At 36.3% G+C, this 72,089-nt stretch overlaps 3 protein-coding genes and 2 long non-coding RNA genes across 6 annotated transcripts; 2 read left to right on the top strand and 3 right to left on the bottom strand.

Moving 5' to 3' along the window:
- Positions 1-15,985: 15,985 nt before the first annotated feature.
- LOC148873962 (uncharacterized) lies at positions 15,986-16,501 on the bottom strand. Its single transcript, XM_088949410.1, has one exon. It carries the CDS (start codon positions 16,499-16,501, stop codon positions 15,986-15,988), a length of 516 nt encoding a protein of 171 aa, XP_088805536.1.
- Positions 16,502-22,986: 6,485 nt separating this feature from the next.
- On the top strand, positions 22,987-27,219 carry LOC148873961 (IAA-amino acid hydrolase ILR1-like 6). The gene is made up of 5 exons (XM_088964413.1): positions 22,987-23,890; positions 24,326-24,451; positions 25,247-25,561; positions 26,341-26,469; positions 26,588-27,219. Exons 1-5 carry the CDS (start codon positions 23,396-23,398, stop codon positions 26,957-26,959), a joined length of 1,437 nt encoding a protein of 478 aa, XP_088820539.1. The 5' UTR covers positions 22,987-23,395; the 3' UTR covers positions 26,960-27,219.
- An 8,542-nt stretch (positions 27,220-35,761) lies between these two features.
- On the bottom strand, positions 35,762-36,401 carry LOC148873960 (uncharacterized). Its single transcript, XR_016104964.1, has 2 exons — positions 36,141-36,401; positions 35,762-35,983 (listed from the first exon to the last, which is right to left on the bottom strand). It is a non-coding gene; the product is annotated as an uncharacterized LOC148873960 (long non-coding RNA).
- Positions 36,402-49,514: 13,113 nt separating this feature from the next.
- LOC148873959 (uncharacterized) lies at positions 49,515-58,200 on the top strand. 2 transcript variants are annotated; one of them, XR_016105231.1, is made up of 4 exons: positions 49,515-50,891; positions 56,643-56,742; positions 57,716-57,820; positions 57,945-58,200. It is a non-coding gene; the product is annotated as an uncharacterized LOC148873959 (long non-coding RNA). The 2 variants fall into 2 exon arrangements; XR_016105232.1 differs by having other exon boundaries at positions 56,639-56,742.
- Positions 58,201-68,688: 10,488 nt separating this feature from the next.
- LOC148873958 (UPF0481 protein At3g47200-like) lies at positions 68,689-70,312 on the bottom strand. Its single transcript, XM_088949019.1, has 2 exons — positions 69,798-70,312; positions 68,689-69,661 (listed from the first exon to the last, which is right to left on the bottom strand). The coding sequence occupies exons 1-2, from the start codon at positions 70,310-70,312 to the stop codon at positions 68,689-68,691; spliced, it is 1,488 nt and encodes a 495-aa protein (XP_088805145.1).
- Positions 70,313-72,089: the final 1,777 nt, after the last annotated feature.

Genomic DNA, 72,089 nt, shown 5'->3' with positions numbered 1-72,089 from the left:
CTGAGAGGGAGAGTGAGGGAGAAGAATGAGAAAGAATGAGAGAGAATAATAGAGAGAGAGAGAGAGATTTTGATTTGGCTATAGACCGAAGCAGAGAGAGTGGGAGAGACAGAGGAAGCAAGAGAAGGGAGGGAGATCGAGAAACAAAGGAAGTGGGAGAGAAACTGAAATCTTATTTTCGATATAGATTTTATGTTGTGTCTAACATAGAATAAGAGTTCCATGTTGGCAACAAACCACATAAGCCTCTGATAACATGGCAGGGTTTTTATAATTTGAAATGTAAAGCTGATTTTCAGAATTTGGTTGGTTTGTAGACCAATCTGCAACCTAGTTTTAAATGTACAATCGACTTTGACTATAATTTTTCTTTTAAATTATATATTCCATTTACATTATATAAAATATTTTTTACTTATCAGACTTAATTTTTATTTGTCTATGGTATCATTTTACTCAAACCAGTAACCCACCATCTAAAAATAAAAATTGTTTGATTTCTAGGTTGAAATTAAATTTTGTATTACATTTCCATCATTGATAAAATTGTTTCTTATGTATAAAACTTATTTTTGTTCAATATAATGAATGTACGATATTAGAGATGTACTCAATATTTTATTTTCTTATAAATATATAACATTAGATATGTACCCAAAATTTTCTCTTATCTTTTTTTTTTTATTTTTGTGATTCTTTGTATTTTCTATTATTAAAAATTTTATTATTGACTATGACATCATTTAATTTCTAGGTAGATTTTGAAATTGGCTTTCCATTTTCATCATTAATAAAAATACTTCTTACATTTCATAGTTATTTATTTTAATTTTTTTTTATTTTTTTAATTATGACATTATTTATTAATCCATTTGACTCCAAATGGTCAAATTGCTTAGAATTATGGCATTATTTATTAAAGGTATACGCTTTTATGTTATTGGAATTATTAATTTATTAAGTATGGATTTAATTAATGGAGCTTAATGATGAGAAGAAAAAAAATGACTTAAATATATGATTCAATGAACATAAATGCAAGTTAATAGCATAAATGTTGGATTTAATGAGAGAGGATTGAATGCATTGAATATCTTCAAATTACCTCTTTCAACTCATTTAATATCAAGAAACCGATTACCCTATTTGCCCTCATTTTTTTATCATTAAATTTAAATATATAGGGGCAAATATTGTCCATAGAAAATTCCAGAAATATTCTTGAAGCTATTCGTATTTTTTTAAATAGTATAGATATGCCCATTTCAATTTAACTATATATAAAATAGATATATTTGCATGAAAATGTAATTATCATTAAATATTAGTTATATTGAAATTGACATATTCAAGGATATATTATTACACTAAATAATCTACTTCCATTTAAAATTATAATCCATTTTGTTACATCTGAAAATAATAAAAACTAATTAAAGATCATAAAAATAATTTAGTAAATTACTTAAATAAAATAAAATTAATTTTAATTATTGTTATTGACTAAATTTTTTATTAATATAATAGAATAATTTAATTACTAAAAGAATAAGATAAATTAAGAATGAATATCAATTTAAAATTAATATAAAACTATTACAAAATTATCTAATAATTATTAGTTTTATAGTTAAACTTTATTAATTTAAAACCAACTTAAGTTCCACTAAAATATAAAAATTTATATAGTTAATTAAATTTTATAAGGAATTTAAATTTAAGAAAAACTTAATATATTTAAATAAATTCAATTTTACTAATTTCAAAAATTAATAAAAAGTATTAGTTCTAGACATAGTTTAATTATTTTAAAATCAATTTAAATTTCATTTGAAAATAAGGAAACTTATAAAAACCTCTTTGGGTTTTCTAACAATCCTATAAAACTCCCTAGTGTTTTGACCTTAACAAAAACTTCCCGTATTATTTTGAAAAAAAAGGTGCAAAGACCTTCCTTTAGTCAACATTCAAAATAAAAATTATTGATGTAATACATTAATTTTACTTGAATTCAGCCTTTTTACATTTGTCCAAGGAGAGTAAGGAGAATTATTCTTTGAAAGTTGTCTAGCAAAATAAATTAGTGGAGGGTAAAGTTGAAACCATAAATTATGTAAAGATAATGCATTAACAATGATAAATGTATTTTGGTAATTTTAATGTCTTTATTGTTACTGAATAGTCAAGGGAAAGGAGGCAGTTGCACTTTTTTTTTTTTCTCAAAAACTATAGGGGAGTTCTTTTTTAGGGTCAAAACGGATGGTTATAGAATTGTTATAAAAGGATTTTTTTTATAATTTTACGTAAAAATAATACAAAAAATAATAAAAAGATATTTTCCAAAAAATTAATAAAAACTAGCTTTTAAATTCAAAAGACATAATATAAATTTATCTAAAGAACAGAAAATTAGCCACTCTCACTAAAGCGCAACTTAGATTATGATGGGATAAACAAGATTTAACCCCAAAAAATAATAATTAAATTAAACTAATTAAATGAACACCATCTACTAAAATGTCATAGAGCTCCATCTTTAATTTTGCTGACCAGTGGTTCTGATGATTAGTTAATTGCTAAAAGTAAAGCGGCATTTGACAAGTACAAGCAACACTAAAAAAAGCTTGACAAAATGTTTTATCTCTTTCTTTTTTCTTGTTCTTATCATTACCTCATAGAAAGAAAGATACAAAGCCAAATTGTGGAAATTAAAAGCATGTTGCCAATTAAATTCCGGAAAGCACAAAACCAACTCTATATATAGTCTCGTCTTTGTCTTGTGTGGGACCAAAATGGTGTCGCCTAAGGTAAAGGTGTCACGTTTGGATTGTTGTTAGTTGGCAGTGATGGATCATAGGCTCATTCATAGCTTTGTGTTGTGTAGATAGGCATTATGGGCTTTTAGCGACAGTTCAACCAATTATATGTTGTAACAACCACTAACAATCAAGTAATGCAACGTACCAATAACAAGCTGGATACGGTACTTGGGGTAGTTTAACAAGCTGGATATAGGGTTCCAGCAATTATACGGTTTTCAGTACATCTCAACCGTGTATCCGGAATATTCTCCAATGACAAACATGAAAGATGTTTTCATGCACGCTGAAATGTGCACGTGGGTTGGACGTTTTTGGAGCGCAAATGTGAGCTCTGTTTTGGGAGGGATTGACTGAATGGTGTTTAAATAGGGCATCTAGCCACAGATTGAGGGAATATCTCTGGTACTTCTATGTTACATCCATGGAGAGATGTTCCCTATGTATACATGGATTTCAATTGCCAATGTTTTTGTTTTTTTTTTTTTTTTTAACAGTGGATTTATTTCGCTGCAAAATTCTGGGTTCTGGCAAATCGACTTGGATTTGCTCTTTCCCATGAACGATATGATATAAATACAGGAGAAATCAATGTTTTCGAGACTCAATTCAAAACTGAAATCACTTTGGCCACCGATTTTCATGCCAGAAGTTCAACCATCAGTTTCAAAAGGATCGGGCTGTGACAATTTAAAAAAAAAGATGAAACAACATAATTAAAAATTGCCCAAAAACCATTGTCTGAGTCAAATGGGTCAAAATTGTCTCTGGTCAACAAATTGTTAAACAAATCAACAGTTTTTGAGCAAAAAACACTTTGGAGTTAAAACTAAACTAGTCTCTTGACAGGTTTTTAGGCCAAATAATCCAACCATTTGAGTCAACGTAGGATAGTTCAAAATCCATGTTAATTGCTTTAGCCTAACATGTACCACCCGTTAAGATTATATTTAGTCTATCCCTCCCCAAGCCCCAAATTGTTGGGTCCAATATTGGCTAATGGCCATTTAATTTTAATTTACCAGTTAACAACCTAATTAATTGCTAAAAGTGAATGGGGGTGTTTAACCTAACTCTACAGTCTTGTCCCTGCAATCACTTGTTGACCAAAATGGAGTCGCCTCACATAAAAAAGAATAATGTTTTCATTATTGGTAGCAACGTTTTAAAAAACGATCCAGAAATGGATCAGTTTTGGCTACTGATTTTTGGATTGATGGTTCGATTGTCCGATTTGAATGAATGGTCCGTTATGATAAATAAATTAAAAAATAAAAAAGGTCAAAAACTATTGAACGTATCGATCAATCAATGGTTTGACTGTTCAGGTCAACCAATTGTTGAGTTTTTCAATAGTTTTTAACCAAAAACCGAGTTTAGGGTAAAACGAAACCAATTGCCTGAACAATTCTCAGGCCAAACAGTCCAACTGTTCAGGTCAACAAGGATTCGAAAACCTTGATTGGCAGCAATGGATCACAGGTTCATTCATAGCTTAGATTTACTCATTTACATGTTGGGTGGATAGGAATTATGGCAATCTCAGAATTGAGGTAACAGTTCAACCATGTATGAGTTTTGAGAACTGTTACTTGTATATGCAACATCTCACATTCTGATAACTATCCATCTTTCTTCCAGCTAAGCTGTCAAGGAGTGCTCAATGTGCATGGGTCCCAACATCTTTTGTAGGGCCACTTGAGCATGCTTTATTTATATATTTTTTCTAATAATCTCTAAAAAAGAAAACCATTTTCTGATTGGACCAAGTAGGGAAGGTTGCAAGAACATCTTATCTCATCTTGTTGGTAGGAAGAATCTTTTCTTGTTGATGACTGAGCTTTCTATTGGGTACAGGGGACCCTCTGGATTAATCATCACTGTCCTACTACTACATGTCAGCCCTCTACCAATTCTAAAATGTTAGAAGGAATGGTTGGATTGTGAGATTCGTGGGTTGTTTTGACTTCACATAGAGCGTCTTCGATATGTGCGGTTGCTTCCGTCTTTCAGCTGGTACAAGGATAAGAATCCTATTTCATGCATGTAGCTATGTTATTACTAGTTATGGAATCATCTGTATGTGGTTTTAAAATCATTACAGAAAACCCTTTCTTTACTATGTCAATTCATCGTGGTATATCTTACAGTTTTAACAAGAAAAAAATGTCATATCTTAGAAAATATATATGGTTCATTGTGTAAGCATGAGATGACAGTAATACAGTACTTGGCTCACCAATAAAGCTTCCATATAATTTTTTTTTTTTTGCTCGACAGTGACTATAAAATCAATAGGCAGTCGTTTGGTTTGCAGTTAGAATCTGAATCCGAATGGTAGAATGATTATTATATTTCCTTAAATGGGAGAATGTCATTCTAGCAGAAATAGGAATGGAATTCTAGTTCCGCTCAACCAAAGAATTGAAATTAGAATAGCCCATTCTGATTCCAATTCCAGACCCCTATTCCTGCAAATCAAATGGGGCTGCATATCATTTTCTCAAGAAAAAGAAAAAAATAAAAAAAAAAACTTTAATTTGGTACACTTTTTGAACCATAATACCATCTTGCCATGGCTTTATTCAACTTAACCTGGGTTTGCTTAAATATTGGTATTTCACCATGGGTTGATTTTTATGAATTTTCGTTGGTTAGTGTATGCCTTTAGTATCAAGGCATAAGTGTAGGATATCTGGACTGAATTGCTTCAGCTATGGATATAGACTAGCTAAGCTAAGGAACAAAGGTTTTAAACTATATATAGATCAGGGGCTGTTTGTTAACAGCGGCTGAATTTGCTGAACTGAAAGTCTTATATTGATTTATCTACCCAACTTCAGTTTCAGTCGTTAAAGAACTCACAAGTCACAACCTCCTTAATTAAAAACCTATTCATTAAAAGACAAAACGATAAGCTTTTCATTGCAGCGTCTTCAATTATCAAACAGCCCCTAAGACTACGTTGATGGATAAGCTTGACTGAGCCAAGAAGTAACCAAGCTACTTCTCTTGTTACTCCGTTGATGATTAGGAAAGAATCGTTGATGATTCTAAATACATACTAGACTGGAGGTTAGCATGTTATTGGGTTAGGGTAACAAGGATGCACATGGAATATATTGACACAACCTAGAGACCCAGTTTTTTTTTTTTACATTATTTATTTCTTTATTTTTTTCGAATATTTTCAAAACGGAGGAATGCCAACTGATCATTTAAACTATATGCTGGGTTTCTTTGTCAAACAAGCAATCCTAAAGGTTGTATTTGGATTATCGAGAAAAAAATGCAAAATAAGTTCTTATTCTGCCTTAATTCTAAGAAATTTCAAATCAGGAGATTTTAGAAATCCCCAAGAACATAAACGAAGGGTTAAAATATACTTGGGGTCTGTTTGGTTTGCAGATGGGATCGGAATCAGAATTAGAATCACCTATTCATAATGTATATTTGGTTCGGTTAGGAATCATAATCAGATTCCTATTGTTGTTGTTTGGTTTATTTGGAGTTGGAATCAGAATCAATTGAAAATATTCAATCTTTTATTAGTCTATTTATTATTTTATAATTACTTTATTAATATATTATCAATATATTAATATATTAGTATTTTATTATTACTTTAATTATATTATAATAATATTTTATTTTTAATTAATTACTATTATGATTATTAATTAATAAATAATACATTTTCTTTTCATTGTTAATTTATTAATATTTTGTTATAATACTAATATTTTATTGATATTTTACTATTATTTTAATTATTAATATATTCTTATTTTTTTTATTGGGAAACCACATCTCCACGTAACCGTAACCTCCACATCTCCACGGAACCTCTTCTTGCATGCATGTGTAGTTTCCTAGATGTATTTGGATAGTTTCCTGAATTTCTTTGGGAACTTGCACTTAGTATTTTCTTACTGAAACTAAATCTCCTAGGCGTAGGAAATTATATATATATATAGGTTGTACCTTGTGTAATGAAGAACAACAAATTCCTCAGAGTTTTCTCATGGTATCAAAGCAAGAAACAGGAGCGAGAGGTCTGTGTTCTGAGACCTCTGAAGATCAGTAGCGGCAGTAACGTTGCTCGGCACTGGTAGAAGACAGACTCAAGACTTCCATCGAAAATAGAAAGAAGAGGTTCCGTGGAGATGTGGAGGTTACGGTTACGTGGAGATGTGGTTTCCCAATATTACTGTCATATTATTACTTTTATAATATTTTATTATTTTATATATTATTATCTTATTATTAATTTAGTAATATTTGATTAGTTTATGATATTAGGGTTTGAAGGGATTTTGTCATGAGCTCTCATTGATAGACTCTGGAATGGGCATTATCTAGGGGGGCCTAGAATGGCATTCCAAGCATCTATTCCAAGAAATAAAACAAACCCTTAGTTTCTAAATAAAAGGATAGAATTTGGTGAGTCGTAGAATTAATCCCAATCTTCATTTCCACTTTCACCTTGAACCAAACGCTGCCAAAAAAGATGGGATCTACTTACGAAATTTTGTATAAGCAAGAAAATGGATGGGATCTACTTGAGGGAAATTACCAATAGAACATCTTTCGGCAGAAGAAATTGTATAAGCAAGTAAAACTGATACCAAAAGTGTAAGGAAAAGTATCAAGGCCTTACCAAAAAATAAAGAGTGAAAAAAGTATCAACCTTGAACTGATGTGCAACAAATATTAGTGAATGAAATATAGTTGGACTCTAGATTTATCTTAAGGAAAGAGAGAAAGATGTAGGAAAAAAAAACAAAAAGAAAAAAAATCATACTAGTATGTGGAAATAACAGTTTTTCATGAGACAAGTGAGAAACCTAAGTCTCCAATCTCTAATGTTGTGAGATTCAATATCATAATTGGAATTGTGAATGCATGCCAATATAAGAATATAAGAAGGGGTTGTGTAGTCACAGTTCATTCTCATGTCATAAAGTTCTACCTACTAGCATTTGACAAGTAAAACAGTAAAAAGGAAAAAAAAAAAGCAAAGAAAATTGTTTTCTTGGGAAAATTAACATTAAACTATGAATCTTAATTATAGATTCTCATTTTGTACTTGGAATCTAGTGTAAGAATTTGTGGAGTTAGTTTTATCAACATCCATGGGAAATTGGAGTGACTATCTTCAATTATCCATATAGCATTCATGTGTCATTAATTATATTGTACTATTTTTTTTTTTGGGGGGGGGGGGTAATATATATGCTTCAGAACTTTCAAAGAATGAAAAGGTAAGTTACACCATTGAGCAGTAGGAACAATAATGGCTAATCTACCGGGACTGGTGAACTGAACTTCCACTTCATCTCATCACCCCACCCTATGAGAGAGAGAGATGAAAATCACTTTTAAATAGGACTCCTTTCGGCAAATCCATGGGAGTAGGAGATGGTGCGTGTCTTATTAGAGATCAAACCAGCCCCCCATAAGATTTTCCCCCACAACGTCCCACAGCACCCTATAACCACGCTTAGATAGGGGATGGTGATTCAGTGGAGATAAGGACGGTAACTAATGTGGAAAACACATGATGAATTTATTAAACACAGGACAGGCATTCTAGTATTTTTATTTATTTATTTATTTAGTTTTTAGCTCATAAAAGATATGTCAGTACTTGGAGTATTCTGTGCTGAACTATAGTTTGGAAAGAGTATAAATACAAATATGTATAGTTGGGAAGATTATAAATGCAAATATATATAATACAAAACTTTGTATTTTCTATTTCTAAACCTCGTACTTGTACTCTTCACAAACTAAGCAAGTACATTTCACATAGAGAAGGCAACATTCCAACTTCCAAGTTATCTTGATCATGTAATCAGTCCATACAATTACAATATGACCAACAATTTTTCTTCTTAGATGGGAACCCTTTTACCCCACAGATTGAATAAGGCCATGAGTGGAGGAGGGTAGATTGGAGGAAGGAATTATTAGAAAGTTGTTATAGTCTACTTTTATATATGTTTGTGCAAATCTCAAAGTGCTCTTAAGTTTTATTAAGAAACAGACAAATTGTCTTCAAGTTTTTTAACAATTGATTAAATCCTTGTCTGCTGTTAGCATTTGTTAACGTTTCATTATTATCTACCTACTTGTGACATTACATGATGTATAGAATTTTTTTAAAATCCAATATTACCCTTTTATGACCAATTTATCCTCTATTATTTTTAAAATTTTTAAAATAAAACTCAACATCCATCTCCTAAACAAGGACACACCCTTCAACCTTTACTCAGTTGAAGGTAAAAGGAAAATTTCTGTGAATGAAACGGAAAACCACATCTATTTTCCCTTTTATTTGAATAAACCTTTATATAAATTGAGAAAAGAAATAGATCATTGTGCTAGCGACAAAACAACTGACGATTCGTCTCACATTCCAAGGGAAGGGAGCATGTGGTATACGTAGTTGAATTTGTATGGTGCATGCGAGTTAATAATGTCATCCATATTAAAATCTCTAATTCTATGATTAATCGTTAGGATAGGAAGAAATATCAGAAAAAGCTGCAATTATGGGTTTAAACTCCTAAATAATTTGCCAGTGAATCACTTCTTTTATTTTTACTTATAATAAAGCACACTCTATGTTCAGTCAAAACCTTCTCTATGGCTTTTCTGACACAACAATGTTAACAGATCTTATAAACGGGGCCATGATTCACGATCAAGTGGAGACTGGACATGCCGTATGGTTTGATTATTTGGAATTCTCTGACACCACAATGTACCCATTAATAAACACTAGCCAATGAGGTAGTGTTTAGGCTGCGTTTGGAAGTGATGAGTGACGTAAATCAAAATGAATGTAAATATTTATATTAGTTTGGTTTTGTCGGTGTTTGAAAGGAGTACAAATTAACATCTATCTAAAATTTTATTTTGATTTAGATTTGTCAGTGTTGGGATGGAGTGGAGTTATCGTATGTAAAGTTTTGCATCACTTATTAATGTAAATATTATATCGATAAAATCGATATACAACTCCACGCTTTTTAAAGTTAACTTCACTTTTTTAAGGTTCAGTGTAAAACCTCATTGACAGATGAAGTTTTAGATTCGGTGTAAAACCTCATTAATGATTTCAAAAAACATATGTTTTTTATTTAAACTATAGTTATCATGTACACAAAGATATCAACAGTTAAATTTCTAAGTTAAAAGATAAAAAAAAAAAAAAAAACATTTCTGCATATGGTTACAGTGCAATTTTATTTGCACGAATATAAAAATACAAATTTTGGTTTAATTTTCTTTTGGGTTTTATTTTATTCTGATTTATTTTACTTCATTTTCACTACAATCAAATAAAATAATATAAAATTTAAAATAAAAATAAATCAGAATTTGCATCCAAGTTATTTGCACTACCATAGGTTTGCATTATTATAAATAAATTTGCATTACAATCATACACATATAAATTGTCCATATGAAACTAAGGCTTAGTTTGGGAGGAGTACAAATACAAATATGTGCCGTGCAAATACATACAAAATAATGCAAAATACTTCCTATTTATAGTCTTTCCAAACGGAGCCTAAGGGAAAATTTGATCCTCAACCCAAAAAGCCAAGCCGATCGATTGTCGTGCTTCACCCAACAGACTATAAATAATCCGTTTTGATTTTTTTAAGTCAATAAAAGTAATTCCATTCATCAATAGACTTAATATAAGTCATGATCCTTTTGACAAACGCTATGCAAAAAAATCTGCGCAAATGGACCAAGTGGAAATATGTACAATGGAACAACTCCGTTGAGCAAAGGACATGGGCTGCAATATTTGCAGAGCGGAGAGAGTAGATAATTTGTACCAAAGGTAAGGCCACATATAAGGCTGTGTTTGATTGCAATGCAAATAAATTTTCACTGATGTAAAACTATTGTGGTGCAGATAGACTCGAGATCATCCAACTGACTGGAGCTTTACAATAGAAAGTGCATCACCCTCTAAGTGAAGAGAGGTTAGACCCAGCGTAGAGGCCATTTGCAAGCCTTCCTTAGAAGTGTAGTGCACTATGAGCTTTAATTATTTTTGGAACACCCTAGGGAGGTTTCAACCAAAGAGACATGCTGGAGTGCAGCATTAATTGTGTACTATTAATTGTCCCTGGCAGTGTTTGCTTGCTATGCAAATTTGCAATAATGCAAACTTATGGTATTGTAAAGTAAATGATTTGGGTTTAAAGTTTATTTTATTTTTATTTTAAAATTTATCTTATTTTGTTGATTGCACAATACAAATGAAGTAAAATAAGAATAAAAAATAAAATAAAATCAAAACAGAATTTGAATTCTTTACATTTGTACTGGTGCAAATAAAATTGCATTGCAACCAAACGTAGTGCAAGGACAAAGGTATGCTTTAATGCTTGGGCTTGCTGTATAATTTAATGCTTGGGCTTGCTGTCAATAGAACATTAGTAATGATGTAACGCGATCTGGTAGCTTCCTATTGGAGGACAGTTCGGACATCGGGCTAGTGATGTCGCCTGGTCGAGCTACAAAACAAGGCTGTCAAAGTGTCCGGAGTGCTTTACCTGGTATGGGCACTCCGATGCTTAAGTCTGCGATGTGGAGATTTGAGAGAGCTGAGAGCTTAATTGTACAGGAATTCAAGAGGTAAATCGAACGTACCTTGTGAGGCTGGAGGCAAGGCCTTTATATAGGAAGTTGTCGTGAGCCTCACGATGCATGCCGGAGATCGTTAGTCCGTCTAGTCCGGAGTTAGTTTCGCACCCAAAGATGGACTCCGAGTAATCCGATAAGGCTTATCCAGGTCCATCCAAATCAGGCGGGGAAAAGATAAGATCCGTTGGCGTATGTCATGATCCCGAGGAGACCGGAGCCAGCTGACTTGCCTCTGGAAGGAGACTACGTGGCACCTCGGCAGGTCAGCACATTCAATTAGCAACTCGGGCCTTGGTCTTGCTAGGTGACCCAAGGCGCCGCGAGGTGATTGGGATCACTAAGGTGTCCAAGGTCGCTGAGGTGTCATCACATCATTCCGTCACTCAATGTGTCGTCACATCATTGGGCAGGCCAAATTGGCCCTCATCAATCGCCTCCCACTTCCGAGTCCGACGTGGTCAACTCGGGGTGGGAGTATCATCAATTTGAAAGGATTTGGCCTGGTCTTGGATTCAACCAACGGTTCAGACCTGATTGACTCAACTAGCTCGACTTTGGGGGGCGAGGTCGTGTCTCGGGCACGCACAGATGTCACGTGAAGATTAAGCTCTATGGATGTCAAAAACGTACTCAACTATTTTTGCCTTAGAATACAAACAATCGCACCCCTAGTAACCGTCGGATCTATTTGATTTGGATTGTCCGTGCTTGGCTTAGGCAGTTATAAATAAGGCGCTTGGGGGGCCATTTTCTTCGACCCTTTTAAGCATTGGTGCACATTGAGGTTGCGGAGCACGGCGTCGTCAATGTCTTCAATCAGGTTGGCGAGGTCGACCATTCTGTCCTTTAGGTGAGTTGTCTTCCTTTGCTTTCTTTCCTTGTTCTTTTCATTATGTCAAGTGGTGAGTCCGGTGAGGAGAGAGGGCAGCCCGATCAGGCTGAGGAAGGGTACTCAGTCCAAGACCGATGAGGTTCCCATAAAGGGGCTTCGTCTTCCTGACGGCCACATAGGACTAGAGTGTCGGACCACTTCGGTCCTTCTGAAATCGGTGCCGATGAGATCCATAGTCCCGCTTATAGAATCCCTAACCACTTTGGCTATTCTCTTCCTATTAGGGATTTCCCTTGGGAGCATGAGAAGGACATGGTAGCCATCTTTAAGGAGGCTCTGATGGCGGGTCTCCGATTTCCACTACATCCTTTCATTCTTGAGATCTTGAAGTACTATAATGTCAGGCTTGATCAGTTACACCCAAACTCTATCCGTACCTTGGTCGGTACAATCTCCCTTTTCTTTCATATCGGCCTTCCTTTAGATATTAAGACCTTTATTGTCTCTACCAAATAAAGCAAAACCCTACTAGCACCTCGGGCAAGGTTAGCTACTATCTATCTTACTGACCCGAGTACAAGCTCTTGCGTGGCTTCCCTTCTAAAGTGTCGACCTAGAAGAACAAGTACTTCTTCCTTGAGTTATCCGGTGGGTGGACCTTCCCGACGCACTGGAGAGAGGGGATGAGAGACAACAGGGAAGATTTAAGCAAGCAAATGCAGGCCAGAGAGTGTGGAACCTAGTAAACCGCCAACTGATGCTAAATGACCTTTTGATCAAGGAGAAGTTGATTCAAGCCAGGCTGATTCCTCTGGGTAGGTCATCGTCTCAAGTTTGGGCATTTACTTTCTTTACTTCGTTTTGGCTTGACTAACTCTTAGTCTTCTTGTGTAGGAGATATGTCGAGCATTTCAACTACCAGATTTCTTCAGAGTATGAGAAAGAGGAAGAAGAGAAAAGTGGCCCACAAGGAAGCACCTCAGGTGTCATCTCTTGAGCTCATAGTGCCGAATATTTTTGAAGCGGCCCCAGTGGTTGACTTGGTTGGAGAAGATCAGAAGGAGAGGACCTCATTGGAGACTGAGGCAACCCAGACACCCGAGGCTCACCTTCCACTGCCCAAGGTCCTAACGACCTGTAGTTTAGGAACTGAGGGTGTTCCTGATAGGGGAGGTAGACAATCATGGACTTTAAGACCACCCTGATCAAGAGCAAGGAGGCCATATTTCCCGAGGAGGTCCCTGATCTTTCTTAGGAGTGTACTAGTGAGCTCGATGACAAGGTCATGCACTTCCTCATGATGATAAGTTTCCAACCTCCTCATTATGCTATTCTCAATTTATGTTCCATACTTAGCTCTTGCTTTCCTTTGTAGGCGAACACCTTGACCTACTCCCTTGTCAAGCAATCTGAGCGGTATTTGGTGAGAGCTGAAACTACCGAGGTAGCGACGAGTGAGTACCAATCTCGAGTTGAACGGCCTATGTCCTTCATTGGTGAGCTAAAAGATGAGCTGGTCACTGAATAGAACTGAAACGATGAGCTGGAGATTCACATCGAGAAGCTCAAGAAGGAGCTAAAAGAAAAGGACACTCACCTCACTGAACGCGAGGTTAGTGTACCCCTAACACGATCTTTCACCAATCAAGTCCTCGGCATGTACCAATGAGATGATAGATCAAGTCGATCTGGAGCCCGATTCCGAGGACGAAGAAGACGGGATCGGCGAAGGAGCTGAGTTCGGAGCCAATGTGGATGTTGCCAATGCAGTTGGTGATGGGGACAAGGAGCCCTGAGACGTTTGAATTTTCTTTGCCTCATTTCTTGGACCCCTCTTATACATATGCAAATTGCCAAGCCTTTGTGATCGGCCTGAGAAAGCTTTTCTCTTTCTTTTTTATTTTTGATGACGATGTAATTACTATTTATCTTCAATGAAGTTTTCTTCTTGCATACCTCGTGTCTTTCTTCTTTTAAATATACAAAAATATACTAAGTATGGGATTATACTCGAGGTGCCTAGGTGCTAAAGCGACTTGGCATAGTATGGGATAATAACCCAAACTGCTTATGTGCCAAAGTGACTAAGCATATCTAACTACTAGCGTCATTGCCAAGTCGACATAGGGGGCCTTTAGGCTGAGAGTGACTTGGCATCCCCTTTTAAATGTGGTTTATTTGGCATGCTCCATAGTGCAGGTCGGTTTGACCAGGTTGCCGAGTCGGGTGGTCTCTTTTTATACATAAAGTTGTGGACACTAAATTCCCGAGCTCAGATGTAGTATCTCCTTAAATTATCCATGTTCTAGGCACACGGTACCAAACTCCCCTCCAACATCTCGAGCTCGTACGTTCCTTCACTGATCACCCTTAGTACTCTATAGGGACCTTCCTAGTTCGGTCCTAGATTACCTACACTAGGCTCATGTACCATAACTTTCTAAGGTACTAGGTTTCCAACTCAAAAGTGGCGTCTCTTGACTCAAGCATTATAGTACCGAGCTACTCGCTACTGGTAGGCCGCGGTCCATACATAGGCTAGGTCCTAGACTTCTTCCACCAAGTCGATGTTGGTCCGTAGCTCGTTGTCATTGGTCTCCTCGTCGTACACCTAAACCATAGAGTGAGCACCTCGATCTCGACAGGGATGATGGCCTATGTTCCATATGCCATATCAAAGGGGGTCTCTCCAATTGTATTGATTGTAATCTGGTAGGTCCAAAGAATGCTGAGTAGTTTATTTACCAACAAACCCTTAGCTTGGGAAAGCCAAGCTTTTAGTCTGTGGAGGATTGGCCTGTTCATTACCTTGGCCAGTTTGTTCACTTGGGGATGAGCTATTGAGGTGAAATTCTACTGGATTCCCATCTCAGTACACCAATCCTAGAACTTGATGTCCTCGAATTGCTTCCCGTTATCCAATAGCAATACTTTGGGAAGTCCAAATATGCAAACTATATTCCTCCAGAAGAAGGTTTGTACATTTTAGGCTATGATTGATATTAGAGGCTCGACTACCACCCACTTTGTGAAATAATCAACCGCCACAACCAAGAACCTTCTCTACCTAGTCGCAGGTGGAAAGGGACCGAGGAAGTCTATCCCTCATTGAGCAAACGGCTACGAGATGGTCAGGTACTTCAGGTCGGCGACAGGCTAGTGTGGTATGTTAGCATGCCTCTAACAGTTATCACACCTCTGAACGAGCTCAAGTGCGTCTGCCTTCATTGTAGGCTAGTAGTATCCTTTCCTTAGAACTTTTTAGACAAGCATCCTACCCCCCCAAGTGTCCTCCACAATGACCCTTGTGGATCTCGTGTAGCATCTAGCTTGCCTTTGTAGGGTGCAAACAACATAGATAGGGAAGCATAAAAGACATATGGTACAACTGCTCGCCAATAATGAAGTAGCAAGTTGACTGCTGCTCTACCCTCTGAGCTGCATTGTGGTCTACTGGTAGGGTCCTATGGTGTAGATAGTCAGTGAGCAGATCCATCTTGCTCAACTTCACAGCCAGAACAAGACCAACCTCTTCTACTGCCCTCTCTATGTTGGGTCATGGCAGGCCTTAAGCGTAGATCATTCTTCTTGTAACTTCTATTGCACTAGCCAGCTTTTAAAGAGCATCAACCTCTATGTTCTTGTTCCTTGATATCTATTGAATATACCAAGAGTGGAAGTCAGGCGGGAGCTCTCTCACCTTAACCAAATAGGTCGACATGGCAGGCTCTCGGACCTCATACTGCCCATTCACCTGGTTTACCAGCATATGAGAATCGCTGCGTATCACGATGTGCTTTGCACGGACCTCCTTCGCCAAAGTCATCCCAGCTATCAGCGCCTCGTACTTTACTTCATTGTTCAATGCTTCAAATGAAAATCGAAGGGCATACTCCAGCTTCACCTTGCTAGGCCTATAAAGTATCAGTCCAGCTCCACTTCCGCACCAGTTAAATGAGCCGTCAATGTGGAGGATCCAGGGCTCCTCGTCCCAGGTCAGGATGGGTGCCGCACTAGTTGATGCCTCTGATGTGATAACAGGCTTAGTCAATTCAGGAGTTGACGTGCTGAATGTGCACTCGATGACAAAGCTAGCCAAGACCGGAGCTCTAATTGTTGAGCGTGACTTGAACTGGATGTCATATTCACTCAGCTCAATGGGCCACTTCATCAACCTTCCCGAGACCTTGGGCTTCTAAAAAATGTGCCTCAGAGGTTGGTCGGTTAGGACTACAATAGTATGGGTTTAAAAGTATGGGTGCAACTTCCAAGCTACCAATACCAAGGCAAAGGCCAATTTTTCTATGTTGGGGCACTTGGTCTCAACTGAATGCAAAACTTTACTTATATAGTAGATAGGTTGCTACAACTTGTCTACCTCTCGGATTAGTACCGAGCTAACCACCTCATCATTCGCGAAGAGGTAGAGTTTTATCTTCTCTCCTGGTTCCAGTCTGGTCAATAAGGGTGTTGAATTTAGATACCTTTTGAGCTCGTCAAACGTAAGCTGACACTCCTCGGTCCACCCAAAGTCTTTGTTTTTCTTTATGGCCTTAAAGAATAGGAGACACAACCCAGCTGACTTAGACATAAATCAGTTTAGGGTGGATATCTGGCTTGTTAACTTTTGTACTTCTCTAATTGACCAAAGTGGTCTCATATCTAAGATTGCCACGGTTCTCTCCGGGTTGGCTTCGATGCCATGTCGATGCACTATATATCCAAGGAATTTGCCCAATGTGACCCCGAAGACACATTTGTTCAGGTTGAGTTTCATGTTAAACTTTCTTAAATTTTCAAAAACAGAATTTAAATCAGAAATTAAAGAACTAGAAATTTGGGTGTTCATGACCATGTCATCAACATAAGCTTCAACTTTATTTTCAATTAAAGGTGAAAAAATCTTGTTTACAAGTCACTAGAAAGTTGCTCTAGCAATTTTCAATCTGAAGGGCATTACTTTATAAAAATATAAGCCCAGTTCGGTTACAAAAGTGGTTTTTTTCTTGATCTATCAGGTCCATTCGAATCTGGTTATAGCCAGAGTAGGCATCAATGAAGCTCAACAACTTGTGCCCTAAGGTCGCATCTACTAGACCTGTTCATGGGCCGGGTCGGGCCGGGCTCGGGTCGAGCTTTCACTTGTCACTAATGAAAATATACTAGGCCCGAGCCCGAGCCCGACCCGACTAATGGGCCTATAATTTGGGCCTAAGCCCGGCCCTGGTAAAAAGCCCAAAAACCGAGCCTGAGCCCGAAGCCTGACCTAATTGAAAAAATAAACAATTTTCCCTATTCAAATTAGAATTAAAAATTCAGATAGTATTTTTTTTCTATTTAAATGAACAATGGGCCTACAAGATGGTATTTTTCCCTTTCTTTTATATTTTAAAACACAATTTTACATTCTTAAATCAAAAAATTTATTCAAATGGACATAATCACATAACAAATTTTAAGCTTAATATTAGGTCGGGCTGGGCTATTTTGACAAAACTCGAGCCCGGCTTGAATTTATTGTGGGTCGGGCTTTTTGGCCCAAATTTAAGCCCGTGGGCCTATAAGCATGTTCAAGCCCCTCTGGGGGTCAGGCCGGGCCGGGCCGGCCCGTCAGGACACCCGACCCATGAACAGGTCTAACATCTACCAGGCGGTCTATTCTAGGGAGTGGGAAACTATCCTTTGGGTAGGCTCTATTGAGGTCGGTGTAGTCGACGCACATGCGCCACTTGCCCTTTGCTTTTTTCATGAGCACTGGGTTGGCTACCCAACCTGGATACTAGACCTCTCTAACAAAGTATGCTACAAGAAGCTTCCCAATCTCCTTATCAACTATCCTCCACCTCTTTGGGACAATGTTCCTCTTCCTCCGCTTGACTGGTCTTACTAAAGGGTCAAAATTAAATCTATGAGTAATGATAGAGGGGTCTATGTCAAGCATTTCTGCTACTGACCATGCAAAAACATCTAAATTACTAAGTAAAAAGCTTACTAATTATGCTCATAGTGGTTCTGCAAGGAAAGCTACGATTTGGACTATCTTCTCGAGCTCGGTGTCTGAAACCGAGACCAGGACGGTGTCTTCCATTGGGCGAGCTCACTCATCGGTGTTTTCTGAGGGCAGCTCCAAGTTGACGTCGTCTTCCAACTTTCCCTTACCTTTCAGCTAGTCACTTCGTACTACCCCTATTCCATACCTCATCGAGAATTTCATTGATAGATAGAAGGTCAACACCACTACGCGAAGTGCATGCAGGATAAGCCAACCTAAGATGGTGTTGTAGGGGGATAGAGTCGCAACCACCGGAAGCTATGATTGAAATGGATTGAATTTGGCTTTGAGCTTGCAGCGATTAGCACTTTAATCCGGCCTAGAGGCTTCACCATGGCTCCGCTAAAACCAATGAGTGGGATGTCAACTGGCTACAGATCCTTCCTCTCGAGTTGCATCTTTTCGAAGGTGTACAGAAAAAGGATGTCGACCGAGCTTCCGGAGCTGACCAGAATCTGCTTTACCTCGAAGTCATTAATAATCATTTTAATGATGAGGGCGTCATCATGTGGATATTGGATCCCGCGAGTGTCATTCTCAGTGAAATATATGACTTCCTCCACACGAGGGCACTTCGGCGGGTTCTCGTCCTCATGCTCAAGCTCCCGAACTGAGTTCTTCACTGCCACACTAGTGCATCCTACCATGATAGAACCTCTAGTGATCATGTTGATCACTCCGCGAATGGGTCGCTCCGATGGTGGTGGGTATCGAGGTGGTTGATCTTGGTCCTAGTTCTTGCTTAACTCTGGCACATTTCTTGGTTGGTCAGCAAGTCAGCTCTGATCATCATGCTTGATGAACTACTTTAGGTAGCCATGATAGATCATCTCCTCGATTTTGACCTCCAAGTTATGGCAATTCCCTGTGTCATGGCCTATGTCACGGTGGAAGTGGCAATATTTGTTTGGATTTCTTTTGGCGGAGTTGCCTCTCATCCTAGGTGGCCACTAGTACCCGACCATCTTAATGTGCATCCAAATCTCTTCCCTCTTGCATTGAGGGCGGTGTAACTTCTGTTCTAAACTAGAGGGGTTCTTGGCCACCCTAACGATCTAGAACTTCAGTGGGGGGACCTGCTTCGCCTATTGCGGGATGACCTACTTCTCTTTGAAGACTTGCTCTTGTGCCTCTATTTGTTGCTCCCTGTTTCTTCTTCTACTTGCTTCCTCTTCCCGCTCAGCTCTAAGCGAGATCTGAGTACCTCCTCCACCTTGGTGAACTTGTCGGCCTGGTGGAGGAACTCCTCCATAGAACATGGCAGGCTCAACTTCACTTCCCAGCACAAGTCGGGGTGGCGAATGCCGTTGACCGCTGCAGTGAGCTGAACTGTTAGGTCGAGGTTTGGGACTTGGAGGCACTCAAGGATGAATCTCTTAATGTAATCCCAGAGCGTCATCTGGTCACTCAACCACATTCAATAGGTAGGTCGCAAACTACAAACATATCTTGCTAGTGGCGAAATGCATCATGAAGAGGTTCGCGAACTGGTTCCAACTTTTATGGAGCTCGCACCTAGTCCCGAGTACCACATCCTAGTTATACCCCAAAAAATGGTCGGGAAGTTCATACATAGGCTCACATTATTCACCTCGTGTAACTGCATCAAGGCCTTGAAGTTGTCTATGCGGTCGACTGGGTTTGTGGTTCCGTAAAAAGATTATAGGCCTGGGGCTTTAAAGTCCTTAGGCCATAGGGCCGTAAGGATCTCAAGTGCTAAAGGGGAGGTACAGGTCACCTATTGTGCTACTAGTTGGGCAACGACCTAACTCACCTTATCTTTCCTATCTGCCTCCTCATTGTTGGTGGGAATGAGGTGGCTTCTCCTAGTGTTGCAGCGTGCATGTTGGCGACACCTTCTCCTCGACACCTCAGTCAAGCTATTCTCTTCGGTTTTGATAGGTTCAATGGCTTGGTTATGCTCTTCAACCAGGACCTAGTTCCGGTCGTCAGTGCGACAAGGTGGGTTTAGAACCTAGTCCTGGTGCTGGTTGTTGGGCTGTTGATCATTGGGTTGTTGGTTCTACTATTGTTATTGCTAGGGTTGTTGTTGTTGTGGTTGTTGTTGCATTCCTACCAGGGTGGCAAATCTCTCCTCCCATGTCCTCATTTGCAGGTTCGTGCCATGGACGTACTGCACCAATTCGTTGAACTGGCGCACATCGATCCCAACAGGAATCACTGATGGCTCGACTGGAAGGAGAGGTGTGTTCACTTGGTACAAGGGGAAGGTTGGGTTTAGCATTACTAGAACACTTGGTAGGGTCAAGGGCATTGTGAATTGCCCGATGACTACAAAGGGGACTTCCTGGATGGGTTGCAGGTTGGTCTTGCCCCCTTGTGACCTGGTTGTTGTTGTTGAAGGAGGATTGGTTGCTTGCGGAAGCCATTGAGATTTATAGAAGTAAGGAAGTAGAGCGAGAATATGACTTTTTGTTGCGGGATCCCACAGAGGGCGCCAATTAATGTAGCACGATCTGGTAGCTCCCTACTAGAGGACAGCTCAGACGCCAGGCTAGTGATGTCACCTGGTCGAGCTGCAAAACAAGGTTGTTAGAGTGTCTGGAGTGCTTTACCCAGTGTGGGCACTCTGCTGCTTAAGTCAGCAATGTGGAGATTGAGAGAGCAGGAGCTTAACTGTAAGGGAATTCGTGAGCTAAATTGCACGTACTTTGTGAGGCTAGAGGTGAGGCCTTTATATAGGCAAGATGCCTTGGGCCTCACGATGCATGCTCGAGATCGTCGGCCCATCTAGTCCAGAGTGAGTTTTGCACCCGAAGATGGACTACAAGTAAGCTTATAAGGCTTATCCAGGTTTGTCTGAATCAGGTGGGGTAAAGTTAAGATCCATTGACGTATGTCATGATCCCAAGGAAATCAAAGACATCTGGCTTACTTCTAGAGGGAGACTACATGGAACCTTGGAAAATCGGTGCATTCAATTGAGCTACTCGGAACTCGGTCTAACTGGGTGACTCGAGGTGCCCAAGGTAATTGAGATCGCTGAGGTGTCCAAAATCGCTAAATGTCATCACATCATTCCGTCACTCCCCGCATCGTCACATCATTGAACGGGCCAAATTATCCCTTATCAAGTGAGATGAAAAGAATTTGCCTCAAAAACTACCTTACACGAGCCCATCTAAATGCACCAAATTATAGTTAGACCTCTGCCGGAAAAAGAGAGTTCAGCATTGAATTCTTGTAAATCAATTTTATGCCAACAAGTTAGCCAATCTAGATCGAAAGAACGATGAAGAACATCCAGAGGCAGAGTGAAAGATCACCGCCAAACCAAACTGTCAGCACCAGTGGGCAATATACATGCTCTAAGGTTTCCAACTCGGAATGACTTTTAAAGGCAAAAAGGGTAAATCTTGCCTAGTGCATGGTTGATTGGCAACACACCTTCAAAGCACGCCATGCAAAATATTAAATTCTGGGTTGACAAGTCTAGATGCAGTCAACTTGCCCTAGAGAGTGTTGGCCTGGAGAGGAAGTGGGGTTTGTAATAGGGCACCATCAGTGGTGACTTCAAAGTGTTCTCTTACTACAGCTTCATTCTATGTAGATGTATGCGGGTCAAACAAGAAAGCAATGTTCATACAGTTTCGAAGAGCAGCCGACTGACGGATCTCAACCTGCGCCATGGAATCATTTTGAAAGAGCCATAGAAACAGAACAGAATAGTGGTAAATGTTTTTATTTTGAAAATTTAAACAAATATGAAAGGTAAAATAGTTTTTCTTTTTCAGGTTAATGTCGATTATCAATTGTTAGAAATCTCGGGATACTTTTAAGGTAATTTCTTTAAGACATTAAGGTTTGAGTATTTTTAAGAAAATTTTCCTTTATTTTTCTTGTAACAGCGAAAAGCAAACAGAAATCTCACAAATGAGGGTAATTTAAGCATGTGTAATAAGGTTGTGGTTTACTCAGCTATAATGGGTTCCATGTCTAAAAAATGAGTATAGAAGAAATTTGAATAGTAAGATGAATGAACCGAAAAGCTATAAAAGATAAGATCAGTAATGAATGGACTAGAATTAGGGATAGAAAATAAACTAAGATGGTTTAATAGTGAAGGAAAGATTTAAACATCACTGATAGATTGATAAAGCAGGACTCAATGTAAGATTGGGAGAAGACAGATAAATGATGATGATGTAAAAGAAGATTGGCTATACCAACTAGACAAGTACGTACCATCGGCATCATCAGCAATACTAGATAACATTAACAGCAGAACTTGTACAATTTAAAAGAACGATTTTTCAACTCAATTTAACTCATTTAAACAAAGTCTTATGTCAAGTCTCAACTGTATAAAGATTGTGAATTGGATGATTAACCCAACATTATCAAAGCTCTATTTTAATTTAGTCAAGTCTTGCTAATTTTTCTGATATTGACTATTGATTTAAGCCAAGTGTGACCCATTTGTTGATAATGTGCTTCGGATCCTCTATAAAATGTGACACATGACAAATATTGAAAGGATGGTTCCTCAATGTCACGTTGCATCTGCCATCATTGCAGGAGTGGTGTGAGAGCTACATTTGAATGGAACCTATTATTTTCTTCTGTCATCTTCACTGCTCCTTGTATTAACCTTTCGATGAGTTGAAGCCATCTGTGGATTCCAGTCAATTTTTAGCCAGAGAACCTGTTGAGAGATAACACGTCTAACGCATGCAGAGAGAAGCCATAGCTCATAGGCCATAGCCGCCCATTAGGCGCTATGAGGCATTAAGTTTGCCTCTTGATGTCGATCAATCACAGAGTGGTGGGGCCTGCTGCGCATCAGGCAAGAACACATTTCTCCCATGTGATATCCGGCATCAATTATGAATTACCCCCACGAGTTAAAGATGGCCTCTCAGTCTCTCTCTCTCTTTCTCTTTTGCTTCTCCATGGCTCCACCTCCTCGGACCTTCTCTCTCCCTAGACATTCTTTTTAAATATAGTTCCTTCGCCTCTCCGACTCTTGCCTGTTACGCAAATTAACTCGAGATGGGTCCTCTTAAGGGACCTGGGTTCTTCTTAATCTTAATCCTTCTATTTGTTAGTTGCATCAAAATCATCGGCGGAAGCACTTCCTCCGACCTCTTTTACACGTACTTCGATGGCGGAGCCTATATTAGTTCTGAGGATTCGTTCCTCAAGAACAGAAGTTCATATCGGCGTTCACACATGCCGTCAACGTCGCCATCGTTGGAGGAGGAGGACTGTGGGGTTTGGCTCACGAAGTATTCGGAGGAGATCCTGGAGCTGGCGAAGCGGCCGGAGACGGTGGAGTGGCTTAAGGGGTTGAGGAGGAGGATACATGAAAACCCAGAGTTAGCTTTCCAGGAGTACGAGACGAGTCGACTGGTTCGGAACGAGTTGGACCAGTTACAAATCAGTTACCGCTTTCCATTGGCGGGGACCGGCATCCGAGCTTCCGTTGGAACCGGTGGTCCTCCCTTCATTGCACTCAGGGCCGACATGGATGCTCTGCCTATTCAGGTTTTGTTTATCTTTCCGTAGTTCTGTTACAAGTTAGAACATATATGAAGCTGACTTTTTTTTCCAACCATTTGGCCGAAATTTCGTTTCGGATGAGAAGCCGAAGCGAAACTAATTAGCCATTCTTTCGGAGTTTATGTTGAGACAGGGTAGGTGGAGTAGATAGTACGGTTGTCCTCGCTATAAGTTAATATATTTGTTTCTCTGAATTTCTGGGCATTTTTTATTAGGTGAAATAAACAATAAAATCTGCAGGAAGAATGATATTTTAATATATTTATTTTACTTAAAAAGCTGTTAATTTTTTAAGAATTTCCGGTCGTTAAGTTAGTTATAAAATTTTGTGGTTCCTTGATTGAAAAGCTTACATGGTTTTCTATCAAAGAATGTGGAAAGGCGGAGATCTGGATTTGATTGTGATGAGGAACTTTGCAGGAAGCAGTGGAATGGGAACACAGAAGCAAAGTCCCAGGCAAAATGCACGCTTGTGGACACGACGCACACACGGCCATGCTTCTTGGTGCGGCCAAGATATTGAAGAGCCGTGAAAACAATCTCAAGGTCTGTCTGCAGCTTTTTTTTTCCTCAGGTTTTAGACTCTCCCTGCTTCTACCCTTTCCATTGAGCATGCTTCTGTAATTGTTTTTTTTTTTTTTTTTTTGCTTCAGTTAGTAGTTGTTTGGTCAATTGAAAAGAATAAACTGACATAGGTAGTGCAAGGTTAGTTTTCAGAACCTTTTCTTTTCTTCTTCATCAATTTGTTCAGAATGTTCATGTATCACACATTCTGAAAAAAAATTACCTTGCATGGTTAAAAATGGCATCAGTGGCTTTTGGTTCACCGAAACTGCAGTAATTTGGATTTTGGTTCACTGAAACTGCAGTACATACAGTGGCCCCTTATGGTGGTTTGCTCTGCTAAAATGCTTGTTAGGGCTGTTTTTTCTTTGCAAGTGACATATTTCTTTGGATGTGTTTTTCATCCAAAACCTCTGCACAGATTTAATCTAAAAATGTGGTAATATGTTACCATTTGTCCATAAAAGGTAAGCCTGTCAGTTTTTCAAGTTTCCTGAAAATATTATTTTCAAGTCAACTCAACCCAATTATCCTACACATGAAAATTGAATCTGGCAATTTTTCAAGTTTCCTTTTTCATATCATCAGACATTTGTGGTGGTAAAACTATCCTTCGATGAAATCTCCACAACACTCTCTGATCTAATTGAGTTATTTTTAACTTCCTGGGTTACTTGTCTGAACAGGGCATGATTGTATGTTCTATCTTGTCTATATTTTCCTATCTGATCTTATATTTTCTCAAATCCTAACCCACTTGCTTTCATCTTGTAATAGGGAACTGTGATACTTATCTTTCAACCAGCAGAGGAAGCTGGTAACGGTGCCAAGAGGATGATGCAAGACGGAGCTCTGGAGGATGTAGAAGCCATTTTTTCTATTCATGTATCACATGAGCGTCCTACTGGAACTATTGGCTCAAGGCCTGGTCCTTTACTTGCTGGCTGTGGCTTCTTCAGAGCCGTAATAAGTGGGAGAAAAGGCGATGCTGGGAGTCCTCACCTCTCTGTGGACCCTGTTTTGGCTGCCTCAGCTGCAGTGATAAGCTTACAAAACCTTGTGTCTCGTGAAGCAAATCCTCTGGACTCACAGGTTTTTCTTCGTATTCCTCCGCTGTTTTTCTTTCGTTTTTTTTTTTCCTCTTTCCAATGAAATCTTCTGTAATGATAAAGGGAAAAGCATGGAATAAGTCTTCTGTTATCATTTAAAAAGAAACTGGTAGTAGCCACATTCCTTATCTCTGTAGGCTTTTGTTGCAATAATAAAATCTTTGGCTGACAAGCATGAGGAATGCAGTTTTGAGTCTGAAAGTAGCCAGAATTATAAACAGATTTGCACATTGATGTACAGATCTGATTGTACATCCCCATTGAACAGATCTTCAGCATACAAGGGTCATTCTTTCTTTTAATGACACACTTCTTAATACAGTACAATCCTTTGTTCTTTCAATAAAAAGTATTCCACAATGGCCCTTATTCCTTTTTTTCTGTAGGGTTCAAGATTGATGATTCTTTTTCTGGTGTAACACCTCATAGTTTGAATTATCAACCCTCATCTGGAGTAAATAAAAAATGAGAATTGGATTTAAACCCTTTTTAGGGCTAAAATGGTGTACTTGAAATTCTAAAATTTGTAAATGTGTGATGGTTGTAGAACACTTTTTGACTGATTTCTGAAAATTGAGCATACTATGTATTAGTATGCAAGGCTTTAATTAATAAGACTTACTAGATAATTCTTTCTTTTTAGGTAATATAATAGATATTATTTAATAAGAAGAAGCATTTACTTAAATTTATGCGGGATATATGTTCATTATTGTTCATGGGCATTCCCAAACTGTTGTAATAGTCTTTCTCCTGCTGCAGGTAGTATCAGTGGCTTCATTTAATGGAGGTGATAATCTTGACCAGATTCCCCAATCAGTTACTATTGCTGGTACATTCAGAGCTTTTTCTAATGCAAGCTTCTACGGGCTCCTGAAAAGAGTAGAGGAGGTCTGTGATTGAATGGTTCTTACTTTGAAATAGAAGCAGCAGCTGTTTCATATTCTGTTGTGAAATGTGCTTTCATCACCTGATTAGCTCTCATTATCCCCTGTATCTGTTTAAACAGGTTATCGTAGAACAGGCTAGCGTCTACAGATGTTCGGCCACTGTTGATTTTTTCAAGAAAGAAACACAGATATACCCTCCAACAGTGAATGATGAGTACATGTATGAACATCTGAGGAAGGTAGCCATTGATTTGGTGGGTGCCAAGAATTTCATTGTGGTACCACCAATGATGGGTGCAGAGGACTTCTCCTTCTACTCAGAGATGATCCCAGCAGCCTTCTTTTATATTGGTGTGAGGAATGAGACATTGGGTTCGACACACTCTGGCCACTCTCCTTATTTCATGATTGATGAAGAGGTTCTCCCCGTAGGAGCTGCAGCTCATGCTGCAATTGCTGAAAGATATCTCAACGAGAATGGGCAAGACTGATAGTTGTTGTTCGATACTTCTGTTGGCAAGACAGACAGGAGAATAAGAGAACTACATCAGCATTCAAAAAGTTCATTATCCTACCAGGTTTTTTTTTTTTTTTGAAGCTTGTCCTCTGTAAGTTGTGACTGGGGTTTTTGTGAGTAAATATTTTCCCCTGTAATGTGTTGAGGATAAGTTGAAGGTCTCCTACTTGCTAAAGAATCCTCTGTCATGAGGAAGTTAATATAAGTCGGCATTTGTGCTGTTGAGAGCATCAATTATATATTTCAGATTGAGTTTATTTCTATTCATAGAATGATTTGGGTTACTGGTTTGATTCTTACATCCAGCGCTACTGCTGCCATAGATGGAGTCAAATCTAATTGGATTTACAGATGGAATGTGCCATAAATGGCTCCATTTTGCACTTTACGTATTTGTATTTGCACGCTTGGCAAATTGAGCCCTCAGTCTCTTTGCAGTGCAAATTTCACTAGTGCTCCACTTTGCTTCATACGAAGGGAATTGAGGTAGGAGGAAGTGCTCAGGATTAAGATAGCAATTTCGAGGTCAAGCTTTTTCATCCAATTTTACAACACTGAGTCAAGGATTACTATAAAACCGGAGGAAGGTTTTATTGTTTGTTAGAAATCTTATGGGAATTAAGGTTATGTTTGGTTTGAAGGAAAAAGTAGGGAAAGTAAGGGAAAGGTAAGGAAACTTTAACAATCCTTGTATAAGTTTTGATACCCTTCCCTTCCTTTCCCTACCTTTTCTTTCAAACCAAACACAGCCTAATGGTTTAAGCTCAGTTTGGAAGGAATACAAATATGAATATGTACAGTGCGAATACATATAAAATAATACAAAATATAAGGTTTTGCTTTTACATTCTATAAATTTGTATTTGTACTCTTTCCAAACTGAGCCTTTAACAATTTTTTTTCGGAATTCGAAAAGCCCATTAAATCACATCACTGGTTCAACTATTTGATCCAATACAAATCGGATAACACTGTCGCACAAAAGAACCGATTCAATACCAAGGGACTGCATGATTCGATTGTCCTTTAATCATGGAATCAGAAGGATGGCATCTTTTGTGACTGAACCATATAATGGCTGCAAGTATAACACAATCCATTATGCGTCTAATATGAGGTTTATTTGATTTGAATCCTGCGAAAACCATTTGGACGAATGGACGATATTTTTCTCGGCCCATAAAGAGAAGATAGGATTGCAACGAAGTTATTTCAACCCATTTATGCTTTGGGATGAATACTAGAAGCAGAACTCTGATGAAAAAAAGGAAAAGACAAGTAATAGTTGGACCGGGTCCCTAGGACGGCAGTCTTTGTATTCTAGACCGGCGTCCATGACTTAGGGCGATGCAACTAAAGACGCGGCCACTGAACCATCGGTTCATATCTATGCTGGTAGTTTAAAAGGCTAAGTTAGCGGTTTAGCAAGTACCGGCTTAGCCGGTTTCTCTTGTAGTGGAAACACTTATCCGGGTAAGTGTATTTGTTCATGTTCTTTTATTTTCCATGTAAATAAGGCAATGACCATTTTATCCATAAAGATCCATTACTAAAAAGGGCATTTTTGTCTCATTCAAGTGTTGGCAATTTTTCCCCTAGGAGGGAAAGTTATTTACCCACCTAGGAGATAGATATCACCTACCCAGGAAAATAAACTTTCCCTAATCCCCACATAAATATGAAAAAAGAGCATGAGATTCTTGGTCAATGGGAACCAAAATCCCATTTTCCATTGACCAATTTTCCCCCTCTCAAAATCCGAAAAAAAAGAACGTCCCCTAATAGTTAGAATTTGAAATCTATATATATATATATATTAAGGGAGGGCTTTTAGGTTATAGCCCCCATCATTTAGACACGTGATTTTCCAAATTTAGACACATGGCATTTTCTGAGAAGTTGCTATTAAAGCCCATAGCCTACTACCACCATTCAGGCAAGTAGATTTCCCATTTTCTAGAAAACTAGAGAGGTGGCAATTTCTAATTCCTGCTAAATCCCACAACCCACTATCAGGCTACAACTCCTCCATTCAGACACATGGCCTTCTCATTTTTTTTGGAAAGCTAGATACATGGCATTTTCTAAGAAGTTGTTGTTAAAGCTCAAAACCCACTATCACCATTTTCAATCCATTCCTAAAAAAGTACAAAAAATGTAGAAATGGTTATCCACAACCACTTCTACCTACATTCTATCAATCTCAGTTAACCATTAACCCTCTACGTATCATAACAAAAGAAAACTATCTATATACTAATAATTATTGAAAAGCTATTTTTTGAAATTTTAATAATTATTTAAAATATTAATAAATATAAATTTTAACACTATTGATTCCATAATGTAAATTTAACATTACTGGTCCCATACTTATTACGGGTGATTCACTAGTTTTGAATAATGGGAAGTTCAAAAGATGCATGATTTGGGATCTCTCTATATCTTATTTGATCCTTACATTTTCATTAATGGAGGTCATCCAATATCCATAGAGGACTCAAAACTGATCTAATTAAGCACGTTTTCTTTTGGTTCATAACAAAAGAAAAAGTCAATTTTGCCCATTTTGTCCTTTTGTTTCTAATCATCTTCAAGCTTTGGGCTGTTGTAATAAAAAACTAGTAGGGAGCCATGTGATGCTTGGGATTTGTTAAGGAAAGTTAAACAATAAAACAAATAAAAGTATACAATTGTTTTATATTTCTAATTTTTTAAATAATTAATAATTATTTATATTTTAAAATACATTTAACAAATTTTTACAACATAAAAAGAGCAATAATTTATTTCAGCTATGATTGTTCATCAAATTTGTGAAACCATCCAAACCTACCAACTCGACCCAAATAGGTAGGTTTTCTAGTATTTCCGAATGGCTTTTACAGGAAAGTGGGGAAATTCCCATATTTCTTACTCTAAAATATTTTATATCATAAAATATTAATTAAAAACAAAAAAAAAACAATTCCAATAGATTTAATAATATTCATATTATTAATAATTTTATATTTTTACAAAATTCATCACAAAATTATATACTCACAATATAAATTCTGATTTTCCTAATTATTCAATTTAAATATTATTCAAATAATAAAAATTTAACAATAAAAAAATAAAATGTTATTTAAATATTTCAATAACTAAATATCATAAATAACAAAATATTAAAAATAGCTAAATGATTATATAAAAAATATATTTAGTATTATGTAATAGCATAAAAATAAATAAAATTCAAATAACAAGAAATTTTAAATATTTTACATATTATTTAAATATTTAAATAACTAAATATTTTAAATAATTAACAAAATGTTTGATATAATTAAATTTTAACATAAATTTAAACAATTTCTTAAAAGTAGCAAACTAATTATAACATCATATTGAAATTAAAAACAATTTAATATTTTACAAAATTAATAATGAAATTATGTAATAATAGTATAAATTATAATTTTATGGATTATCAAATTCCATAAATAACTACTATTTTAAAATTTAATTAATGATATTATTTAAATAACTAAGTAATATTGTAAATAACTAATTTCACTTATATCCATTAACAATTCTAGAAAATAAATTTCAAAAAATTAATATTTATTAATAATAATTTTATACTCTTAATCTATATTTATTATTGTATATCTCAAACTTAATTTTTATTGTATTTCAGTAATTATTTATTATTTTTCGTTATAATTTATTGATTAATATTTATTAGAGATTAAACTATTATTTGAGATTATATTATTTATTGACTAATTTAATATAACTTTTAGTATTTATTGTATTTTTGTAATTATTTTATTTATTGTATTTTCATTAGTTATTTATTGCACTTTCAATTATCAATATATTTTCAATAATTATGTATTTTTGCAATAAATTTTCAATAACTATTGGAGATTAGACTATTAATTTAGATAAAATTTGGAGTGTTCACAGGTTGGTTCAATTCAGTTGCAGATTGTTTGGCCAACCAAATAGACTTGGTCAGGTTGGAGAGTTGGTCATCCGAAATGGACTAACCATTTGTGAAAACCGGCCATTCGGGTTGTACCAGTTTGGGTCAATTTTTGGTTTGGTCAATCGGTTCAAAAGTATCTATAGTCAAGTCATTTGATTTTGGTCAGTTTACAAATAGTCAAAGCAAAACTGATCCAATTTGGTTAAGTTGGCAAATTACTGAACCAAAGCCAACCGAAAATGCTAGAAAAATGACCAACTCAGGTCGAATTGATTGGGTTGGTTTGTTTCATCAGTTTGATGAATAACCCTATCTAAAATTAATTATTGGTATTTTTGTATTGTAAAAAAATTATTAAGGCCCTGTTTGAGAACACTTTTAATAAGTACTTCTTTTAAGAAGTACTTCTTTTAAGACATGGAACCACACATTAAGTGGTTTTTAAGTACTTATGGGTGTTTGGTAAAAAGTGGGGAAAAAGTATGTTTTTTTAAACGAAGTACCTCTTTGAAAAAGTGACTTCAAGTTGGCTTTTTTTAAGTACTTCTCCAAAATATTAGGACAAACTAGTCCCTGACAAATTTGTATATTGACTAAAATACCCCCATGAGGTTATACCTCCCCCTTCGACACTCATTCGATCCTTAGGTCCTAGCAGCAACGGTGCACCAATTGTAGGTCCACTGGTGACGATCGGCGATGAGGAACCGTGGCCGATGAACCTGCCGTTTAGCCTCTTTCCTCTATGCTTTGAAGTTAGATCTCTGAAACAGAGCTCATAGCTCGATCTTAGATCTCTGAAACAGAGCTCGTAGCTCGATCTCAGATCTCTGAAACAGAGCTCGATCTAGTCGCCGCCACAGTTCGGGTGTCGAAGAACCGAAAGAGAGACGTTCAGCCACTGCTGGTTATCTTTTGGAGAGGAAGATGAACAGTGTCTTATTCGTGGTTCCGTGGTTATAGAAGAACAAAAACAAAGGAGAAGAAGAAGAAAAGGAGAGAGAGAGAGGGAGGGAGGGAGAGAAAGACTAAGGAGAGGTTGTTGACGCTCTCTATCGCACAAAGGGAGAATAGGGGGGTTGCAACAGTGACAACCTTCCCCCTGTTCATCGTTTTATTATTATTATTATTATTATTATTATTATTATGGAAAAGTATTGTATATATGTATGAGATAAGTGAGGACTAAAATTGTCATTTGAATAAATATAAAAACTTATGGGGAAAGTAGCTTACCAAACATTCCCACCCCAATAAGTACTTAAATGCATACTAAGTGATTTGAAAAAGTGGGTTACCAAGCAACCTAAAGGGTTGTTAAAACAAGTACTTCTTTTAACAAGTACTTAATCATCAAACAAGGCCTAAAAGTAGTATATAAATATAATTAATTATTAATTATTTAAATTTTTAAAAATATAAAACAATTATATAGTCCTATGTGTTTCTATTGTTTAGCTTTCGCCTAATAAATCCTGTGCATTGCATGGGTACTCACTAGTTTTTTAAATTTAAAATTAAGTTTTAAATTTAATCTTTTAAACCGACTAACCAAACAAAAAATCAACCCAAACCAATACAACCTGATTTGGTTGGTTTTCACTAATGGTCAGTAAATTCCGAGTAACCAACTCCCCAACTTCCTACAATCTAACTAAACTAGGCTATGATCAACACTCCTAATATCAGATAAATTAATAGTCTAATCTCTAATAAATAACAATAGTTTAATCTCCAATAATTATTAAAAAATTATAGCAAAATACACAATTATTGAAAATATATTGATAATAATAATATAATAAATAACTAATAAAAATACAATAAATACTAAAAAATATATTAAATTAGTAAATAAATATTGTAATCTCAAATAATAGTTTAATCTCTAATAAATATTAATGAATAAATTATAACAAAAATGCAATAAATACAAAAAGTACAATAAATTAAATTTAAAAAGTTAAATAACAATAGTTTAATATCCAATAATTATTAGAAAATTTCTATTAAGTAACAAAACAAAAATATATTTATACATAATTATTGAAAATATATTTATCACAAAAGACTATAATTAATTGTTGAAGATACAATAAATAATCATTTTAGTATATATACTATAATTAATTGTTGAAAATACAATAAATAATCATTTTAGTATATAAAATATAATAAATATAGATTAAGATTTTAAATCATTATTAATGAATATTATTCTTTTGAATGTTACTTTTCTAGAATTATTAATTGATATCAGTGAAATTGGTTATTTACAATATTATTTAGTTATTTAAATAATATCATTATACCATTATTTAAATTTTATAATTTTAATTATTTATTGAATTTAATAATCTATAAAATTATAATTGATACTATTATTGCATAATTTCATTATTAATATTGTAAAAATATTAAGTTATTATTAATTTGAATATTATAATATGGTTATTTTTTATTTTTAAGAAACCTTTTTAATTTTATTACATAATTTTGTTATTTTAACAATTTAAAATATAGTTATGTTAAATATTTTGGTATTCAAAATATTTAGTTATTTTAATATTTAAATAATATATAAAATATTTAAAATTTTTCATTATATATATATATATATTAAAGGAAGGTCTTCAGGCTACCCCCCACCATTCAAATACGTGGCTTTTTCATTTTTGTGAAAATCTAGGCCAATGGCATTTTCTGAGAAGTTGTTACCCACTACCACAAGATAGACACATGGCAAATTCTAAGAAATCCCTACTAAATCCCACAACCTACTACCAGGCTACAGCCCCCCACCATTCAAACTTGTGGCTTTCTCATTTTTTCTGGAAAGCTAGACACATGGTATTTTCTAAGAAGTTGTTACTAAAGCCCACAACCCACAACCACCACTTAGACACGTGACATCTATTAATTCAAGAAATAGGATTCAAAAAGTGGGTAGTTTCACTCCTAAACATTCCCAACAGATAGTTATTTATTACCTTAACACATGTTTATCCATATTCTATTAAATACAAATGTCGGGACCCATTAAAAGATTTATATTAACCCACGCTTGTTTTTAAATTATTTTTTTTTTCAAAAAGGAAATACTTTATTATTTACTAACTTGACTTAACTTTTAGGAAGAAACCTAATTTAACTTTTAAAAATAAATAACTTGAAATAGATTTATTAGATAAATAGTAAATACCAAATAAAGTGGGTTATTGTATACTAATAAGATATCATTTAATATCTTAAACCAAATTAAAAAAACATAAATTAATAGTGGGTTTCAAATAAAATAGGTTAGAATAGATTGCCAATTACAAAGATGCAAGACCCATATTAGTTTTTTTTTTTAATTTATTTTTTTTATAAGTAAATAGTAAACTTGAAACGAAATTATACACACATTTAGTTACCTCGTACTTAGGCTCAGTTTGGAAGCAGTACAAATGCAGATATGTACAACATAAATATATACAAAATAATACAAAATATAAGGTTTTGCACTCTACATATTTGCATTTGTACTCCTTCCAAACTTAGTCTTACTACGGGGTCATTCTCTAGTATATATATTAAAGGAAGGTCCTCAAGCTACAACCCCCACCACTTAGACATGTGGCCTTCTCATTTTTCTGGAAATCTAGACACATGGAATTTTCTAAGTTGATGTTAAAGCCCACAACCCACTACCACCATTAAGACAAATGGCCTTCTCATTTTGAGGAAAGCTAGACACGTGACAATTTCTAAGAAATTCCTACTAAAGCCCATAACCCATTAATAGTCTACAACCCCCCACCATTCAGACATGTGGGCTTCTCATTTCTAAGAAGTTGCTGCTAAAAGCCCATATCCCACTACCACCATTTAGACACATGGCATCCTATTAATTCAAGAAATAAGATTTAAAAAGTGGGTAATTTTACTCCTAAACATTATCAATAGGCAATTAGTTATTTATTAGCTTAACATATGTTTATCCATAGTCTATTAAATACAAATGGTGGGACTCATTAAAATATTACCATAAACCCACGTTTGTTTTTAAATGTTTTTTTTTTCAAAAAGAAAACACTTTATTAATTACAAACTTGATTTAACTTTTAGGAAGCGACCTAATTTAACTTTCAAAATAAATTTATTAGATAAATAATATATACCAAATAAAGTGGGTTATTGTTTACCAATAAGATCTCATTTAATATCTTAAATCAAATTAAGAAAACATAAATTAATATTGGGTTTCAAATAAAATAGGTCATAATAGATTGTCGATTACAAAGATGTACGACCCATATTAGTTTTCTTTTTTTTTTTCTAATTTAATCTTTGATAACTAAATAGTAAACTTCAAAAATTGATTGTGCATTAAAGTTATGTAAATTACCAAAATTTAGTGTAATTATAAAACCTATTATAACAATAATACTCAGTATACAAAATATTAATAAAAATATAAGAAAATAATCATCACCATTACTAATTAAAAATAATATTAATCTTTAATTAAATAATTAAGTAAATACTTAATAATTAATTAACTAAATATTACAATACAAATAATCTTTAAAAAATAAAAAAATAATATTAAAAAGTTAAACATTTTTTATTTAAACAAAATAAAAATTATCAAAAAATACTAGCCCCATACTTAGTATAGGGTTATTCTCTAGTGTGTGTGCATATAAGTTGTATTTTCTTTTGGATTGGATATATTTCTGAATTTGTTACCAGCTAGAGAGATTTTGATATTTTGTTTTGTTACGATTTGTTATGTTGGAGTCGGAGCTCTACCAAGAAAAAACATTATTACTAGTACGATGTTATATTATACGAATTAGCGGTTATAATGTGAACAGAAACTGATCTTACCGTCATGAACTCACTCCCCCCCCAATCAAAAACTAACTGAGTCTCCAATGCTACAATTCAGTTACTTCACCACCTCGGCAGTTGCCCATGGATATGTGCATTATGGAACTCTTCTTCAATGGCAGAATCCTACAACAATCCCTCCTTGGTGATTGCACAGGAAAAAAGAAATGTGGTTAATAACCAAAATGCATGCAGAAAAATACACCTCTTATCTCCTATAGACTACAGTCTATAGATGTGGTTGTAGGTGATTAATAGAATAATAAATAATTGAAGAGCTTAATTAATTAATTATTACCTTCCGCCAGCAAAGGTTGTCTGGTCTCTTGAAGACGACAATGGACTCGATTGCAACTGAGGAAGCCATTTTCCATCGGCAATAAAGATTGTCTCTCTTTGTAGTGGGACTCGATTAATTCTTGGCAATAAGGTTGGCATAACGCAGAGCATGGGGGTTGGAATTTGGGGGAAAATCTATGGGAGTTGGAATTTGGAGAGAAAGAGAGAAGGGGAGGGTGATGTTTAATGGTGAAGATGTTGTTACAAGTTAGTGCATCCCCTCCTTGCATTTGAATCAGTCAAGGTTCTATTATTTTTCTATTTTTTTCTTGCTGTTAATAGTTGATTTGGTCTTTCTCAGTTGAGTAAAATTAGGAGTCATAAGTTATCTCAGTCTTAGTTAGTTGAGAAAAGTTAGCAAGTCAGTTCAGCTATTTAATTATAAATAAGAGTCTGTAATCTCAAGTTAATTGGTGAGTTGTTTTGAGTTTATTAACTCCTAAATCTGTTATATGTTTCTCACTAAGTAATAAACAGTTTACTACTCTGTTCTATTTGTTTTGTATTATGGTATCAGAGCTTGGTTGCTCACTACGTGTTCTTGAAATTACTCAGTGAATTTGTTTGGGCTGTGTGCAACATTTTTTTTTCTCAGCTTTCAAGATGAACGAAGGTAGTGGTGCTTCTCAAATGACCATTGAGAAGCTTGTTGGTACCAATTATCAATATTGGCAATTGTGAATGGAGGCTTATCTTCAAGGACAGGATCTGTGGGTGAAAGGATGAGAGATCCATCACATGGACGCCCAAAGATTGTGGAATAAGGGGCGAATTTCAAAAATTTTTCCTCTCCCTTCAACTGGGAATCACATTCCCTATTTAGAAAATCATATTTTCAAGGATAAATCTTGAACCTTAAACTGAACCAGATCTGAACCAAAAGGAATTGGAGAGAATAATACTTGATACGGAGAAATAATATCTCCCAACGAAGGTGTTCATGCCCAATGAAGGATCCAAAGACTACTCCCACTGAAGATGGCGCAGTGCAGGATGGAGCAGAATTAGCAGTGTTCTTCCCCAAGAACTCTGTCCTTCGTAAGAATTAGTAGAATGGTACGTGAGCACAGCTTCCTTTTCAATCCTTCCACAAAAAACTGATGTCAAGATCCAATCTTGACTTCTCCCACAGCGGGAGATCGAACTGGCAAACAGGGCGACAAGAGCAGGGAGGCGGCAAGAGAATATTCACAGGGTGCAGAATTCTCTCTTCTTGATTTCAGCACTAAAGAGGATCTGATGTGTTTCTTGTTGGTCTCTCTCAAGGCTGCTGCCCCCTCCTTCTTTTGTTAAGTTGAAATATCAGCTCCTAATCCCATTAGGCGGTGCTTATCCAAATCATATTTGGATCAGCCTTCTCTTCAATTGATAAGGATAAACCCTTATCTTATCTGCAGATTAGATTAGCTTTATCCTAATCCCATTAGGTGGTTTCTAGATCTGAATCACATTCAGATCTGGACTCTTTGAGTGGATAGGATTAAGACCCTATCCTATCTGCTAATCCATCTCAGAATTCGCCCCTTTAATTAACTAAATAAATAGCCCAGTTCGAAATGGGCTTTAGGCCCATCAAGCTTATGTGCTCACTTAACCTTCCTAACTGCTGCCTAGTTGGGCTTCCTTGTATGGCATGAGACCCAAGCATTGATCTACACATCAGCCACATGGGTTCAGCCCAGCCTTTGTTACAAGGCCTGGTCGAATACACTGTTAAAGTCAGTGCACCCCCTGAAACCCATCGAATGGGCTCTATGGGACCAACACTTACCCTAAGTGGTCCTTGGGCCAAGCCACCTTGTAACACGCAGGGACTGTGGGAAGATGCAAGATTAGCCCATCAGGTATTATCCTCAATGGTCTTACACTTAACCTCTCAGCCCTTAATGATCATACACTGCCCGACAAGAGAGGACCTCTCCCTCGACTGCAAGGAACAGTGTTGCACTCTCCACTTATATGGATCCCGGGAATTAAAACCTTTTGCAAACATTTTAGAAACCATAATATATATACTTTTGTATCTCATATAAAATATACTTTGCAAAACAAATCTCAACGGTTGAAATCGGCTGCCGACAGTCTTGGTTTCCAACAGTGAGAAAGCATCCCCGATCATTACCTTTGTCCAACAAAGGGGCTGTCCTAACACTATGATCACCCACTCAGATGAATTCTCGGATTGTCCCAACAAACCCAGGTTTTGACCCCTGTTAAGGATGTCACTGACTGGTACATCAAAGACAACCCGATCCGACACCAAGTGCAGTATCATAATCGAGTCTAGGGGTCGGGTGTAATTTTCTAGTTTTGCCCATCAATCTCCAAGGTCCAGGGCAATACTGGAAATCTGTTCCAGTTCAAAGATTCAATTAATCCCACACTGTATGTGCCTAGGGTCTCACCCCGGTAGCTGAGACAAGCCACCCCAACCGACTTGGTGGCACCACAGTGTCAGCCTTGTCAGGATAAGTCTCCCCAGACTGACCCACTGGCTGTGAACATTCTAAACTAACACAAGTCTCAATAAGTGTCCAGTTTAAGGGTATTACACAGAAACATACCAAGGGAACATGAATCAAATATGCACTTTTATTCATTTACAATAAACTCATAAAGTACATCAATTTTGATTGAAGCTAAGGGCATACAAAACTGTTTAACAGCTCCCACTTGCACTTAGGTCCAATCAGGTAATAACCGGAGTCCCATGCTTTCCACATGTTTCATAAACACTTTCTGTGTCAGTGGCTTAGTCAATGGGTCTACCACATTCTCCCCTGATGCTACCTCTTACTATCATCCTCCCGTAGGTCCAGTGTTGTCATACAACAATGGAATGGGTGATGTGCTGAATTCCAAATTCATGAATGAACACCTTCATTCATAAGGCAGCCTCACTTACGGCAATGCGTTCGGCTTGGGTTGTGGACTATTAATTTGCAACTTAGGACCCCTATTTGCTGACACTTAGGAAACAACACACGATCCTATCGTGAAAACATATCTAGATGTAGACTTTCTATCATCTGGGTCTGACTGGAAATCGGCATCTATATACCCTTGGATCTGTAGTGAGCTACCATCGAATACTAGACAAAACTCTTTTGTCCTTCGAAGGTACTTTAGTATGTTTTTCACAACAGTCCAATGCTCCTGCCTTGGGTTGGCCTGAAATCTACTTACTACACTCACTACCTGAGCTATGTCAGGACGAGTGCACAAAATGGCATACATGATGCTCCCCAAGGCAGAGGCATAGGGAACGTCTTTCATGCCATCAATCTCCTCAGAAGTCTTGGGAGACATCTTCTTGGAGAGAGTGACTCCGTGCCTAAAAGGAACATTTCCTTTCTTGGAGTTTTCCATGCTGTATCTCTTGACTATTTTTTCAATATAAGCAGATTGAGATAATCCTATTATCCGCTTCGATCTATCTCTATAGAGTCGAAGACCCAGTATATAGGAGGCTTCTCCAAGATCTTTCATGGAGAATTGATGTGATAGCTATACTTTCACCGTAGTTAACATACCTACATCATTCCCAATGAGTAGAATGTCATCTACATACAAAACCAAGAAGGTAACCTTATCTCCACTATACTTCCTGTAAACACAGGGTTCATCCGGATTCTGCTCGAAATCAAACGATTTGATGGCAGAGTCAAAACGGATGTTCCAACTTCTAGAAGCTTGCTTAAGTCCATAAATGGATCTATTAAGTTTACATACCATGTTTTCCTGACCTGCAGCAATGAAGCCTTGCGGCTGCTGCATATAGATATCTTCAATAAGATCTCCATTCAGGAATGCAATTTTGACATCCATTTGCCAAATCTCATAATCATGGTATGCTGCTACATCTAGCAGGATCCTAATGGATTTAAGCATGGCCACAGGCGAAAAGGTTTCCTCATAATCGATGCCCTCTTTCTGAGTGTACCCTTTCGCCATCAGACAAGCCTTGAATGTCTCAACCTTACCATTGGGGCCCTTCTTCCTGTTGTAAATCCATTTGCAACCGATTGCTTTTACCCCAGAGGGCGGATCTACTAGAGTCCAGACTCCATTGGTCTCCATTGAGTCCATTTCTGCTCTCATGGCCTCCACCCACTTCTGCGAATCTATGTCCAACATAGCTTCCGTGTAAGTCACGGGATCCTCCTCACTAGTCAAGGTTTCCACCAGGTAACTATCCTGGTCATAACCATAACGAACTGGTGGCCTGGATACCCGAGTGAATCTTCTAGGTTGGTCACTACCTGGAACTTGTGGGACATCTCCCACTGCTCCTGAGCTCTCCTCATCAAGAACAACTTCCTGACGATGGATGTCCAGGATATAGTCGGTTTCCAAGAATTGCGTGTTACGACTATAGAACACTTTCTGCTCACTTGGGTCATAGAATAGGTAACCTACAGAGCCTCTTGGGTAGCCTACAAATAGGCAATGACTGGTCTTGGATTCCAACTTGTCTGCACTCGTTCTTTTAACGTGTGCTGGACAACCCCAAATCTTCAAGTGTCTGACACTTGGTTTCTTTGCGGTCCAAAGTTCATATGGAGTATTCGGAACCGATTTGGTTGGAACCTGATTCAGCACATAAATCGCAGTCTCTAATGCGTAACCCCAAAAGGATGTGGGTAACTCTAAGTGTATGAGAAGCGATCGGACTATATCCAATAAGGTCCTATTCCTCCTCTTTGAAACACCATTAAGTTGTGGTGTAGCAGGAGGAGCTAATTGTGATATTATTCCATTGTCCTTTAAGTAGTCCCTGAATTCGTCAGAGAGATACTCGCCACCTCAATCTGATCGAAGGGCCTTAATTTCTCTCCTTAACTGTTTCTCGACCTCTTGTCTAAACTCTTTGAACTTTTCAAAGGATTCAGACTTGTGTCTCATTAGGTACACGTAACCGTATCGTGAAAAATCATCTGTGAAGGTGATGAAATACACGTGTTGATTTCATGTCCTAACACTCAGGGGATCACATACATCAGTATGTATTAGGTCAAGTGTGCCCGTACATCTTTCAGGCTTACCGTTAAATGGCCGTTTCGTCATCTTGCCTTGTAGGCAAGGCTCACAAGTGGGAAGATCTTCTACAGTTTAGAAAATCCAAAGGACCATCATTTACCAACCTTGTGATTCAGTCAACACCGATGTGGCCAAGTCGATAATGCCACAAACACGTGGGATTAACTGTATCATGAGCTCTCTTCTTAGGGATTTCAGTCGACGTAGTTTCGGTTATGTTAGTTTCTAGAGAAGGATGTAGAACATAGAGACCGTTCTCCAGTTCCCCGTATGCGATGAATCTGTTGTTTCTTTTAATAGTAATCATATTACTAAAGAAGACAGAATAACCATCTGCACACAGTTTTGAGACAGAAATCAAATTTCTCCTTAAATTTTGCACATAAAGACAGTCTTTCAATACAATTGTTCATTCTCTAAAAATTAATTCCACGGTTCCTATGGCCGCGGCTGCAACAGTTGCAGTAGTCCCCAAGAAGAGTGACTTCTCCTTCACTCAGCCTTCTGCTTACCTTGAACCCCTGCAGTGAGTTACAAGCATGAGTTGAAGCCCCGGAGTCAATACACCAGGACGCAGAAGCTACCAACAAATTGGTTTCTATAACACAAGTTTCAAAGTTACCTTTCTTGGATTCCAGGTAGGGAAGACAGTTCCTTTTCCAATGACCGGTCTTCTTGCAGAAGTGACAGGCATCCGATGCTTTGTCTTTCTTCTGCTTCTTGCTCTTAGCGGCTTTCTTCTGAGGCTTCTTTGCCTTCCTCTTTCTCTTGCCTGTCTTTCCAGCTTCAACAAGCATGGCTACAGGCTCATCCTTTCTAATCAGTTCTTCATCTCTTTGCAACATATTGCTGAGCTCTTGTAAGCTGACATTCAGCTTGTTCATGTTATAGTTCATGATGAACAGATTAAAGGAAGGAGGCAAAGAGTTAAGGATAGCATCTATCTGGGTTGCAAGGTCCAGCCCGGATCCAAGAGCCTCCAGTTCGTTGATGTATCCCATCATCCGAAGACAATGGTCGTGAACTTGTTGACCCTTGGACATTTGTGCGGTCATGAACTATTTCAAGACCTTTTGTCGAGTAGAACGATTATGCTTTTCATACATTGTCCTGAGACTGTCCCATATGTCTTTGGCAATTTCGATCTGATCGAACTGCCTCTGTATCAGGTTGTCCAAGGAGGCAATGATGTAACATCGGGCAAGGGAGTTTTTCTCCTCCCATTCTTGATAGTCTCTCCTTCGGGCCTCAGAAGCCCTATCACCCGGACGCTTCGGGGTAGGATTCTTTGCCACTTTGTCCAGCTTTTCAGAAGCTAGGACCAGCATAAGGTTCCTGTACCGGTCAACATAGTTTGGGCCCTTCAACTTGTTGTCATCAAGATCCGTTTGCCATTTTCTGATAAAAGAGCAAACATCAGTCCACAACCTAATTTGATTCATGTTCATTTCATAGATATGGATTTTAATCTACGATCCATTTCCATTTATTCGTCTCTGAGATTTCCCTCCTTTCTCAGTGACGGAGACTACGGGTTGTCTCTGGAAATGTGGGAAATCACATAGGGTGCATGGAGCCAACAGTTTCAGCTGCATAACCCCACCACCTTTCTGTGAAGGATCACATCCACTCATCATATGAGTTTTCCCTTTGGCCTCTGTCAGACAAGGTTCAGAGCCGTTTTCAGGTAAACCTTTCTATCCAGTGAGTGCTTACCCATCATATTCATGAACGCCAAGGTACCATGAGAGAGTTCCCATTTTCTGGTGAAGCCCCTCCCACATCAGTCTATGACGCCCCTATCATCTTATGAAACACTCAGACAAGCCCAACAGCAAATGGATAGCCCATTTTCTGGTGCGTTTCCTCATTACTGAAGGACCCATCCTCATGCTAATGATGGAAGGCCTTTAGAGAGTTCATCATATGAATCTCCCTGTCACATGCACTCATATTAGCTGGAGGGAACAAAATTACGCCCTAGTTTGATTTAGGTCAAACCAAAGTGGCTCCCACTGACTTTCATAAAGCCAGATTTCGGTGGGCCTTGAATCGGCTAGGGTTCCGCACGTAACCTCTTGATGAGGTGTGGGGCCCACCACTGAGGGAAGTCATCCAATGACCAAAAGGGACACCATGGCAATGATGTGCATTCAGCCATGGTGTGCGCAAGAGCCACTGTCGAATGAGCATGGGCCAAGTACTTATGGCCCATGTACGCAGCACATCACACATCCATACATCACATGCAGGGATAAATTGATCCAATCAATTAATTATCTGTAAGACCCGTTGGAAGCTCGTTAAAAATCCATAATATTAACCATTAACATTATCTAGGTATATGGGCTGAATTAGGGTTACCCAGTTCGGCCCATATAGCTTTATCCTTTAAAATGGGCTTTTACAGTTTTAACTATTTAAAACTGGGCCTTTACAGGCTGGGCCAAATTAACCATTTAATTAAATATCAATCCTCAGGACCATTAGTGGAAAATTAAGGCTGACTTTCAGCCTTGATTAAACCCTAGAATTGGTCCAAACAGTTTTGAACCAATCTCGGCTCGAATGGGTCTAGGGTTTGATTTTTAATTAAATCCTTAATTCAAGAAAATAATCTGAAATTAAATTCTGATAAAGAGGATCTGATGTGCTTCTTGTTGGTCTCTCTCAAGGTTGCCGCCCCCTCCTTCTTTTGTTAACTTGAAATATCAGCTCCTAATCCCATTAGGAGGTGCTTATCCAAATCATATTTGGATCAGCCTTCTCTTCTAGTGATAAGGATAAACCCTTATCTTATCTGCAGATTAGATTAGCTTTATCCTAATCCCATTAGGTGGTTTCTAGATCTGAATCACATTCAGATCTGGACTCTTTGAGTGGATAGGATTAAGACCATATCCTATCTGCTAAACCATCTCAGAATTCGCCCCTTTAATTAACTAAATAAATAGCCCAGTTCGAAATGGGCTTTAGGCCCATCAAGCTTATGTGCTCACTTAACCTTCCTAACTACTGCCTAGTTGGGCTTCCTTGTATGGCATGGGACCCAAGCATTGATCTACACATCAGCCACATGGGTTCAGCCCAGCCTTTTTTACAAGGCCTGGTCGAATACACTGTTCAAGTCAGTGCACCCCCTGAAACCCATCGAATGGGCTCTATGGGACCAACACTTACCCTAAGTGGTCCTTGGGCCAAGCCACCTTGTAACACGCAGGGACTGTGGGAAGATGCAAGATTAGCCCATCAGGTATTATCCTCAATGGTCTTACACTTAACCTCTCAGCCCTTAATGATCATACACTGCCCGACAAGAGAGGACCTCTCCCTCGACTGCAAGGAACAGTGTTGCACTCTCCACTTATATGGATCCCGGGAATTAAAACCTTTTGCAAACATTTTAGAAACCATAATATATATACTTTTGTATCTCATATAAAATATACTTTGCAAAACAAATCTCAACGGTTGAAATCGGCTGCCGACAGTCTTGGTTTCCAACAGTGAGAAAGCATCCCCGATCATTACCTTTGTCCGACAAAGGGGCTGATCCTAACACTATGATCACCCACTCAGATGAATTCTCGGATTGTCCCAACATACCCAGGTTTTGACCCCTGTTAAGGATGTCACTGACTGGTACATCAAAGACAACCCGATCCGACACCAAGTGCAGTATCATAATCGAGTCTAGGGGTCGGGTGTAATTTTCTAGTTTTGCCCATCAATCTCCAAGGTCCAGGGCAATACTGGAAATCTGGTCCAGTTCAAAGATTCAATTAATCCCACACTGTATGTGCCTAGGGTCTCACCCCGGTAGCTAAGACAAGCCACCCCAACTGACTTGGTGGCACCACAGTGTCAGCCTTGTCAGGATAGGTCTCCCCAGACCGACCCACTGGCTGCGAACATTCTAAACTAACACAGGTCTCAATAAGTGTCCAGTTTAAGGGTATTACACAGAAACATACCAAGGGAACATGAATCAAATATGCACTTTTATTCATTTACAATAAACTCATAAAGTACATCAATTTTGATTGAAGCTAAGGGCATACAAAACTGTCTAAAAGTGGGATCTTGTTACAGGCGATGATATACTTCCTGATGATACTCCACAGCTTGTCGATGCAAGACGTAAATGGAAGATAAAGAGTGGAAAGGCTTTGTTTTCTCTCAGAACTTCGATTAGCAAGGAATATTTTGATCATGTTCGCAAGTTGGATTCGCCGAAGAAAATTTGGGATACTCTTGAAAGATTGTTCACCCAGAAAAATACAATGCGACTACAATACCTTGAAAATGAGCTTGCTTCTTTAATTCATGGTAATATGTCCATTTTTGACTATTTTCTCGAAGTCAATAATGTGTGTGCAGAAATTTCAGAATTGGACAGTGAAGAACCGATAAATGATGCAAGGCTACAACACTATTTGATTCATGGCCTAAGAAAAGAATTCATGCCATTCATCTCATCTATTCAAGGGTGGACGAACCAACCGTCTATTGTTGAGTTGGATAATCTGTTATCTAATCAGAAAGCTTTGGTTAAACAGATGTTTGGCAAGTTTCTTAATGTTGAAGATGCACTTTTTGTCAAAGACAAGTCGAAGACAAGGAATGCTCACAAACACTCATCAAGCAGTGGTAAGCAGCAAAAAGTTGAGGGGGAGCAGTTGAGCACTTCCAAATTAACATGTTATCGGTGCAGAAAGGTGGGACACATAAAGGCAAATTGTCGCGTGAAGATAGTGTGTAAAAGGTGCAGCAAATCTGGACATATTAAGCCAATTTGTCATATTAAGCTTGCAGAATCAAATGTCAATATAGCACATGAAGCAAAAGAAGAAGATGAACTGAACTGGGACAAATGTTTGTCTATTGAGGTAATTGATCAACCTAACAATATTACTTCGGCTATGTATCAGAATGACCCAAGTGCAGGTAGTTGCATTGATTATGAGAAAGAGTGGATTGTTGATTTGGGCTACAGACATCATGCCACCGGAGACGCTACATTACTCTCTGATGTTCATCCCCATCTAAGAAATTGAGTGATTGTGACTGCTGATAATTCACTACACTCAGTAATGAAGGAAGGACAATTCAATGTTAAAGCTGAAAATTCGAGTGGTGAAGGTCTTACTCTTGAAGATGTGTATCAAGTACTAGGCTTGAAGAAGAATCTTGTTTCAGTCTCTCAAATCACTGATTCCGGAGAGTTTGTTCTATTCGGTCCAGATAAAGTATGGATCCTTAAGAATTTAAGGTGTATTGATGTTGATGTTCTGTTCATTGGGAGAAAGAAAAATTCTTTGTATGTGTTGTTCGCTAGTGAAGCTTATGTTGACAAGACAAGTCAAAATACCAGTGTCTCTCTTTGGCATGCTCGACTTGGGCATGTTGGTTATCAATTGTTGCAGCAAATATCAACAAATAGATTGCTCAAGTGTGTTCCTCTCTTCAACTCAGAACGTTCAGGCGGAGTATGTGCTAGTTGTCAATATGGCAAATCCCACCGCCTTCCATTCCAGAAATCCATGAATCGTGCATCTTCAATGTTTTAGCTTATTCATTCTGATCTCATGGGACCAACTAGCACTCCAAGTTACAGTGGCCTTCACTATATGATGGTTGTTGTGGATGATTTCTCTCGGTACAACTGGGTATATTTTTTGGAAAACAAGAGTGAAGTTCTCACCCACTTCATGCGATTTAAGATGATAGTGGAAAAAGAGTTCAGTTCAGTCATAAAGTATCTGTAAATGGATAATGGAGGAGAATTTCTATCTCACGAATTTTTAAGATTTTGTGAAGAGCATAGCATCAAACGTCAATTTACATGTCCAAATACCCCACAACAGAATGGGTTTGCTGAGCGGAAGTTGGCACATCTTACAACAATCACCTTATCTTGGCTGCATGATAAAAATCTCCCTCGAGAGCTATGAGCAGAAGCTATGCAATGTGCTTGTCATGTGATCAATCGGTTACCTCCATGGCCAGGTACATCAAAATCTCCTTTTGAGTTGTTGTTCAATTCCAAGCCTGATGTGAGTTATTTTAGAATTTTTGGCTCTCTTTGCTATGTTCATGTACCTAAACATAGCCGAGTGAAGCTTGACCCCAAAGCAAGAAAGTGTTTGTTTGTTGGTTATGATGCTCATAGGAAGGGATGGAGGTGTATGGATCCTGTCTCTAAGAAGATTGTTACTTCTCGTGATGTTATCTTTGGTGAAGTCTCAATTTTTTATTCAAGCTCTACTCAGGAAGAAAATTATGAATTTGTGCCTCTCACTGACTCTAATCTTGAATCATCTCCTACTGAAGTTGGTTCTAGTGAAAGGGGGAGTCTGGAGTCCATCTCTCAAAATGATCCACCACAAGGTGAAGTTACTCCAAGAAGAACATCAAGGTAACGAAGGTTGCCCACTCATTTAAATGATTATGAAGTCCAGCTAAATCAATGTACTACCCTTGTGTATTTTATGGAAGACACACTTGAAAATGAACCCACATCTTATCTTGAAGCTCAAGGGAAGCCTGAGTGGGAAAATGCAATGAGGGATGAAATTGCAGCCTTGATGAAGAATTCTACTTGGGATTTAGTTCCCAAACCAAATGATGTTGATGTCATTACATGTAAATGGGTTTACAAGTTAAAGAAGGCAATAGATGGAAGCATTGCAAGACACAAAGCTCACTTGGTTGCTCATGGCTTTTTTCAACAGTATGGGTTGGATTACGATGACACTTTTAGTCCTGTCGCAAAAATGGTTACGGTTCACACTATTATTTCCTTGGCTGCAAGCAAAGGTTGGACTCTTTGGCAATTTGATGTGAAGAACGCCTTCCTCTATGGTGAACTAGATCGTGATATTTACATGGAACAACCACAGGGTTTGTGTCAGAGAAGTTTCCTGAACATGTATGTCGACTTAAAAAGGCGCTTTATGGCCTCAAGCAAGCGCCTCGAGCCTGATACGGAAAGATTGCTGAGTATTTTAAATTCTGTGGTTTTTATCCTTCAAATTCATATCCTAGTTTCTTTGTTAAGGTGAAGGAATCTCTGTCCATTATGATTCTTCTTTATGTGGACGATATGATAGTTACTGGAGGTGATATAGCTGAAGTCATGCGCCTTCAAGAAGATTTATCTGTTCATTTTGAAATAAAAAGCTTGGGTGAAGCTCATTGTTTTTTGGGTTTAGAATTAGAACGATTAGATGGTTACTTCCTTTCACAAAAAGGATATGCTACAAAGATTCTAAAACAGTTCGGTATGGAGAAGTCAAACTCTACAACTACTCCCATGGATCCGGGTCTCAAGTTACAGAAGGATGAAGGAGAGTTTTTGCATGATGTAACAGAATATCATAGAATGGTGGGGAGTTTACTGTATTTGACAATTACTCGCCCAGATATTACTTTTTTAGTGGGCATAATTTCTCAGTTCATGGAGAGACCTTGTGTTGGTCATATGGCTGCTACAAAACGCATATTGAGGTATGTGAAAGGAACCTTGAATTATGGCTTACTTTATCAACACAAAGGGATTTTTTCTCTGCAAGATTATGTCGATGCTAATTGGGCTAGGAATGTAAATGATAGACGCTCCACCATAGGCTACTGTTTTAATATTGGTTCAGCAATTATATCATGGTGCAGTAAGAAGCAAGCTACAGTGGCGTTATCAAGCACAGAGGCTGAATATGTTGCAGCCACTTTAGCTTCTCAGGAGTGTATCTGGCTTACAAGACTTCAAGATGTTAATGAAGCTTCAAAGTTCCCAATTCCCATTTTTTGTGATAATGAAAGTGCCATCAGACTTTCTGAAAACCCGGTGTTTCATGCTCGCACGAAGCATATTGTTGTTTACTATCATTTTGTTCGAGACAAGGTGCTGAATCAAGAAATTGAGTTGCTTGCCATACGCACAACTGAGCAGGTTGCAGATGAATTTACAAAGGCTCTATCTAGAGCTAAGTTTGAATAATTTCGAAGAAAACTTGGTCTTGTTGATCTAGGGAATGCACTAAGGGGGAGTGTTACAAGTTAGTGCATCCCCTCCTTGCATTTGAATAAGTCAAGGTTCTGTTATTTTTCTGTTTTTTCTTGCTATTAATAGTTGATTTGGTTGATTTGGTCTTTGTCAATTGAGTAAAATTAGGAGTCATAAGTTATCTCAGTCTTAGTTAGTTTAGAAAAATTAGCAAGTCAATTCAGCTATTTAATTATAAATAAGAGTTAGTAATCTCGAGTTAATTGGTGAGTTGTTTTGAGTTTATTAACTTCTAAATCTGTTCTATTTGTTTTGTGTTATACATTAATGTGTTTCATATCTTGAAATGAATTTTTTTTTTTTTTTTTGAAATGCGATTTAAGTAGTTGTTTTTGAAACCGGTTACTTGAGATAACTTGTATTCATCAAAACAGAAAGTCAAATATTGATTGATCCATCTCATCTGATATGATATCATAGATTTTCCCATATATTAAAATAAGAAAGTAAAAAAATTTTCTTCTTTTTTTTTAATTTTTTAATTTTTTTAAGGTTTCAGATAAGGGCAACTTTTGGCCCTGGATATCAATAAAAAGTATTAATCTTATAAAATATAAAAAAAGGGCATTCGAACTGTTCATCGTCTTCCTCTTTCTCTGCCTGTATTCGTGCCAGCCATTTCAACGGGTAAACGGCAGCCCGCGTGGCTTCATTCCCTGCAAATCCAGCACCTAGGCTGTCGTCTCCAGACGCCAGCCCGCGTTGGCTTCATCGTCTTCCTCTCTTCTTCTGCCTGTATTCATGCCAGTCATGAGGGATAACGTCTCAAACATTGCCGATTCAGCCATGGCCGGGGTGGACAAGACCAAAGAGCAGGTTCGTTTGTTCCTTTTTCTATCTACGCCGTCTGATCGATAGGAAAGCAAGATGATCGGTATCAGCGATAATCAGAAGCAGCTGGGTGATAGTAACAGAGGAGGCAGTGGTAGAAACGCAGGCAACACCGGTCTGGCGTCTAGAGACGACAACAGAGGAGGTAGTGGCAGAAATGCAGGCAACACCAGTCTGGCATCTGGAGACGACGGCCAAGGTGCTGGGTTTGCAGGGAATGAAGCCAACGCGGGCTGTCGTTTACCCGCTGAAATGGCTACCAAGAATACAAGCAGAGGAAGAGGAAGTCGATGAACAGTGCGAATGCCCTTTTTTGATATTTATTTTATTTTAGTTATTTTATAAAATTATTACTTTTTATTGATACTCAGGGCAAAAAGTTGCCCTTATCTATTAGAAACCCATTTTTTTAATCCACGTTATTTTATCCCTAACCAATCAACTTCCTCGATTTAATCTATTGCTGAGGGCACGTCAGATGACTTTTCTAAAGCCATATTTCATCACGATTGTGCCCAACTAGGAAACCACTTCTCATCATCACAACTTCAAGAACTCATTATTTCTCGGTTTTGAACGAAAAACAACGGATGAACAGAACTTACCCAACTCCTCTCTTTTATTCTTCATGATCAAACTTCCCCAACTCCTTTGTTCTTTCTGTGTTCTGAACACACTCTCTTTGATACTCTTATTTTGGACGAAAAACCACAGCGAAATGACTCTGTTTTGGACAAAAAACACTGGAAGGTCGATAAATCATTTCCCGTACAGGTAATATCCCCTTCCCCTTTCAATCTTCTTTCTTCTTCCTCTATTCGGAACCCACATTAATATCTCTGTTTTGGACTAATAATAAGGGCAGAAAGGCATTGTTTTAGACAAAAAAAAAAAAAAACAGGGGGTGAAGTGACACCAATTTTCAGGCGTTAAGAGTTGGTTTTATTCTTGAATTCGGGTACAAAATACAATACCTCCATCTTTTTGAATTCCAAATGTAGTGCAAACATCATAGGTGTGATTATGAAGAAAATATTTAAGAAGAAAAAATAATGCTGTAAAAATAACCAGTTTTAACAATCGGGTGAAGAAGATGAGAGAATACGGGCTGGTCTTGACCCACTTTTGGTTATTATATCATGGGTCGGCGTCGATGCGTGTATATTATAAATAACAAAATAATTCAACATAGTTAAACGTGTATACAAGGTTACAAGTATTATACATGTGTAAACATGTTTGCACTGTTAACACGGTTACTAATGAGATATTTCAATTACAGATAAGAAAAAATATTACCAATATTATTAGATAACAAAAAATATTACCAATATTATTAGAAAAATATGACAATTTCCAGAAGTTAATAGAAATAATATAAAATTAACAATATTTAAGAAAAACTGTCATAATTACAAAAAAAGTCCAAAAATTACCAAAAATTAATTAACACTATTTCCAATAAATATGATAAATTACCAAAAATTTAAATAAATAATTATCATTAATCTTTACAAATAATAGTAGTTAACAGAATTAGTCAAGAAAATAAAACAAAAATTACCAATATTACCAGAAAAAAAAGATGATAATTTCCAAAAATTAATAGAAACAATATAAAATTACCAATATTTAAGAAAAACTATCATAATTACCAAAAAACTCAAAACATTACTAAAAATGAATTTCTAAGAAATATGATAAATTAACAAAAATTAACATAAATAATTATTTTTTATCTTCAAAAAATAGTTGTAATTAACAGTAGTTAATCAATAAAATAAAAAAATATATATTACCAATGTTACTAGAAAAATATGATATTTTCCAGAAATTAATATAAACAACAGAAAATTAACAATGTTTAAGAAAAACTGTCATAATTACCAAAAATTATCAAAAAATGAATTAACATTATTTCCAATAAATATGACAAATTACAAAAAATCGACATAAATAATTATCATTTACTTCAAAAAACAACACTAATTAACAGAATTAATCAAGAAAATAACAAAAAAAAAAAAATAGCAACACTTTCAATCTTACATTAGTTTTTCATATAGATTAAAAATCATATTATTGAAACATTACAATCCTTATTAGTCTATAGTATTACGATGGAAAACATAAAAAATATGTTTACTATAACGTATTCTATTGTTTCACTTCCATTTAACAAAGCCCGTGCAACGCATGGGCCCCCACTAGTTTAATTTATTCTAAAGTTACTACAGAATATTAAATATTTTTGTATAATTATTTAGCTATTTTTTGTATTTTATTATTTAAGAAATTTAGTTATTGAAATATTTAAATAATATTTTACTTTTTAATGTTAAATTTCTATTATTTGAATAACGTTTAATTTGAATAATCCGGAAAACCATAATTTGTATTTTTAGTACATAATTTTGTGATGAATTTTGTAAAAATATAAAAATATTAATAATATGAATATCATTAAATCTATTATAATTAATTTTTAGGTTTTTAATAAATATTTTAAAGTTATTATATAATTTTGTTAGAATATTTAAATAATTCTTAAATTTTTTTAATTTAAACTTTCTTTACATAGATATAGATAAAAGTGGGGAATAGGATAAACAAGAATTAGAGATAATTTGGAGAGAAACTCTATATTAAATTAGATATTAGTTAGGAGATAAATAGGAATTGGAGATGTTGTAGGAGAAAGTGAGGGAGGTAGTTTAGGAGAAATTTTATGAGAGGTGATTGTTGGGAACATGTGGGTGAGAGAGATCTAGAGAGAGATTTTAGATATTTTTTTTATGGAGTATGAGAGCATCTCAATGGTCGTTAAAAAAATGACAGAATAAAAAAATAAAAAAGGAAAAAATTCCTAGACTTCCTTCCTTTAATATATGTATACAAGTATGATAAAAAGCATTGTAACCATTGATAACTGTTGTTTTTTAAACAATAAGTCCTCCTTCCACCGAACCCTACCCACACATCAAACCATTCTTCTATCGGCGTGACAAGGAGAGTTCCAATGGTTTATCGTCACTAGGCTTCACAGTGAAAGTTCCTCTTACAACAGGAGCCTCACCCACTACAAGAAAATCGGGCAAAGGCAGTGGTTTAGAGCTGGCGGTCTTGAAGACCCCCACCTTAGAAAAGAGTAAGGTGGTGGTTTAAAATAGACCACCGCCTAGAAAACCAAAATATTCACATGATTATACTAGGCGGCATTCTTTCCATCGTTTGTAACATTGAGCCGGCCTGAAGGATTTTACATTTAGCCCTCAAGTGACCTATTTTACATCTCGGAAGGATTTTCCTCTTTGAAGACCTCCTTTAGCTCTCTCCTTTTTCTTCCTCTCTTCCTTGCTTCTCTCTTTTTACTCCCACTCATCTCATCATAGAATCGAAGCAGAGATCATTTGAATCAGATTAGAGAATGTACCTCTTTTTTTAATGGTAAAGCAATAAAAATTTGTTCCACATTTTAACTTTGTTATTTCTGTATTTTTTTTCTTCAACTGTATATTTGTTTTTTTCTTCAATGGTAAACCTTATTGGTGAGGGGTGATTTGGCCCAACCTATTCATGTACGGACATGTGGAAGCAACTTGATGATTGGACATCAACTTGGCATTCCCTGCCACCTTAGTGAGCCAAGTCACGTCAGCTAGGACCGAGGTCCGAGCAGCTCGTGGTGGCCCAACCTGTTGAGGTGACACGTAGCCAACTTCTAGAAGCAAGCCAGCTGTCTTCAACCTCTTTGGGATCACGCCGTATGTCTGCAGGTCTTATCCTTATCCTGCCCAAATCGGGCAGACTTGATAAGCCTTATCAGCTAGCACAAAGTCCACCTCCTAGTGCAAAACGGAATCTTAACAGCACGGGCCAAAGATCTCAGAGGTGTTTCGTAAGGCCTATGGTAGCTCACCTATATAAGGGCATCAACCATAGTGACACAAGGTATGCGTGATTTATTGCTCACTACCCTACTTGCTATCAAGCTTTCAATTTGCAAATACTAAATTAAGCATCGGAGTGCCCACACCGGGTAAGCCACCTTGGTCTCTTTAAGCATTGTCTTCTTGTAGTTCGACCGACCAGCTAAGCAACCAATGTCCGAGCTGCCCTCTGGCTAAGAGCATCCAGATCGTGCTCCATCACCTATAGATAGAATAGGTTGTAAGGTTCTTCAGCTAAAATCATTTGAAGTGTTCTATACTCTTTTTTAATTTCTTCTTGATTTCTCTTCTCTCTGGTTAAAAGTCGTTTGAAGTCCTTAGGGTTTTCTGTCCACTGCAAAGATAGCAATGGCAATCATGCACAAGAGGCCCTTTGTTTGCCAGGTTCAAGTTTCCTGGTCACCAAAAGATCATTGTCGACATGAAGTGGGGTGGGGTTTCACCAAGTTTAGTCGTTATGTGGAAGTCAGACAACCAAATTGTGCTAGATGATGTTAATGCATGCCAAGCTTCTTGATTGTCATGGACCTCTGTGAAACGTCAACCTGGAAGAGCATTTTTACCAGCAACTACGTAGGACATTTTGTTTGCTCTGATTTTTTTTTGGTATAAGTTTTCTCAATGGATTCATGGTTTTAATATCTCCTAGGAATTTTTTTCATGAATTGGACTCAAATTTGCCCTTTATTACTACATCTTGTTTTATTTGACTGGAAAGTATCCATTGGATTTTCATTCACTGTCATTATTAACTCTTGATTTGATCTTGTTTCTGTTAGAGAATTTTATTATATAAAAAAAATTTTAGCCAACAATGTTAGCATTGAGTGCTCGATCAATTTATGGGTCTGTAATGGTGTCTTTTCTTCATAAGAGAAAGGGTGTTCTGTTATTCTTTCTTTTTTCCATTATGTTTTCAAGAGGAATAGAAGAGAAAAAATAATGATGATTGAAAACGTTGTGTGGGTTTGGCTGATTTATGCTTTAATTTGTGCTAAAATCAAAAGAGGAAGAAGATTTGAAATGGAACTAATTAATGTAAATCTGAGTTGGGGCTGATTAGAATTACACTTATGTAAAAGAAAATAAAATTAGAATTTACATTTATCAACAAGTCCCCAATTAAAACTCCTTTGCATATTTGGCAAATATAATTATTAAATTTCATTAATATTAAAATCAAATTCCTTTTTTTTTTTGCTTTCTTATTAAGAGGTCTGATCCTGTTTTTGTTTTGAATAAAAATTCCTAGGTCATTATAGTAATTATGACACATCTCAAAAATCTTCTCAAATTTCATGCACCAGAGGCTTTCATGATTTGGTAATCCAACTCAAAGTTTTAATAGATGTGAGTTATTTTGATGTGTAATGTCAAACATCTTCTCGTGATGAATTCTATGAATTTATATTTTAATTATTGGGTGAAGGACTTCAACCTCCCCTGAGTTTTGTATTAAATACTAAGACCTCCCTTATTAAATGCTTAGTTATTATATCTAATGGAACAGTTTAGAAAGAAAAATATGGTCCTTTCCAGTCCAAATAACATCAGTTAGCTTTTAACCCCTTCTTAACTTTATAATGTCGAGTTAATTAACTTAATTACTTGACACCAAAAACATTTTTGTAAAGAAGCCTCCGCTTCTCAGTCAATGGGCTTCTCTCTAGTGAAAGGTCTCTGATATATTTTTTTTAATCTATAATTCTGAATTTTTTAATCCATTTTCAGACATGATAAAATTGAATTCTGAAAAGTTCATGCAAGACCATTACATGTAGATTAGTATGAATCTCTAATATGTAATTGTCTTTGTAATGTCTTCTTCCAAATTTCTGATTACTCAACGATTCAAAGAGTGTACCCATTCATAAATCATGATTGTATTGGAAATGTGCTTGAATCAAAAATCATTTGATCCACTAAAGGTGAAAGTATAAATGCAGATAAGAGAAGCAGTTGGGTTATGTATACAAAGCTAATATGTTCTTAATCTATAATGGGAGAATACTGACTTACTAATACATAATGCTAAAATATCCTGGTAAAGTGAATTATGCCAAATTGACATAAAACTTCCTATAATCCTTTTTTTCTACCCCACAGGTTTCCTTTCTTATTCTAGGAGATCTTTGAAGCAAAATTCCTCATTACATCAAGGTCGTAACTATTTGATTTATTGGCTTCTGTGGATGGTTTTTATTTCCTGTCCATCTAAAAATATGTAAAAGATTAGATGGTTAAGAATCACTCAATTGGATCAACTACAGAGAAGGATCTCCTAGGTTTGGTACATTGAATACACCACCCATTTGGATGTTGAACCTTGGTTCCTGACTACTTTGATGCATGAGTAAAGCAAAGCCAAAGAGAATGGCTTGATTTTTTCTTCTTGATCTGATTTCTCCCAATCCCAACTATTTTGATAAATTTAGAGAAACTACTACTATTGTCAACCTGTAGTGCTAAATAAGGTATATACATGACATTTATGTCTGTGTTCTTTTAATTTTTGGACTTTAATGGTTTAATATGTCATGCTTAGTCTCATAACCTTTTATTTCTTGGTAGAAAGGTTGAACCTGAAAGCTGGTACCGAATACAACTATCTTAAGCAAAGTGGTTGTTTGATAATTGATGATGTGGATGATGCAAAGAAATTTCACAGGTTGATGGTAATGTGAAAAATAGCATGTTTCTGTTACTATGCATACTAAATACCAAATTTCCAATTTAACTTGTGCTATCTAAGTTTCATAATGCCACAATTCTGTTTTCATATTTCTTTGTTTGATCTGGAGGTCATAGACATCATTAAACTTCCCAAAGATGATCAAGGGTTGATAATGAAAATCATGTGGATGTGGTGGCAGATGATGGTAATGTCGATATAATTTGTTTTTCAATGGGTCCTTAATTATTTGTTAATTTTTCAAATATATGTTAACATGTTGATGTTCTTTTGGAGGATCTTTCCTTTTCGATCTCTAATTTTATTAATAGGCTCTTTTATAATTTGTTAGTGGGCAATTTGTGTTTGAACTCAACCTAGGTATAGATAGTGCATATTAGAACTCTTGGATATTTGTTAAACTTGTTAAACTGACCAATTCAATCATACCAAAGCTTGAAATGTGTGGTGCATATTTATTAGGCGTTTTCTTCCAAGGAATTGGAATGAGGGTCCTAAAGTTGCATCTTCCCTATTATGTGATCTCTTTCCTTTTCCCTCTACTCTTGCAAATGCTTATTTTCACTTATTCCTATTAGTTATTAAATTATTTTTTGTGTATTTTGTGTATGATTTCATTCACTAAGGTGCATCTGTTTGTGATCTCATGTGCTTATGCAGAACAAAAAAGTTTTTTTTTCCTTTTTTTCTTTTTTAAAGATAGGTAGGATAACAAGGTTTAAACCTTGGTTTCAACATAAATGGTGAAAGCTTTGCTTTCTTCCCGTCTCCATCCTCTCCACTCAACTAGTAATAAGAAAAATAAGCCACTCAAGTGGTGATAAAAACGAAGGGCTATTTTGAGGTGTGCCATGACTTGGTTGGAGAATAGTTGAAGCACTATATTTGGCAACTTTTAATGAACTCTACACATATAATTTGATAGGCGGACATCTGATTATATCTTTACTGTGCAGAATGATGTTTATCTTGGTTCCTTTCTTACACAACTATGGAGGTTGAGTTCACGAAATCTCGGATTGTTATTGTTATTGTAATCCCAAGAATTTTTTCTATGCATGGTATGCTAAAGAGAAGCATTGGCTAGCCAACAATATATTGGGATTAGCATTCTGCATGCAGATCTACTTCAAAGATACCAACACTTGTGTTCTACTTATTTGATTTTGTTTCCTTCCGTTCCAGGCCCTCCAACACTTGTCGTACTGCACATGGACAACTTAAGAGAGTTTGAGCTAGCATGGTTGTATATTCACTTCCTACATGGAAACCTCCTCTTGTATGATTACATGGAAAATGGACATTGTATTATCGATAATTTGATTTTTTAAATCTTTTCTTTTTGAACAATTGGGCATTGTATTTGAACAATTTGTTTTGGATATTATAATAATAAGTAATTGTAAAATTAATAAATTTTGTTTTAAATTGCATTTTTCTACATGTTTAAGTTTTATGTATAATTGTTACGGAATTTGCATTAAGCAAGTATTAAAGTAATAAATCAATAAAATTGCATGTACAAAAGGTATATAAAAAAGGAAAAATATAGGATCTAAGTCGACGGACATAAAGATCTAAGGTGGCGGTCAAAACTGCCGCCTAAAATGTTTGGCGGAACCAAAGGTGGTGGCGGTCATAAAAATCAAAGGTGGCGGTTCCAAACGCCGCCTAAGAGGGGCATGTAATGCAAGGCAAAGTTTGAGGCAGCGGTCTAGACCGTGGCTTTTAACATATCTAAGCGGCGGTTTGTCAGAACCACCATTTTAGACATACTCGAACAGTTTTGGACCGGTCACCAAAGGCGACAGTCTTTCTTATCTAAGCCGGCGATCCTGACCTAAGGCGGAACCCACTTAGATGGCGGACGGAAGACCACCGCCTTAGATATAAGACGACGATAAGTCTTTGGTCCACCGGCTTTGACCGTTTTCTTGTAGTGACCATTTCTTTCCAAACCCATTTTGGTTATCACAGCTTGCAGTTTCATCCCCACCAATAGAAGCATTTGCAACACGAAAGAAATTGATTAATCAATTTCTTCTTTCTTCTACAATTTCACAGTAACAAGCCATATGAAATGAATGGCTCACCACTAAAGGAATAAATGGAAACCAGAAATAATTGTAAAATCCTGCAGATGAAAGAAAGAAAATTAGTTGACTTTGCCTAGCTTATTAAACAGAGTGGTGTTCATTGAAAACTAGAAAACAATAGTTTACCATTTGCATTGAAAAATATGAACAACACCGAGAATATGCACATCAACGAGTTGCAAAAGAAAAAAAAAAAAGTCCACTAATCAGTTAACTGGATTTTGAAGTGCACCATGAAAAATATAAAAATCTTATTTATATAATCACCTGAGTGATATCTTCCTCTAGATTTTACCTTATTCGGACCACCACGCGGAAATCTTCATCCATAGCTCGTTTGAGAAACTTTTGGAAGTGGAACTCACTACCTTCTACAAAGTGAACCTAGGAGGAGAGAAACAACAAGAAACTTAACTTATTAGAATCAAAAGCAGTTGGAGCCTTAAATCGCAGGACATGTTAGAGCAAAGCAGCTGAGTCGTTTCTGTTGAAAACAGAACAGAAGCGGACACTGTAAGAAGAAGAAGAAGAGAAGAGGATGAAGGGTTTTCTTTGTCGCCGCCAATGGACCGCCAGAGCTCTCCTTGTCGCCGCCGATGGAGGAAGGGCTCGGTGTGTGGGTAGGGTTTGGTGGAAGGAGGAAAGCTCCAGGGAAAAATCAGGGAAGAAAATTGGCATGTGGGTAGAGTCAAGTTGGAACCGGTTCGTGTCCGATTGAACCAACCAGGCCACGTTAATGCACATTTGACCGTTAACGTTCGAATGGTCATCAACATGTTCAAATCCTATTCGCGGGTTCACGCGTCTGGGTGCACAGAACGCGGCACCCGTGGGGCACAGATGTGAACTGCATAACGACATAGCCTTAAATCGGGGCTTCGTACGTGTGTCTCTGGAAGGATGTGGTTGTAAGAGCTAAGATCAAGAATTTATAAAAGACCTCAGACCCAGTTGATTCGACTTGAGCCCAACCGAGCAAGCCTAGTCCAACCCAAAACAGGGACGTTCCCACGCTCTCATACCCCCAAATTCAGATTTTCTCTCTCTACACGAATTGGGCCTGCATTTTTGGTCTGCGAGCTGGGCCTTGGTCAAAAAACTGGGGCTTGGCCAAAACTTGGGTTGGGCTTGGATTGGTATCCTGAGTCCGACCCACATAGGGAATGGGCTGGTTTGTTCTCTTAATTACTCTCTTTCCAGTATGACATCTTGACTTTGACAGCATATTTAGCACGAAAATTAATTCTTTGACCGCCCAAAGTGATAGGTGAACTGTTTTCTTCGATCTCCTCGTCCACCCATGTGTGAATGAACAGCATAATCATGCTTTGTAATCCGACTGATGTTGAGTGCACAGCGCGACAGGAAGGATAAACTGCACCGAGTGGAAGGTATTGTGATTCAATGTATTGAATGTACAGATATATATAGAGAATTAGTCGGGCCCATATATAGGACATTCCAAATGGGCGTATGATTTAAATGTTTTTAGATGAAAACGGATGATGTAGTAGGTCTCTTATCAATTTTTCAAAAAAAAAAAAAGAAAAAAAGAAAGAAAAACGTTTTAATCAAATGAAACTCTCTATACACAAATTTTGTTTATCAAGAGTATGAGAACCATGATTTTGTCTAGCTGATTGAATCACAAATAAGTTGTAATGGGAGAAACAAATATCCTATGTCGTATTTATTAATTATTAGATTCACCTAAATTACCAAAATTATAAAAATTGACTTACCTAAATTACCAAAATTAATTTTCTAAATAACAAAAATTACAATACTTAAATTACTAACATTAAGAATTTTTTTTTATCAAAAATTACAAAATTTTGGAAAATTCATATACAATTTACCAAAATTTATATAACACAATGAATAAAAAATTTAGTTTCCCATATAACAAAATCAATCAACAAAGTTAACAATATTCATAAATTAGAAAAAATAATAATCTTTGGTTAACTAATTCTTAAATTACAAAAATAAATAAAAACTAATTTAGTGAAATTAATTTCAGGAATATACCAAAATTTAACAAAGATGCGAAAACTAACTTACCTAAATTACCATAATTTAATTTTCCATATGGCAAAATTAATCACCAAAATTAAAGTATAAAAATTACCAAAATGAGATAAATTACTTCACTTGAATAAATTAATAATTCAACAAAATTAGCAAAATTAATAAATTAATAATTTCCTATAATTACCAAAACTATTCATTTATAAATTAGAAAAATAATAACTTTTTGTTAATATTAATTTACCAAAATAAATCAAAATCAGTTTAGTGAAACTATTTTTTTGAAATATACCAAATTTAACAAAATTAGTTTATTATTGCTCATTATAAAATTTACCAAAAATAATTTAAATAAATTAATTATCTCTAAATGAATTTCCAAAGTTATTAAATTCATAAAATTACTGTTTTATCATTACAAAAATTAATTAGTAGTTTATGATAAATTATTATTTTACCAAAATTAAGAAAATGAATCTATTGGAATTAATTTTCAGTATTTTTTTCTAATCTTTATTAATTTACCAAAGTTACCAAAATAATTACCTAATTTGTCAAAATTAATTACAAATATATCAAAATAAATTACAAAATTAATTTCTAAATCTCCAAAATTACTACAAGTTAATTTTCGTTATCTTAGGAGAAGCTAGCAACGTGTGTGATAGTGTAGAAGTATAATCTAATTATCTTCCTTAAGAGACACGATGGAGAAGGTTTGTTGAAAGGAGAGTGGAAGTGGTATGGAATTTTAGGAGAAAAATGTGGGATATAGTTTTCTAATTAATATGAGAGAGAGGATAATTGTTGAAATTTTAGTAGCAAAGTGATTTTAAACTTCCTCAAATATGGGAACAGGGCTACCATTGGTTGAATTCCCCAATTACATAGCTCTTTAAAAATTAAGAATATTCAAAAAAATCCAAAAAATTAGAATGGGAATTTTGGAGGAAGTCTTGAAAGAGAATTGAATTATATGAGGATTGATTTGCCTTGTATATATACTAGTAGGGACCCGTGCGATGCATGGGAAAATCTGAAAGATTGAATAATTTTATTTACTATTAATTAATTGATAAATTAATAATCAAAATTTGTTGTTAATTAATTAAAATTATTTAAATTTATTGTTAATATTTAAAATTTTAATAATTGTATTTTTCATTTACTGCTGATTTAAAGAAAATAATTATTTTTAATAAATATAATTTTATTAATCATTTGTAGTAATTTTAATAATTATCATTATTTTCTTTAATTTTAAATGAATTTTTTATTGACTTTATATAAATAAAAATAATTATAAAAGCTAACATTTTTATTAATTTCACTAATAATAAGCAATTATATAGAAACAACAATGGGGTGGGTTCGGAGTAGGGCACCCCATCCTTGTCCCCACCTTGTAGTCAAGACATTGTACCCCATCCCCACCTTATCCCCAATGTCAGAGGGGTTCAGGGAAAGACACCCACTCCCCATCAAGGATGGAGAATTCTCAAATTTTCTTTGCTCTGTTCCCATCGCCACCTCAACCCAATATTCAATTTGATGACAAAAATGATCAAAAGGATATACTAAGTATCAACCACTTCTTTTTGAGGGTTTTCAAATACTGATGACAGTTTATCTTCCAGTGTTCAGTCTCCTTCTAAAAGTGACATTCATCGGATGACTTGGCTTTCTTCTTCTTCTTTGGTTTGTCTCCCTTTCTCTGAGGCTTCTTCTTTCCCTTTCATTTCTTCCTACCAAAGTTGCCTCCTTCAACAAACATGGCCACTGGCTTGTCCTTCTTAATCGATTCCCTAGTTCTCTGTAACATATTGCTGAGCTCTTGCAACCTAACTTTTAGCTTGTTCATATTGTAACTCATGACAAACTAATTAAAGGATGTGGGCAGAGAGTTTAAGACAATATCAATTTTGGTGTCATCATTAATTTGAGAGCCAAGAACCTCTAATTCATTGATATAACTTATCATCCACATGACATGGTCATGAACCAGTTGGGTCTTAGTCATCCTCATGGTCATCAATAGTTTGAGAACTTTTTGTTATGCAGAACGATTATGCTTCTCACACATGTCTTTTAAACTATCTAGGATATATTTATAGATATTGATTTTGTCAAACTGTCTCTGAATAGAATTATCTAATGAGGTTATGATGTAACATTGGGCAAGAGAGTTTTTCTCTTCTCATTCTTGATACCCCCTTCTTGCCTCAGAGGCTCTATCACTATATGTTTTGTGCCTAGTTTTCGACAACTTTGTCCAATTTCTTAGAAATTTAGCGAATTATTCGTGTGCCATTTTTAACAAAATGCACAAGTTAATTAGTCCACAACCCTATTATTGTTTCATGTTATTTTCCATAGAAATGACTTTTATCTATGTTCCATCTCCATTTGTTTATCTCAGTAATAGGGATAATGTTCATGTTCTTAGAAATGTGGGAAATCACATAGGTGGATTGGGCCAACTGTTTCAGTTGCATAACCCCATCACTTTTCATGAAAGATCGAATCCACCCATCTCATGAGCTTTTCCTTTTACCTCTATTATACAAAGTTCATTGCCATTTTAGGTTAAACGTTTCCAATCGGTAAGTGTTGACCTGTCATATTGGTAAGCCTAAAAGTACTGTGAGAGAGTCTTCCATTTTAGGTTATGCCCCTCTGACTAGTATATGGCATCCCTATCATCTAATGAAACAATCCCACCAATTCAGTCAACTTTCATGTTAATGACAAAAGGCCTTTAGAAATGTTATCTTATGATAATCCCTATCTCAAAACACTTATATTATCTGTGAGTGAACAAAATATTAGTTCTTAGGTTAGCTTTAGGTCTTACCATAATGATTTCCATTGACTTTCATAAAGTCAGATAAAAATGGCCCTAAATGGGCTAGAGTTCCCGTGGGGTTCCTCTTTAGAGAAGAAACAAGAGAAGAGCCCATAAAAGGGAGATCATTTAATGATCCATGGACATCATGGCAATGTTGTGCATTCATCCATGATGGGCGTAGAGAACCACATAAGTCTTTTTCATGGGCCAAGCACTTATGGCCCATGTACGAATCACATTTACATAGCACATCACATACGTAATTGATCCAAATAAATATAAAACTATAAAACCCAAATCTATTTAAATTAACACATGATCAACCCATTATTGGACTAAATTATCTAATAATTTTCATCTTGGCAATGAGCCCAACTTTGATCTCCTTTTCAAATCTGATTTAACTCGGTTTAAGAATTAAAACTTTGGCTCTGATACCACTATTGGAATAGGGTTAGAATCCATCTGATGGATGGCCGAACAATGCTAGATGGCTGGACGAAATTTCAAAAATTTTTCTAATCCTTTCGGGAACCGATTTCCTAGAAAATTTGAAATATGAAATTTTAGGATTATTCTTGCATTGAACCAAACCAGGTTTCAAACCAAGGAGAAAGGAGATTATACCTAATACGGAGACCACAAATTACAACTCCTTAGGTGAAAGTTCATGCCCAATATAAGTCCTCAAACTAGCCTCCAAATGAAGATGACACAGTGTACAGAGAAACAATTCAACAACACTTGATTTCAGCAAATCTACTTTCCAACTTTCTTGGATCGAGTAAGGTAATTGATCTTGATATTCTCCTATGTTTTTCTTGCAAAAATAGAGAAGAAAATTGATCTAAATTAGTTCTTGAAAGCCTAGGTCATGATAAGGTTTCTAGGGAGAAAAAATAGAACAAAAAAGAACAAAAGAAAGAGAGGTGTACAAGTATAGTTTGCCCTCTTCATATTTTACCTCTTAATGGAGCACATTCCTAATCTAATTAAGAGATTATCCAGATCTGAATTAGATATAAACTCTTTTTACAATTAAACATTATCCCCTTGAGAGGATAAGTGCTCCATACCCAATACCAAACTAGATCCGACCCAGAGGATAAGTTGTCATGTGACAATTTAATTAATCTTACTAATTTTGGGCCTTCGGCCCATTTTCTTCAAAGGTTCACGACCCTAGGTGTTGCATGGCCACTTTAGGCCTGATATTGTATGGCGTGGGACCCCATAAAGGTATCACTCAAGTCCATAAGGGTCTGATCCCACCTCTTAAAGAGGTTAGGCCGAATTCACTACTCAAACCTTAAGCCAATCAACATGGGCTTAGTCTAAGCCCAACATTTACACCTAAATGATCCCTAGATTCAGCCACCCTATGAAGGTCCAAGGATAATAGACTTAAGTGAGATAAAGCCCGTCAGGTAATCAGCCTTGTAATGGTCACTTACACTTAACCTCTTGGCCCATAATGATCACAATGTTGCCCGATAGGGAAGGACCTGTTCCTTGCAGATGTTTTAATTCATGGGATCCATATAAGTAGAGAGTGCAACACTGCTCCTTGCAGCCGAGGGAGAGGCCATCTCTTATCGGGCAGTGTATGATCATTATGGGCTGAGAGTTTAAGTGTAAGACCATTGAGGATAATACCTGATGGGCTAATCTTGCATCTGCCCACAGTCCCTGGGTGTTACAAGGTGATTTGGCCCAGGGACCACTTAGGGTAAGTGTTGGGCCCATAGAGCCCATAAGATGGGTGTCAGGGGGTGCACTATCCATAACAGTGTAGTCGGTCAGGCCTTGTAACAAAGGCTGGGCTGAACCCATGTGGCTGATGTGTAGATCAATGTTTGGGTCCCACGCCATACAAGGAAGCCCAATTGGGTAGCAGTTTGGAAGGCTAAGTGAGTACATAACCTTAAATGGGCCTTAAGCCCATTTTGAATTGGGCTGATTTGATTAGTCACTTAAAGGGGTGAATTCTGAGATGGATCAGCTGATAAGATTGGGCCCAGACCCTATCCACTTAGAGAGTCCAAGATCTAAATAAGATTTAGATATGGAAGTCTCCTAATAAGATTAGGAGATAGCTAATCTAATCTGTAGATAAGATAAGGGTTATCCATTATCACTTAAAAGGATTTCTTATCCAAATATGATTTGGATTAGCAACTCCTAATGGGATTAGGAGTTGATCCCTTTAAGACTATAAAAGGAGGGGACGACAGCCTTTAGACATGCAATACACAACTCCTGTCTTCAGAGTTGAAATCACAAGAGAGAATATTGCACCCTGCGAATACTCTCTTGCCGCTTCCTTCTTACAGCCGCTGCCTCCAACAGTTCGATCTCCTCCTCTCTACAAGAGTAATCAAGATTCGATCTTGATACCAATCTTTTGGAGAAAAGATTGGTTGGAGCTGTATTCACAAGCCATCTAGTTGATTCTTGCGAAGGGTCAAGGTCTTTTGGAAAAACACTACTGATTCTGCTCCACCCTGCACCACACCATCTTCAGTTGGAGCAGGTTTTGGATCCTTCCTTGGGCGTGAACACCTCCATTGGGAGATACTATTTCTCCGTATCAGGTATAATCCCTTCCTACTCCTTTTGGTTCAGATCTGGTTCAGTTTGTAATTCAAGAATGATCCTTGAAAATATGATTTTCTAAATAGAGAATTCGATTCCCAGTTGAAGGGAGAGAAATTTTTTTAAAATTTGCCCCCTTATTCCGCAATCTTTGGGGGTCCATTTGATGGATATCCTATCCCTTCAAAGGTGCAGTGCCACATTCTCTACTCAAATGGATCATGTGATTAAAACCTTTTGCAAAACTTTTTCATAAAATAATAGTATATAACATATAAATAGATTTTGTAAAAACATATTTCAATTATAGTTGAAATCCATTATTGGCAGTTTAGGTTTCCATCAGAGAGAGTGTAAATCCTAATATTCACTTTGTCCGACAAAAGAGTCGATCCTATCATTATGATCACCCACTCAGGTGAATTTCCAAAATACCCCAACATGCCCAAGTGTTGACCATTGATGGATCTCACTGATTGGCACATCAAAGACAGCCTAGTCCAATACCTTGTGTAGTGCCATAATCAAGTCTCGGGTTACGTGTAATTTTGTAGTTTTGCCCATTTATCTCCAAGGTCTAGGGCATAATTATAATTGATCTGATTCACAAAGATCACCTGAACTTTTGAGTTTTAAAATTTTGGCCATGACTTGCTAACGATGTTGATGGTGAATGTATTAATTTGTAACCATTCTAAAGCACAAATCATTCTCATAGCATTTTCAAGAGAAATATTGCTAATAAAAAATCAGGAGTTGTGTGTTGGCATGATACACTTCCGAAGTGGATATGGTCCAATACTCATTGATATGCTCTCGATGCCTAGTTTGACAAAACTATGTATTTATTGTTTTTAGAGTGTTTTTGTACTTTAATAAAAATTGAAAACTCTAATTATAAAAGATGAAATAGATAGTTTAATATTTAATTTTTCTCAAAAGTTTAATAAGAATTAAAAGCAATAAAAATAATTTATTTTATCTACTTTAAATGATTTATGTTTCATTTTACATATAAATTATATGTTGGAAATAAAAATATTTATTATTTGAAAAGGTATTTATTATCTATTATTATCTGTATAAAATACTAAACAAAAAATTTCCCAACAAAACTAATAAAAATTAAAAGTTATAATTATAAAACTGAAATAAAGTTGAAATTATAAAAACTGAAATAAAAAATTTAAGATTTATTTTTTACAAAATTTAGTAAAAAATGAAAATTATAAAAAAATAATTTATTTTAACTACCTTAAATGATCTATCTATTTTATTTTACTATTTTATGTTAATAATTAAAGCAAGTTTATTGTTTAAAAAAATTAAGATTGTTTATATAAAAATACTAAATAAAATTTTCCAAACATTTAGTAAAAAATAAAAATTATAAGTGATAATTATTATATAATGTGTACCTGTTTTAAAATCCCGATAGCATTGATTACAATGTTTCTTTCATATAACCTACTAAAGTGTGCATTTATCATGTATTTTTTGTTTTATTTTGCAGATAATTCAATTTTAGATTTAATATTGTTAATATATTTATGTGATTTGTATAAATTTGGTAAGGGATTCAAGCATTCTGATAATTTTATTTTGGTATCCATACATTTTTAAAATATATCTCTATATATCCATATCCAAACAATTAAATATATATGATACATAACAATTTGATCTTTGATATAGATTTGTCAAATTTAAACTTTGAAAGGTCAACAACTTTCACATAAATAATCAATTTCCTGAAACTATAAGGTACATTTAACTAATTTTATTTGTAAACGTACAACTTTGAAATTCGGATCAGATCTTAACACAAGGTCACAATGGCGAATGTCTCCTTTGTCTTCTGTCTTTCATTGAGAGATGTTCCGAATGCAGCAATCTCCATTGACTGGTAGTTGGGGTTCGACTATGGAAAATTTATGATATCTTAAAATTTTTTACCAATCAAGAGATATCATAAACGTGTTAGTCAATAAATTTTCTCAACATAATAAATTTTCTACATGATAAATTTTCTCAACATTAAATAAACACCTTCGTATTAGGGGAAACGATAAAATGAAATTTCCCCAATAATTGGTATAAACGCCTATATGGCGATAAATTGGCACTGTTTATCAAAGAAAAAGAAGCCATACCAAATACCACAAAATTGTATATATTTGATTTAGTTTATGTTTATTGAATAAACGTTTATACTTTATTTATTAGTAAAACTGAGAAATACAATAATTATATGTGACAAATAGGCACCACATTTACTGAATAAACGTAAATGTAACCAAACACCCTAATTATCCCATATAAAATATCTTAATCGACACTATAGTATCAAATCATCGAACTAGTTAGAACGGTGAAGATAAGAAATAACAGCATATAGCGTCTGTACAATGGTGAAGCCGAGAAGGAGAATGGCATAAAAGACGGAGACGTATGACCATGGACTGTGAAAATAGGTACGTCTCAACATCCCTGGGTAACTGTTGTGGTACGTCTCCACTTGCGTACATATTCCAGATAGATACGAGTATCTTGTTTTGGACCCCACATTCTTACCCAGTTCGCTAAATAGACGAGCCACATAGCGATCGCTCTCGGAGAATTTTGAGATAATACCAGCGGCACAGAGAACGCTGATATCCCTGCTTGAATTGATGAGACAACTCATGAACGCAACGTAATCTGTGAAGCAGTGATGAGCATAGCATCCACCTATCTTACTGCAACGATGCTGTTCAAAGGCAGCACAGTTTATGATGAGTGTGCTGGTGAACTCGTTAATGGTTATTGGGGGGATTCGTAGCTCCCCACTTCTGAAATATGATATCATTTTCAGGAACACATATAACAGAAGCCTGTCGCTGATACTTGGTTCTATTTCAATAAGAGAAGGAGATTCATCAGAGGTGAACTCTGGGCGTTCGACGAAATGCCGGAGGAAGCGTGGCCGCTGGTACGAGTTCTGCCCTACTAATTTGAAGTGCATCGGACCTCTGAAATTGAGCTCCAAGAAGCTGTTGGCCTTCAGTGGCTTGAACTTGATCCCAGATGGTTGGAGCTGAGTTACACATTGGAGTTGGAGGATGGACTGATCTTGATAAGAGATTGAATTGTCTGAGGAATGGGGATCCCGGAATACTGTATGATTCATCATCAACCCACCTGCAGATCGGTAGCAGAAGCTTAAGTGAAACAATTCGAGTAAATGACGACCATCCAACTTGCAGCTCTTCTTAAGAATGTCCAGGGGTCTCGGGAAGACTAAATTGAAGAATTTTAAGGCAAGCAGATTCAGAGGGTCACAGTCATCATCCCTTGTAACCTTCGAGAGATTAAATAAGTCCTGGAGAACAAACTAGGGGAGTTGGTTCTCCAACTTAAGGAGGTCTCTCGCGATCACCGGGATCAAATGGGGCATCGCCCATATTGGGTTATTTTCGTCCGACATACCAGTTACCCCCTTGGTGCAAGAGCTCAATAATGAAGCCACCGTCGAGTAACATCATCATCACAAATTCCGTGCTGGACATGTTGATTCTCTCAGAGTAACACTGTTTTGCTTTCTTTTCTATTTTCTTCATGGCTTCAATATATACACTTAAATCCTTATTTGATCGCTGAAGTAGGGAATTAAGGAAATACCACTTGTGATCCGGGAATTCAACCAGGGTTTCTTTGGCCCGGTAGAAAGGGCCTATTGACACAATCTCTGGTTTGTGGGCTTTGAAATCAATATCAGCCAGGCCCTGAGGGAGTCTAAATATGCAAATTTTTTGGGATTTTTCTTCCCTTCCTCCATTTACTGTTTTTCCCTTTTCTCTCAGACCTTGTTGCACAAGCAAGCATACATCATTGTTTTCCGGCTTCTTCTTCAGTTCCGGTTCCTCAATTCCACCGGCCAACTCCACTATTTCTATGCTTGTACTTCCATTATTGTGGTTGCTACTGTTGCTACGATACTCCATTCTCTCTCTCTCTCTCTCAACACGGTAGGACAAGTTGTTCAAAACAAGCGGATACACAAGGACTCGCTGCAATTGCCCACACCATCGTACCTTTATATATCAAGATCCAATCGATAGGAAGAAGGCAGGCAGCCATGACGAAATTGGAGAGGAAGCAGGGGAAGAATCCTACCACGTTACTTACAATATTACACTAATTTATCCTATATTTTCTAATATAAACTAATCAATAATTTCCTTTTTCCAATACTATAACAATTTATCTTAATAATTTGTGTAATTATTGGTTCAAATTACAGTTTTTCCTTTCCCATACTCATTTATCTTTAATAGCCTTCAATAATTTATAATGAAAATTACATAATTTTTCAATATTTTCCAAAATCTATCAAATGTTGTAAATTTTCCAAAATGTCCTAACAATTTTTAAAAGTTATTTAATGCATTTTAAATAAACTTTCAAAAATTTTATATCTTTTAATTTCCAAAATGTTATTTTACAAAAATGTAGTTTTATGAAAATTTTTGAAAATTTTATTACATTTATGTAATTATGGAGATTTATTGAAAATTATTTTATATTGCTATTAAATATTTATTTTTATTAGGTAGTTTACTAACAAAATTACACTAAATTATCTTTTATTTTTCAATATAAATTAATTAATAATTCCATTTTCCAACATTATAATATTTTATTCCCCCATCTGTATTGGGTTATTAACTATAATAATAGCAATAACTAAAATTTTATACTTTTTGATAATTGTTAAATATAATTCTCAATTTTATAGAAATTAGTTAAAGAGTTTTCAATTTCTATAAAATATTGTTAATTAACATGGATATAATAATATTTACCCAAAATACTTTAGAAAGTCATGATGAGTTAATTAATAATAATATTTATTAATGTTTAGTAATTTACTAATTCTACTAATAAGAATATTTAATTTTTGGTAATTTGCTAACCATGTTTATTAACTTTCGGTAATAACACTATTTAATACTCATTAAATATGGGTTGGGTTAAGTATTAACCATATTTAATTATTTATTAATTAATATGAATATGTTAAACGAGAGATGCATGAGCAGAAGTCTCGAAGTCAATACACCAAGAGGTAGAAGTGACCAACATATTGGTCTCTATGACTAGATATTCAAAATTACATTCTTTCTTCTTTTTGAGGGTTTTCAAATATTGATGACAGTTTATCTTCCAGTGCTCAGTCTTCCTATAAAATTGACATTCATTGGATGACTTGGCTCTCCTCTTCTTCTTTGGTTTGTCTCCCTTTCTCTAAGGCTTCTTCTTGCCCTTTCATTTCTTCCTACCAAAGTTGCCTCCTTCAACAAGCATGGCTACTAGCTTGTTCTTCTTAATCGATTCCTTAATTCTCTGCAACATATTGCTAAGCTCTTGCAACCTAACTTTTAGTTTGTTCATGTTGTAGTTCATGACAAATTAATTAAAGGATGTGGGCAGATAGTTTAAGACAACATCAGTTTTGGTATCATCATTAAGTTGAGAGCCAAGAGCCTCTAGTTCATTGATACAACCTATCATCCGCATGACATGGTCATGAACCGGTTGGGTCTCAGTCATCCTTGTGGTCATCAATAGTTTGAGGACTTTTTTGTTGTGCAGAATGATTTTGTTTCTCACACGTCTTTTAAATTATCTAGGATATCTTTACAGATATTGATTTTGTCAAACTATCTCTGAATAGAATTATCTGATGAGGCTATGACGTAACATTGGGCAAGAGAGTTC

Source organism: Nelumbo lutea, chromosome 1 (genome assembly GCF_056320005.1).
Source record: "Nelumbo lutea isolate HS-2025 chromosome 1, American lotus-T2T, whole genome shotgun sequence".
Lineage (NCBI taxonomy): Eukaryota > Viridiplantae > Streptophyta > Magnoliopsida > Proteales > Nelumbonaceae > Nelumbo > Nelumbo lutea.
The sequence above is the reverse complement of the archived record's forward strand: the minus strand, read 5'-3'. Positions and strand labels throughout refer to the sequence as shown.

Coding starts and splice junctions, on each gene's coding strand:
- LOC148873962 (XM_088949410.1), bottom strand. CDS start 16,501: ATGAAGTGGCCCATTGAGCTGAGTGAATATGACATCCAGTTCAAGTCA.
- LOC148873961 (XM_088964413.1), top strand. CDS start 23,396: ATGGGTCCTCTTAAGGGACCTGGGTTCTTCTTAATCTTAATCCTTCTA. Junction 24,452..25,246: donor GCCGTGAAAACAATCTCAAG/GTCTGTCTGCAG, acceptor ATCTTGTAATAG/GGAACTGTGATACTTATCTT. Junction 26,470..26,587: donor TCCTGAAAAGAGTAGAGGAG/GTCTGTGATTGA, acceptor CTGTTTAAACAG/GTTATCGTAGAACAGGCTAG.
- LOC148873958 (XM_088949019.1), bottom strand. CDS start 70,312: ATGGAGTATCGTAGCAACAGTAGCAACCACAATAATGGAAGTACAAGC. Junction 69,662..69,797: donor TTGCACCAAGGGGGTAACTG/GTATGTCGGACG, acceptor GAAGGTTACAAG/GGATGATGACTGTGACCCTC.